The sequence below is a fragment of the Perognathus longimembris genome, chromosome 5 (assembly GCF_023159225.1).
Source record: "Perognathus longimembris pacificus isolate PPM17 chromosome 5, ASM2315922v1, whole genome shotgun sequence".
Lineage (NCBI taxonomy): Eukaryota > Metazoa > Chordata > Mammalia > Rodentia > Heteromyidae > Perognathus > Perognathus longimembris.
Window position 1 is genome coordinate 66,710,417 of NC_063165.1, and position 72,089 is coordinate 66,782,505.

General features: G+C 37.6%; 1 protein-coding gene and 2 long non-coding RNA genes across 3 annotated transcripts; 1 reads left to right on the top strand and 2 right to left on the bottom strand.

The window, feature by feature from the left end:
- Positions 1 to 1,850: 1,850 nt before the first annotated feature.
- LOC125351330 lies at positions 1,851 to 13,690 on the top strand. Its single transcript, XR_007210933.1, has 3 exons — positions 1,851 to 1,860; positions 4,553 to 4,563; positions 13,595 to 13,690. It is a non-coding gene; the product is annotated as an uncharacterized LOC125351330 (long non-coding RNA).
- LOC125351329 lies at positions 13,582 to 29,731 on the bottom strand. The gene is made up of 3 exons (XR_007210932.1): positions 29,720 to 29,731; positions 13,783 to 13,789; positions 13,582 to 13,687 (listed from the first exon to the last, which is right to left on the bottom strand). It is a non-coding gene; the product is annotated as an uncharacterized LOC125351329 (long non-coding RNA).
- A 20,196-nt stretch (positions 29,732 to 49,927) lies between these two features.
- Positions 49,928 to 50,335, bottom strand: LOC125351331 (small ubiquitin-related modifier 2). Its single transcript, XM_048346013.1, has one exon. It carries the CDS (start codon positions 50,297 to 50,299, stop codon positions 50,012 to 50,014), a length of 288 nt encoding a protein of 95 aa, XP_048201970.1. The 5' UTR covers positions 50,300 to 50,335; the 3' UTR covers positions 49,928 to 50,011.
- Positions 50,336 to 72,089: the final 21,754 nt, after the last annotated feature.

A 72,089-nucleotide genomic window follows, 5' to 3' on the forward strand; every position in this document is an offset into this window, starting at 1 on the left:
AAAAAAAAAAGAAGAAGAAGACAATTTTCAAAGCTCCTCATTATATATCAAAAATGATCTTAATGAAGATTTGCATCCATTTGTTTGAAAGATTGTCAGATACCAAGTAATTTTTAGTGGCTAAAAAATTTTTTACCAGAAGCTTCTAAATCCTCTCTCCCTCTCTCCTTCCTTCCTTCCTTCTTTCCTTCCTTCCTTCCTTCCTTCCTTCCTTCCTTCCTTCCTTCCTTCCTTCCTTCCTTCCTTCTGTCATTCAAGGCTAGCATTCTATCACTTTTAGCTCAGCAGCATTGTAACTGGTGCTTAACTGGAGATAGTAATCTCATGGACTTCCCTGCCCAGGTTGCCTTAGAACCATGATCTTCAGATTTCAGCCTCCTGAGTAGCTAGCATTATAGTGAACCACTGGTGCCTAGCTTTTAAGTCATTAATGTAGTGTGTGTGTGTGTGTGTGTGTGTGTGTGTGTGTGTGTGTGTGTGTATGGCCCACATGCACATGTGTGCACGTACCAATATTAGGGCTTGAACTCAGGGCCTGGGTACTGTTCTTTAGATTTTTTTCCTCAATGCTGATGTTCAACCACTTGAACCACATATTCACTTTGGGCTTTTTACTGCTTAATTGCAGATAAGAGTTACACACTTTTCTACTGGGATTAACTTTGAAATGCAATCCTCAACTCTCATTCGCCTGATTATCTAGACTTATAGGCATGCACCATCAATGAAACTTTTTATTGCTTCCAAACCAATTTATTCATGCACCAAAGATAGCCTTACTGATATTCCAACACTCTCTATATGCCTTATACTACTACATCAAAGGGTCAATTTGGCATGGAATGTTGAAATGAGTTCAGATTCACTGAGCACTGTGTATAGCCCAAGCAAAGAATAAAGCATTCTCATTTACCCTTTCAAGCATGCTACAAATACTATTTATTATTAGTTCTAAATTATTTTAAGAAATCTGAACTTCTTAAATATTAGGAAGATTGAGTTTTCAAAGCCAATGGATGCAGTGCCTGAGTTAATAAGCTTGTTTCCTATTTGAAACTACATTCTTAACTTCGAGATTGTTTTTTAAATTTTTTTCATTATCTTTAAGTAGTTGTACAAAGGAGGTGCCATTTAAGAAAGCAGTTTATGAATGCAATATATCTTGATCAGTGTCACTCCTTTCAACATTCTCGCCCATCCTTCCTCTACCCACTTCTTTCCTCACTCTTCTTCATTTTGTAGTAGGTACATTGGGTTCTAGATTTAGTGAAGAAAGTCAGGCCCAGATTAATAAAGAATGCATGTTTTCCCTTATACATGGAAGCCAGATTTAGCTTATAACTTATAAGTAAATATGTAGATAGCACACAAGTATATATAAGTGTATTAGGATCCACCCTGTTCACAGCATTTGAGGATGATTTGGAATATCTGAGAATGTAGCTTTTCTCTCAGCCAGTGATTTTTTTTGAAGAACATTTGTGTGTGTGTGTGTGTGTGTGTGTGTGTGTGTGTGTGTGTGTGTGTCAGTACTGAGCCGTATGTTCTTGCATGGCTTTTGCACTCAGGCTGCTGCTATACTACTTGAGCCAAACCTCTACTTCTGATTCTTTGCTGGTTAATTGGAGATAAAAGTAGAGATAAGAGTATCACAGACTTTTCTTCCTGGGCTGGCTTTGAATCGCAATCTTCAGATCTCAGCCTCCTCCTGAGTAGCTGGGTAAATAACATTTTTATGATAAATAAATCAAATGTTCTATGTTAAAAAAAAGTTTCAAGTGCATTCCTTTTCCCATCCTCAAGATTAAAATAAGAGCTGCCTTGTCAGCAGACATTATATTATTCTGTTTCTGTGAAACTGTGGAATGCACTATGCTCTTGGAAGTCTATTTTCTTTCCTTTTGAGAGCAAGAAGGCAATTTCATAGTGTCTGCCTCTGCAGGGTGGCAAATGTGGTTTATTTCCATTTCTCTTCTGCATATGAAAATTAAATTTAATTATTCCTCAACATGTCAAAGACACTCATCAAATGAGGCTAGTTTATGCTGAGAAGAAACTGCAAATAAAATTTAATTTGAAAATGCTTGTTTCCGCAAATCTTCCCAAACTCTGAAGAGGAACAACTATTTGTGGCAATACATATGGGAAGCTTACTGTGCTGACTAAGAAACAACATTTTAGGTGGGAAAGCTGTGAAATGCTCTTCAGTTATTAATTCTACCGCATAGGAAATCCTTCACTGAAAAGTTATGAAATAGGAAGCTCTTTCCTTAGGGATTGCCACCAAGAATCTGTGATTACATTAATGAAGCCAACAAGGATTTAGAGCATCTATCAAGCTTATCAAATTTGATATGATCCCTTCAAAAAAATTTAATATAGGAATGCTGACAGGCATTTATGTGTATCTGTGCTTTTTTGAAGAGGTTGCATGTGATACCAGAAAACCCAAGGAGTCAGAAGTTGCTTTGAAAATGAGTAATATAGCCATTCAGAAATAGGGAACTGGAGGCAGAAAAAAAGAAAAATACGAACATGTGATATCTTCAGTGTTATATCACACAGATATGGCTGCTGAATGGATGCTAATCCAATTGTTAGTGCCACGGTTTACTGTGTATCCTGTTTTAAGTTAGGAACCCTTCAGAAGCCATATTTTCCTCATGCATAGAATCCAACATTGTTGGATTGAGGATTAGAGATAAAGTATGTAAATGACACAAAATTAAGTAGTCCTTAGACAATGGTTCTCTGCTGATTTGCGGGATAGATTATGGTTTCTGCTGGAGGAAATAGAAACCACAGGGGTCAACATATGGAAGCTGTTTTAATGAGGATGAACATAATTCAGGTAGTGTAAGCAGGTGATATCTGTACTAAATTTGCCTTCCTTCCCTCGCTCTGTTCTCGCACTCCCCTCCCTCTACTACCTACACCCCAGTCTTGCTGCACTGAGTGTTAATTTTTTAAATGAATTTCACATGGCATGATATCTCACACCTACAAATACCATGCTTTCTATATGTGGTCTCATATGTGTTCATGTGTATGTATGTGTGTTAACATGTATATTGTGTTTTAGGTCTCATATCTATATATTGGATGGAATATGCAACCTTTGTCCTACAGAGCCTGGCTTACTTTGCTCAATATAATGCTTCCAGATCCATCCATCTCCCTGCAATAATAGTCGTGTGTGTGTGTGTGTGTGTGTGTGTGTGTGTGTGTGGTGTGTGTGACTCATGGGTTATAGGGCAGCTGGGGCATTTCAGTAGTTTTGCTACTGTGAACTATGTATATTCAGGCTCCAACATTATATCCTGATTTACTTTCCTTTGGATAAATGTTCAAGCATATTATTGCTAGACCATAAAGGGTAGTTTTGTATTTTTGTTAGAAACCTCCAATTGATCTTTATAGTGGTTACACTAGTTTACAGTCTCACAAAAAGTGAGTGTTTGGGGGTTTCTTTTTCTCCATGTCTTGCCAGCATTTTTTTGTTTGCTCTTGATGGTAGATCGGTAGAATCTGTATTGTGAAAATGGACAGCCTGCCAACAGTGGTCAAATTTCAATGTTATTTCTCACAGAGGTAAGGAAAAAGCAATCCTAGTAGTCATTTGGAAGCATAAAAGGCCCCAAATAGCCAAAGTAGTCTTGAGGAGAAAAAAAGAAAAAGAAAAAAATGCTAGAAGTATCACAATACTGGACTTCAAATTATATACAGAGCCATAATAACACAAAATTAAAGTACTGGCACAAAAACAAGCCCAACGACCAATGAGACAGATTAGAAGATCCAGAAATGAATACAAACACTTGTAGCTATTTGATTTTTTTTTTACAAAGGAGGAAAAAATATGTGTCAGAGTAAAAGCCTCTTCAGTAAGTGGTGCTGGAAAAATAGGATGTCCACATGCAGAAAACAGATCCTTTGTGAGAGCGGAAGTGCAAATGGCCAATAAGTACACACTCATAACATCCCTGCCATAAAAGAAATGCAAATTAAAACACTGAGATTCCATCTTACTCTAATCAGAATGTTCATTTTCTTAGAAATTTTGGGAACTACAGAGAACTGTATATGGAGTCCAGTGGATCTGTCATAGGTGACAACATTAGAGGAGGCCACATTTCATGAAGAGCAGACATGAAAAGAAAATTGGCTTTTCAAACACTTCTGTGGCTGTGATGACAGACATTAGCAATAGTACATTTTTCTTGATAATGAGGAGGAATTATTTATATTAGTTGTTTCACCACAAAGGCATATTCATCTTCAGTAGCTTACTGAAGCCTTTAGCAGTCCTATAAGGAAAGCAGAGCCAGTTGTGTTATCCTTAATATATGGATGAGAAAAACACAGGCTGAGAGGTGAAATGATTCTTCCAAGCTCACTAGCTTGCAAAGGGGAAACACAAAGCAGATGATCGTCAGACTCTGTTGGAAATGTCTTGGGATATTGAAGTGTCACATAAAAAAGAGGACACCAACTCAAGAGGCACTTGGCAACATTTTACTTCTGCAAGGTATGCTTCAGAAAGGAGGCTAAGAAAGCAAATGTGTGGAGTGGGTAGTCCATTCAGGTTTTATCCTTAATGTGTCACTGCCCCATAATTCAACTGGTCAAACTAAGCTTCACAATCTGGTGTGACTAGTTTGAAAGGTGTTAAAAGTTTCTCAATCAACAGAGTCCAGGACACTTACCCAAAGCAGGAACTTGTTAGGAAAACAAATATTTGCTCATAAAAGAATGTGCCTTAACTAAAATATCTTCTTGTAAAATGCCAGTTGCCCTAAAATTAGTGGTATTTATGTCAAGCAACCACTCTCACAGAAAAGGTTCTAACTCCTACAATGCTTAGCCCAATGTTCTCAAAACAACCTACACTCTTTGATTATTCCTAATTTCTTGTAGTTATACCAAAGATTATTTACTTCATGCCTTTTCCATCCATAGAAAAACAAGTTTTTAAATTGCAATTTCGTTTTCCTAGTTATACCAAACCATGCCTTTATGCTATCAATTGCATTCATGAAGTCCCATCAATCCATCCCTTAATGTCTCTCCCAGACAAGATAAAATTTCCCATAAACCACATGTCACAATATCAATATCCAACATAATTACAGGCCACATCAACACTCTCTTTCTCTTTTGAACAAAACCACTTCTACTTTAACTGCATGACTTTGCAGGGATTGAAAATTGATTAAGCCATATCCCTAGACTTTGAAGATAAAATTATGAAGTGCCAAAATAATGTGTCAGGTATAAATGGCCTTTTTCCCCGAACTCAGGACAATTTCTTCTGACACTGGGAAATTCTTGAGAACATACATTAACAATATCAAATGTACTTGTGGAGTTCATGGTCCTAACTTGAAATGTAACAAGATTATGAACATGTACACACACACACACACACACACATACACACACACAGGCACACAGGCACACATGCAAAAATATGAATGAATACAATAGTTTGGTTGACAGACAAACTAAAGTGGCTGCCAGCTCTCCAATGAAAGAGTACGGTTGTTAATAAACATAGAAATGCTCATGATAGTGCCTGCTCATGACTTAAAATAAAAATTTTGCCTATTTTGTATTTATATTTAGAAATCCTCATCTATACTTAAAAGGTAAAATTTTAACTATATAGCTTTTCTATATGGCTCTTGAATTAGACCATTTGATGAACTTAAATGGAAAAAAAATTTAAAAACCCACTACTTGTTTGTGTTTCTCACTCTTGCTGTATTTTCTCACATAACAGTAACTACCTAAACTTCTCAAGGTTATTACTGACTAGTGTCTCTGACCATCTTTGCACCATTTTATATGGTTGCATATTTAACAAGTTTTTGTTATAAGGCCTGAATTCTAATGGCAGAGCTAAATGGGACCTTAAAAATCACTTGCCTTAATTTTGCATGTATGAAAATTTGTGCTAAAGATGTCAGGTGACTTTTCTAAATATGACATAATTAAACAGTCAGAATTTAAATGAGAACTTAGCTTTCAAACCAATTTCCCAATTTTGTTTATATATAATACCATAAATATGAAAGTTTGTGGTTTTTATTATTTAAAATTATCAAGAAAGACAAAAGACCATTAATTTTTCTTTCAATGTAAGCTAGAGAAGTTTCTTTAGGAAATTCATTATCCAGAAACTGGCCACTAATGTGTGTGAAGGCTGTCTTACCCAGATTTTGACAACAAGCAGTTGAGTATTTCATTTTGAAGTGGCTTGCTACCTCACAACCTTCTGAGTTTTATTTTGAGGCTACTTTTACTTTCTGGCTAAACCATAATTTGACTCATGCAAGAAAAATGACATGGGAAGAATTCCCTTTTATTTTATGTTACATATCATGGAAATAGTACCCAGATATTTTTTATAGTGATTGTATCCCTTCCCCCAAAGCTCTGTCTGCTAGTCCAGTCATTCCTGGGTCCTGGAAAGGATGAAGCTAGTACAGTAATAGGGAATGCAAAGACCTAGAAGATACACTGTAGGACGTATGCACGTATATCACTGAAGTCAGTGAGCAGACTTCTGCACAAAGAATTGTTCAGCAGATTGGGCTTGTTGCACAGATTTCCTCCCTCGTGGCAGACGTGCAACCACTGCGCAGCTGTACTTTGCTTCAGAGCCAGAAATCATAGCAACATTCAGTCTATCCATCTTCCTTTGAAAGGAGCAAATCACAACTTAGGGTGTGTGTGTGTCTGTGCGTGCACGTGCACCAGTGTTGGCACTTGAATTCAAGGTCTCACACTCCTTTTTTTTTTTGGCCAGTCCTGGGCCTTGAACTCAGGGCCTGAGCACTGTCCCTGGCTTCCTTTTGCTCAAGGCTAGCACTCTGCCACTTGAGCCACAGTGCCACTTCTGGCCGTTTTCTGTATATGTGGTGCTGGGGAATTGAACCCAGGGCCTCATGTATACGAGGCAAGCTCTCTTGCCACTAGGCCATATCCCCAGCCCTCACACTCTTTGCTTGGCTACTTCAATGAAGGCTGGTTCATTACCACTTGAGCAATAATTCCCATTTCTGGCTATGTAGGAGTTTTTGAACCTCACAGAGATGTCTTAATTAGTTTCTGTTAAAGGAAGAATAATTTATGTCCACTTACTGCTGATGTAAACTCAAGCTTTTTTTCTATTTTTGTTGTTGAGGCCCATGGGGCTTGAACTCAGGACTTGGGTACTGTCTCTGAGCCTTTTCACTCACCGGTTATATAGTGATTAATTGGAGATAAGAGTTTCATGGTCTTTCAGCCCAGGCTGGCTTTGAACTGTGATCTTCAGATCTCAGCCTCCTGAGTAGCTAAGATTATAGGCATGAGTCACTGGCTCCTGGATCAAGCCTTCTTTTTTATTGTTGTTTTTTAATCAAGTCTCTTTCCAGTCTTACTTGCCAATTTTTTCCTCAACCATTTTGTTTGCTCGTTATGTATTCAATTATGGTCTAATATACCTTTCCAGGCATATTAAAGGAACTTATTAAAGGAACATATTAAAGGACACAGGAACTTTGTCTTCAAGCAGCCTGTTCCATCATGGTGACAGATGGGTAAACAATATTTATCTTTGTGTCCCTAGTGCAAATAGCACAATCTACAAAAGGCCTACAGCCTCAGCTCTGTTCACTTTGCTCTATGCTATATTCTGCTTCTGGTCAATTAAGTGTTTATTTTGTGCCAGAGCAAAGATGCTACATTCTCTTTATAAATTATCTGTCACTGAATACATTGGCAGCTATGTAGGGATTCTCAGCTTGAATATAGAAATCAACTAAATGAAGTAAAATTGTTTGATATTTGCTATGATTTTAACTATTTCTTTTTAAGTTAATTTTATCGTCAGAGTGGTGTACTGAGTGGTTACATATGTAAAGTACTGAGTGCATTTCTTGTCAAACTTGTTACCCACTCCCTCATTTTTCTCCCACTTTTCCTCCCCCTAGCCCTCTCCCTCCTCCAAGTTGTATAATTCTCTTCCAACATATTGTTTTGTGAATATCGCTGTTGCATTGGTTCACCATTTGGCCTTTGGCTTTTTGTCCTTTGTATTTCTTAAATAATTGTTGGGCTAAATGTAAATAAAAACATATGATATTATAGCCTTAAACGGCTTTTGACTCTTGTTTCATCTATACTCACCAACTTTTTCCTTTTTATAGAAAAGAGGTGCTAGAACATTTTAAACAATTTCCAAGCATATCATCCCTCCCATAAAATTTCGTACCTTTATGAAACACAACCTTATCACACCCAACACAATTAGCAGTAATTTCTTAGTCTCATCTAACATCTTCTCTATGATAATGTGCGCTTATTCTTCCAAATCAATCTTTTACCTCTTGGTAAAGACCAAAACAATGGATAATGTTTTAAGTTTCTTCTAATGGTTATCAGGGTACTCAACTCATTTACTCTCAATCTTACTCATTTGGGGAGGTAAGCCTACAGAATCTCCTACTTTCCTGTTTATTTTTATGTAAATTAGCATATTTTTCTCTATTCATTAAATTGTAATGTTTATATCTACAGGCTTAATTAGATTCACCCTTTATTCAAGAATATCTTTATTCAAAATGTCTATAGTTTCATATCATGTGGCACAAAGTATCTGTTTATTCTACATTTAGTGACATTAAGATTAATTAGAGGGCTCAAGTGTTATCAGTCCAGATCCATCCATTATAATTTTCCATTAACCATCCACCTAATGATTTCAGCAGCCACTGTTGATTGTTATCTAGACCCATTATTTCATTAGGTACTGCAATGTTGTGATTTCTAATTGTATCATATGTCTGCATGCATTCACTGTGATTCTTTTATTGAAGGATACTCTTCTTCAGTAGCTATTTAGATTTCCTTAGATACAGAGCATACACAAAAGGGAAACTGATTTGTCCTTTACTTAACAATTTTCAGAACAATGAGTGTGTGTCCTACCTTGCTTCAACGCCAGGTTTGCATGGTGGGAAGCCAGGTTTCCGTGGTTCAAAATATAGTAAGATGATTTTCCTTCTCATGTAGCACTCCTTTATATTACATGGATCCTTTACAACAGAATCTTGATCGACCTCCAAAAGGAACATTTTCTTAAGTTTCAACTTTCCTTGGTTCCATAAATTCATGATTCTCCTAAAAATTCTGCTTTGAATAAGTTAGGAAGGAAAAGAAATTATGCTGGTTTTTTTCAGCTCATGGAAATTACATTTAAGACACCATTTACAAATGCACTATGAAGGCAAAAGAAGTAAAAAAGGAGAAGATAGTAGCTCTGGAAGCCTGGACTGAAGGATCAGAAGTGGGGAGGATATGAAGTGCAACAGGAACTTCTTCACTAAGGCAGTTGGAGCAACTGCTACCCCCAGATGCCTCTTGGAGCCAGTCTTGCTGTCATCATCACAGGGAGCCTGAAGCTCCATGCATGCTGCAGAGGCTCTGTACACTGTCAGTGCAGGCAGGGGAGTGTGTAAAATGTAGTTTTCAGAATTCTATTACCTGTAATATCAGTGAAGCATGGAAGAGCAGAATGAAGTTATGGCACACCTATTAATCACCACATATGCATCCCTTATCAAATCTGTTATTGCAATGGAAATTGAGTCCTCTAAGTTCTCAATAAAATACAATATCTTCCCACGCAGATTTTGCATAAATCCTAGAATTCTCCATGCTTATTAATCCACAAATAGTAAGTTTAGTAGCAATCCTCGGGGGCCTAATAATCAAATGGGAGCTATAATTAATTCAAGAATTTCAGATGGACCGTTAGTTCCAGAACAATGACATAATCATTTTAAATGTTTAAGTATCATTAGACCAGTTTGGAGATCAAACTCTCCAGTTAGCAAATAGAACCCAAACTATGTTCTGTACAAGAAACTTCATATCCACAAATGACTACAGACACCAGTTGTAAGGAGAGCACTTTCTCCACCACACACAGAGGGGCTCTCTGAAGGCACATTTTTTTCATCAAGATCCAAGTTGGATCTTTTCCAAGTACTCACTATTCTTACTGCAGCCAATCTGTAAATACGAGAGAAGGCCTAGAGACACCTCCAGAGCATCCAAGTTGTCCTGGCTATCCATAGATAAACCAGAAAAACTCTGCCTCGTGGACAAATATACCCTGAGAGTGGGTTTGTTTTCACTTTGTCTACTGGAATAATACTATAGGTCTCCCATCTCTTTCTGTAATTGAATCAACATTTGACCTTAGAAATGCTTTTAAATGCATGATAAACAGATGAAACACAGCATTTGTTTCTAGTGTTGCTAATCTTTTTTCACTTGTATATTTTAAAATTTTACTTTAAATTGATACATAATAATTATTTATGGGATACATTGTGATAATTCAATACATGCACACAGCTAGGAAGAACATAAGCTTTTGTTTTGTTTTCTTTTGTTGATATCAGACTCATGATCATCCTGATTCTACCCCTGAAGTCTGGGATTACAAGTGTGTGCCAACATGCCCAGTTGATCATTAGCTTCTACGTCTGTGGTGAGGTTTGAACTCGGTCTGGGCTCTGTCATTGAGCTCTTCAGCTCAAGGCCAGTGCTATTCAACTTGAGCCACAGTGCCACTTCCAGTTTTCTGGTGGCTAATTGGAGATAAGACTTTCACAGATTTCCCTGCCTAGGCTGGCTTTGAACAGCAATCCTCAGATGCCAGCTTCCTGAGTAACTAGGATTACAGGTGTGAGCCATTGGCACCTGGCTCACTAGCTACTTTAACAGAAATTTAAAAAAGGAATTTGGATCTTGTGCTTACAAAATAAATACTGCTGAAAATATATTTACTCTGCAATTATTATTTGAACATTTCTACTTAACATGTTTAGCTATCATACCATATAAGTCTATTTTTAAATGTTGCCATGTGTGGAGTATGAACACTTTTAAACTGTGTCAATTTATTTGGAATGGAATCTTTAATATGATTGAAACTATAAGATGTAAAAATATTCTGTGGTTGCCAGGAGCTGGTGGCTCACACCTATTAATTCAAGCTCTCCAGGAGGCTGAGGTCAAAGGATCACAGTTCAAAGCCAGCCCAGGCAGGAAACTCTGTGAGACTCTTATCCACAATTAACCAGCAAAAAGCCAGCAGTAAACCTGTGGCTCAAATGGTAAAGCACTATCCTTGAGTACAGAAAAAGCTCAGGGACATGCTCAGGCCCTGGGTTCAAGCCCCATTATTGGTACAAAAGCAAAGTTCAGTAGTGACAAGTCTCCTTCCTACCCATGTTCTCTCCATCCCTTTCATCCCTCTGGTCTAGCTCCTGCATATCTTTTTTTTTGAATGGTATGGAAGTCTATATGGATTTATTAATTGAAATACAGTAGATTCCAGGGAGAATTCAAATAATAAAATTCCTTAGAGAGGCAAAGTAATAGCGTAATAAAAGACCAGGAAGTGACTACTGGAAAGGCGGTGGAACGAGGTCAAAGGAGTAGACAAATGAAGGGGAGAATGTAGTAAAGAATCTAATGTACAGTTGGTTTACTCCATATAGTTTTGTAAGTATTGCTGTTGCATTGGTTTGTCTCATCTCATAGGGGGGAGAGAGAAATGGGGGGGAGGGGGGAAAATGAGGAAGTACCAAGTTGGATAAGAAATGTACTCACTGCCCCATGTATAAAACTGTAACCCCTCTGTACATCACTCTGACAATAAAGAAATGAAAAAAAATCCAATGTATATCCTACAAAATTAAGAAGAGTGAAGGCAGGGGCAGGTAAGGGAAGGATGGGTGAGAACGTTGAAAGGGGTAACATTGATCAAGATGCATTGAATTAATAACCTGCTTTGTTAAATGGCAACTCCTTTATACAACTATTCAAAGATAGTTTTTGAAAAAGAAAAGGAAGATGGGAATTCAGCATTTCAAGAGACATGGTTTCATTCTCTCTTTCAAGATATGCTCCTGCATATCTTGAAAAATATGTTAATGTACAACTATGCTCACAGATACTGTGTTATACATTGCCTTTTAAATGTTATTTATTTATTTTCAAAGTGATGTACAGAGGGGTTATAGTTTCGTACATAAGACAGTGAGTACATTTCTTTGCCCCTTCCCCCCTCCCCATGAGTGGTGCATTTGGTTTACATCATATAGTTTTGTAAGTAATGCTGTTACATTTGTCTTTTACCCTTTGTCTCTCCATTTTCATGTTCCCTTCTCTTTCCTAGTTCAAATAAACATACATACAATACCCAGGGTACCAAAATCAGGGCCAAGCACAAGTGACTCTAGGATCTGATACTATCTCTGCCACCCAAGCAGTGGCTTGTAACTGTCTCTGGATGCTTTATTGCTTTTGTCCCAGGAGTGACTTTCCCATGCTGGGATTAATGAACCTTTGGAATTTCTTTTGGTTGGTTTCTGGACTTGAACTCAGGGCCTGAGTGCTATCCCTCAGCTCTGCAGCACAAGACTAGCACTCTGCCACTTCCAGCCTTCCAGCACCTCCTCCTCCCAGCACTCTACTGGCCAATCAGAGATGAGACTCTCACAGGGACCTTTCTCTGCCCAGGCTAGCTTTGAACCACAGATTTCAGATCAATGAGCCTTATGAAAGGCCACTTTACTCCAATTAAAAGCAACAAGGTGGCCAACACAGAAATAGTTTTCAAGCATGATCTTACGTGGAACTTATTAAGGGCCAAAGTTACATTTGACAAACTTGTCAGAATCACCTGTTCTTTACAATCAGCCTACCTGTAAACTGTTATAAAACCTGCAAGGCAATTAAACAATCATTTGGACAGCCTTATTTTTTTTGAAATAAAATTTAGGACAACTTTATTTTCAAATTTTATGTCCAGAAAGCCATTCCTGATTTTTTTTAAGTCTAACATTAACCTCTGCTTTATCATTTACAATTCAGCTTTTAACTGCATTTGAAGAACTTTGAAACCTAGAGGCACTAATCACAGCCTGTTGTCTCAGGGTGACTTGTTTTAAAAGGGCCATTTTTTCTGCAGTCTGAGTTACTGCCTAGAGTACCTTTGAACTCGACAGGTTTTTTTTCTGAATGCAAGAATTACAAGCACCAGCACTATATCGAGAATCCAGACTTAGCACATCTATCGTATATATATATATATATCCTAATTGCAAAATAGCAGAGAAATCAAATTATATCATACAGATAATATTTTTAACCCTTTTTGAAAACTTTTTTAATTTTTCATACAATTTAAGGGGCACTTTTAGATTTTAATTGCATCATCACATCACCCATTTTACCACATTTATCTACCTACAAGAAAAAGATACAGGACAAAGAAAGGCCTCCACTGGCCTAGCCTACAGAATTGGCATTTATCCATCCTATCCCTTGTAGCTTGATGAATTGCCTTTGTGCCAGCTTATTATTTTTCCACCATGTGTGGACTCCCCCAGGACCTGTCCCACCATGCGTGGACCAACTAAGCTGCATCTTTGCCAGATCACCCTTTACCCTTGAAATTCAGCACATAGGAGCATCCTAAGTCTTCCTCTCCTTTTCTCTTGATCTCTGATTGAAAAACCCAAAGCAGTATTTTAACAGTGATAAACCTTTATATCCAAATTTTTGACATTTAGTCCCAAATTTCAATAGTGGAGGGAAATAAATTTCAAGTTCCCAATGCCTTTTGCTAAGCCTGATAACTTGATTACGTTATAAACAACCTTATGCATTAAGATACCAGATTTTTTAACTGCAAATTAAAGAATCTTTAGATACCTTTTAACTTTTTTTAAAAAACAATGCAATAATCCTTTGAGACTTTTAGTAATATCCAAACCTCATGACCTTTTTGAAATTTAAATTTAAACTCATCCAATTTTTACATCATGTTGACAGTTTTGATCTTGAACATGTTTACACTCACACACGTACTAATGCAAAGAGATCGTAAAGCACTCAAAATAAACATTGGGCCAAACATTTTTCCACAGCAAGATATATTTTTGCCAATCTTACTCTTGCAGATGACCAAGATTTAGGATAAAACCTTTTTTTTTTTTAACAAAGCACTTTAGCATGGCCTCATTTTTCCAGGGCTTGCTTGTTTAAGCAAGGCATTTTAGCACCTCGAATCCTTTTCTGCTGAAGAAAGCTGGAGCTAAACTGAGTCCACCCAGTACTTGACTCTATTCTTTAGCCCAATTTTGACTAGAGCATCTTAAATGATAAGTTTACCTTTCGAATACCTTTAGTTGGGGGAACATGGTGGTTACCTGAAGCAGATCTCTTAGCCCACCAGGTAGCCTGACTGTCTTTTGCCAGTTTTAGCCAGGAGCATTTTACAATTTTAATTTACTCTGAGACTAAGATCAGCCAGCTGTTTGAACCAGGTCTTCAGCTGCCTGCACCCACCCAACTGCCTTCTTTCAGAAGGGGACATATAGCACATTGCAGACTCTGATTTTCCCCAGGAGGTGTCCAAATGAACAAGAAAAACATGGGAAACAAAAATCTATATTTAAAACTGGTACCAATCTTATAAACAGAACCAGTCAAGACAAATTAGGAGAAAGAAACAGAGACTTCCTGAAAATTTCTAAGTAACTCTCAAAAAGATATGGTTGGCATGTCCAGCATCAACGGGCTGGCCGCCAGAGTGATGGAAAGACCATGGGGCCCTGAAATGTCGCAGGGGGATCCTCTCATGTGGAGATTTCCATTCTCTGGACATCAGCCCACCAAGGCCACCCACCAGAGGCTTCAAGGAACCCAGATACCCTGCTCGGCACTGGGAAGAGTAGAGACAAACTAACCCACAGAAATAGGACAGTAGGGGCTGGGAAAATTGCCTAGTGGTAGAGTGCTTGCCTAGTGTACATGAAGCCCTAGGTTAGATTCCTCATCACCACATATAGGAAAGGCCAGAAGTGGCGCTGTGGCTCAAGCTGGCAGAGTGCTAGCCTTGAGCAAAAAGAAGCCAGGGACAGTGCTCAGGCCCCAAGTTCAAGTGCCAGGACTGGCAAAAAAACAAAAGAAACAAAAAAAGAAATAGGACAATAACAAACACCATCACCAAAATAGCCTGTCAAGGTTTTGGTGACACTCACAGAAAAAGAGAAATAGAACCATAAAAGGAAAAATGAGGGCACCAGTAACCAGTCAATACGTCTGTCATAAGTCTGAGTAGGGAGAAGCTCAGAGATCTCAATTTAATGCTCCACAAAAAGAAACAACAATAGACAATGTCACATGACCAGACAAAGAAAAAGACAAAAACAAAGACAAGTAGTGGCCACACAGACAACCAGATGACCCACTGTGTCCCAGAAGGCGACATCTAACTACCTTCCAAGGTAAGGGTGTACACTTGCGTCCAAGCTACCTCCTCACACAGTCCAGCCGGCACCTCCAACACTCACCTCCGGAGGATTTCCAGGCAGACTCCTGTAAAGGTTGATCCTGGGAAGTGTCCAGGGTGTGGAGTCACCATCACAGTCCTGGGGCCAAGGATAAAGTGGACTCTCGGCAGCCGCTCTCTACTGCTGGAGGGGTCTTCCCCTGCCCCGGCTTCCCAGGGCCAAGGCCTGAGGCTGGTATCTCGCTGTGGCCTCCAAGAAATGCTGTATCCTGGCCACCCAGGACTTGCACCCACGACAAGAAAGTCACCAGCACTTAGTCAATCGGGCTAGGAGTCTTTAGCTGTGCACAGTGTCTGCTCACCACCATCGGGATGGTAGAGAACAGCAATGAGCCACCGCAGGGCTGGGTTTTTTAAGATTGAAGCTATGCATTCTACAGTAGGTGGTCATGTAGCACAGGTGCAGGGGGTTAACACAGGGGGTAGAGCAAGTCACAAATGGGTTACGAAAGCCATTTACAGAAGCAGAATTTTGCAGTCAGGCTGACCTAATATCAACTTTATTTGAACAATTGTTACCATGTTTCCCTAATATCAACTAAGTAAGCATGAGTGAGCTAAAACAATCCAGTACTCAACATAAGTGGACCAACCTGACAGTCGCCATGGTATTTCCGTGACTACTACTATGATTATTTCTATAATCTATTATTATGATCATTTTCACAATCCATTACTATGGTTGTTACCTAGATACAGAGAGGAACAAGGACTACATATATTTTTAAATATCAAAGTACAAGGAAGTAGTCTCACAGATGGGGGTGCAGCCCTTTATATGGAGTTACCAAAATGGAGTTATAGAGCTATTGTTTCTAGGAGCTCGGAGAGCTACACTTTTCCTTGATTTTCACAAGTATAAGATTATGTTTTGTATAACAAACTTCTATTTCCTTTTTAGATTTTATTTTTAATTATTTAATATTTTAAATTTTTATTATTTAATTGGTTGGTAAGAGGAGTGGCGATTTAACAGAGCAGTTTATGAATATAATATATTTTGATCAATGTCACCCCTTTTAATATTCTCACCTATTTCCTTTTCTGTGTATTGCCAATTCATAATTTTTGTCCATTTTTTTGGGGGGGGGGTTGCTGGTATCTGAGGCTTCAACTTGAGGTGTGGGTGCTATCACTGAGCTTTTTCTTTGCTTAACACTAGTGTTCTACAACTTGAGCCAAAGCTCCACTTCCAAATTTTGTGTGGTTAACTGGAGATAGAGTTTCATGGATTTTCTTACCTAGGCTGCCTTTGAATCTTGATCATCAGATCTCAGCCACCTGAGTAGCTAGGATTATAGGTGAGAGCCATCAGCGCTCCAGCCTCTTAGTCTATGTTTAAAAGCTAGATTTATGTTCTTTTTTTTCATTTCTGGAAGGGCTTTGCATTTAACTAAATTAGTCTTTTATTGTTGGTTAAATTGTAAATATGTTCCTATTGTATAATTTGTTTATCCATTATAGTGGGCCCATGAAGTAGATCAAAAAAACTGATTTAGCATTCCAGCATCACATAGAATCCAGAAGATGACCCAGAACTCCATGTGCAAGTATGTGAGAGTTTAAATGACCAAGGTTTAAATGACCAAGGTTCTATGCCTCATGCTTCAAGTGTTTGTGTATTACATTCTCTCTCTCTCTTTCTCTCTCTCTCTCTCCTTGTCTACCTACTCATTTGTGTTTCCATCCATTTGATGATCAACAAACTTCTAAGGTGAGGAAAACTAACTGACTGACTAAAAGCCAATCAGTCCACAGTGACTATAGAAGTACCATAGGGCTTCAATAGAATCTACTCAAAATGATTGCTTTTAATCTTTGTGGAAATACTGGACAAGACCAAAACACAAACTCACCTCAAACTGGACAAGTAGTTGGGAATGAATTAGTTCACATAAGTGAGAATTTTCTTAGGTGACTAAGTGAATTAATCTAAAATCTCTCTTTTCCAGTCTTCCTTCTCATTTTTTCCCAATTTTTCTTCTCATGTTTTGGACTACATGTTTGTGTGTATGTCTGTGTGTGTGTGTGTGTGTATGTGTGTGTGTGTCTCTCTCTCTGTGTATGTGTGTCTGTGCATCCTCAAAATTTGCTTGTGGAAGCCAATATGCAATGTGAAGATATTTGGAAAGAAGGCCTTGGTATGGTAATTAATCTTGAAGGTGGCATGCTCATGAAAGGGTTAATACTTTCATTTGAAAAAAACATGGGAGGGGATGTTAGGTTTGCTCTCTGCTATGTGAAGATCCAGCAAAGAAGAGGACATCAGTGAAGAAAATGTATCAGGAAGAGGCCTCACCAGAACCAAAGCATGCTGACCCCGATCTTAGGCCTCTCAGCCTTAAGAAATACAGGAAGTAAATATTTCTGTTTAGCTACCCAGTCTGTGGAAGTGACTGAGACACACCATCATGTTGGCTTTACTATTAGCCATTCTTTAAAAAAAAATTATTGTAAACCTGATGTACAGAGGGGTTACATTTACATAAGTAAGGTAATGAGCACATTTCTTATACCATATACTTTTATTATTACAATCAGGAATTCCATGTTTCCTTTATCACCATATTAATCTTAAAGCAGAATGGTTGTTTTCCAGTGAGTCTCACAAGAGTCCTAAGATGAACTCTAATTGAACCACTCTTGTTTATGTGCCTCTCCTTGAATCACTGGGCCAATGAAGGGAACAAACAGTTTTGCCAGGTCTTGGGCTGATGCTGAAGTCATTTTACTGCCTTGCCCCATCCAGCTGGGAATGAAGAGTAGAAAAGGGATGTTTTTGTAGAGGATAGCAGAAGTGACACTATCGGAAGGAGGACAGGATTTCAGTGTGGCAAAAACAACTGTTTACAATTAACTATTCCTTCCTTCATTCAAGCATTTTTAAAATGAAGCTAGGTATGGGGATATTTGCTTGTAGTCCCAGCTACTTAGGAAACTGAGTTGGGAAGAATATTTGAGTTCAAAAGTCCAAGACTAACCTGGGCAACACAATATCAGATTCATGAAGACAAAGAGTGTATGTTTTCTCTCATATGTGGGAGTTAGATCTAAATTGTAAATATATATGATACTATATACAGGATTGTGTGCACATATACATAAATATATTGTCTAAAGTATGGTATTTGCAGGGGCTCTTCATTTGACAAAATGAATACCAGGAGGCTGAAACATATGTTCTTGGGAGGGAGAGGACAAGGGGATTGGAAGAAAATGAATAAAGAGGGAAAGGGGGAGGGAATGCAGTCATTATATATTCAATGCACATATGTGAAAATAGAACTGAGTAACTTAAAGTTGGGAGAGTTGGGGGAGAATGATGGAAAGAGTGATAAAGAAGAGGCACACTCATAAATTGATCAGTTATGTTGAAACCTCTTTGAACAACTACTTAAATATAATTTTAAAAATTATAAAACAGAATAGAAAAAGAGACATCAGACATCATCCTTACCCTCTTGAAAATCATAGCCTTTAGATATAATTATGTCAACACACTTTCGTAATACAGAAGGTTACACTAGGTTTCATTAAAGGTACACATACAGTACAGACTGGAAATACAGGCTAGTTCTAGCAAGTACATTTACTCTAGCGAGTACATTTTTCTTGTTAAATTTCTCAATAATGTCCACCAGTAGCATTCTAGTACACATAAATTCAGAGAAAATCAAAATAGAGACCTTATTCATAATTCTTGGTAAGGTGATAGGCCTTAGTTGAGAAGCTTCTACAATCTGAAATGGAATCAACAGCTGAAGTAGTGATTTTTTAAAATAATCTGTCACTGCTTGAGGCTTTTAGGAAAGAGTAAGCTGGCAGCATTCACACCAAGAATTTGTTAACTTCATACACTGCAATTTACTTTTTTGATGTACAATGCCACAGCTACTACTAAATTTCATAGGATGGCAGGTAGTTATTTATTAGATAAGGAACTGCTCCCTTTAAAAAATGTCTTTCATTCTTTCACCACTTGGAAAACTCTGCAGTTTAATTGAATATTGTTCTAGTCAATCTGCAGTGGGCTCCTGAGAAATAATTTGTGGGAATAACTACTTCCAAAAACTTCCCCAAAGAAAAGCTTTCATTAGTGCTGAGAACACTTTCTGATGATTCTAATAATTACCTTTCTTTGAGTTACTGACTCACCAGCATGTTTGTCATGAAGTGGTCTTGCTGATTTTTTTACCTCATCTTCTTCCTCTATAACTCAACTTCCCAGGACAGAAGAAGGCTCTTGTTCAAGGCAGAATGTTTATTAAGATCTGCTTTGGGTTAAGTGTTTTTTAAAATTGTTGTAAGATTAAATCATGGAAAGTATTCTTCTGTAATATTTTAACTGTATTTTTTTTGTCTTTTCTTTTTTGGTACTGGGGATCGAACCCAGAATGTTGCACTAGCTAGGCAAGTGCTTTGCCACTGAGCTACATCCCAGCCCTATTCTTCGGTAGTAGAACATAGCCTCAATTTATGCTTAAAATTCTTATGCATTTTATCTGATATGGTTGTTAATCACTAGTGAAGTAAGAGTATGGAGCATAGAAGAAAAAAAAATTTGTAATTGAGATCAAAGATCTGGGCTTGAGTTTGCTGTACCTTAAACATAAGTTTAAGTGAGAATAATAAAAAAAACCCATCACTCCTGTGGATTGTTATAGAAATTAATTAGACAGTGTAGGATTAAATACAAAGCACAATATGAAACACATAGAAAATTTTGGGCAACATCAGGTGAAGCCATCTTGAGGACCTACATCAGCGTGTTCCCTCACCTCCTGTAACTTCTTAAACCCGCGGTTGCCTGGCCTCTGGTCTCATTACTTTGGAATTTCGTGATAGACAACATTATCTGTTCTACACACCAGGTGGATACTCCCCAAAGGCAGATTCAACTCTTGAGACCAGGCGGAGACCAGGCGGCGGCTGAGCACGGACGACCTGAAATCGCAGAGAAAGCGTGAGTACCCCACGAAAGATATTCTCACTCGCGCCCACAGAGCAACTTCTGCAAGGCAGCCCTTCCCCCACCGCCAGAGCAGAGCGCCATCTTTGCCACTGGCATAGGGTCAGACCAGATTGGAACTAAAGCGGGCCTGGGAAAAGCGAGGTCAAATTAGCCATCTTTGAAAAGGGCAAAAGGGACCGAACAGTGAGAGCCAGCTCCGCCCAGGAGAATGCCCCCTGCCCAGGCGGGAGGCGTATCCAGGGCCATGGCTTAGCCAGAGGTGCCCCACCCTGCCTGCCAGAACTTCTAAATTTAACGCAAAAACAGCCAGCAGCTCCCGGCAGCACGGAAACACCAGACGGAGGAACCTGAGACAGTTACACGGTCCCGTCACAGAGGAAGCACAATTCCCAGCCCCAAACGGAGCTGCTTTCTGTAGCCACCTCTGCCAAGGAGGCTGGCCCGCCCAGGAGGCAGAAGCCTTGCACAGACAAGCACCTCTCAGCTGGGTAAAACAGGCCAGAGGCGCCCTGCCCTGCTCAGTCCACAGCCTATTCAAAGGCAGTCGTGAAAGGCTGCGGCCCCGCAGCAGACAGAGGAGCAAACTGAATTCTGCCAAACCCAGACAATCAGGAATATAGACTGCAGACCATCACCATCACAAGGAAACCAGAGACTGGGGAAAGACCACCCAAACAAGGAAGAATCCTTTTTTTTTTCTTTATCTTTTCAACATTTCTTAAACTTTAAAAAAAAAAAAAGTTTTTGTTTTTTTTCAATTCAGAAACGTCGTCGGTTTTTTTTTCCCATGTTTTCTATTTTTACCTGTTTGTTTTATCAAGTTTTTTTTTTCTTTTCTGTTTGTTTGGGTTGTTCCTTTTCTGATTTTTTTCCTTTTTATTTTATTTTCTTTTTTAAATAATTTTTCTCTGTTGTGTGCATCTGTCTCCCACTATTTTTACTTTATTTCTCTCTTTGCGTTCTCTTTCTTTAAAACTTACTTTCCTATGAAGAACACCTCCACACTTTTCTGCTAACTCTCCATTATCTATCATTGCAACCTTATTCTCTCTACTGATTCTACTCTTCTCGACACTTCCACGTCACTGAAACTAAACCAAAATCACCACCTCCCCTCCTCAATACATTTTACTCTATTCTCTTTACTACCTCCAACTTACCCTCCTGACTTACTGCCTGGACCTCCAGTCTCCAATGACTCCTGGTTATTGGATAGAGGGTATCCCAGCTTAATCCGAGTGAATCAAAGGGGTTCATAGAGAAATCCAGTCCTAAAAGAACTTAATATAAAAACAAGAATTGCGTATAGGGTTGTAACAGTAAATAAGTAACTACTGCATACAGGGCCCAGGATCAGTTGTTATATTGAAATTGTATTCTTTAGGAACACCAAATCTAATTTTATAGACAGGTATACAGGGTATCTGTACATAACTGTGAACTTGTAAGATTTACACAACAGTGCTTGGTAAGGGCTGCTTTGGGTCTTAAACGGTGCTCACAGGTGCTGGAAGACTGGCATTCCCAATTCAAATGGGCAGAAGAAACACAAGAAAGATGGCAAACAATGAAGTCTTATCCCCCACTCAAAACAAGCAGGAAGCAGAGCAATCAATCAAAGACATAAAAGAGAACCCTCAAAATGCTCTACAAAGTCTACTGATAAACATGATAAATGAAAAGTTTGAATCTCTTCAGTCAATTATTCTAGAGCATGAGGAGGCAAAGCAAAAATTAACGGAGAATTTCATGGCATCCACAAATAGAAAGATAAATGAACTTCAAGAGTCAAATGAAAAGATAGCTAACCAGCTTAAAGATTTGAGAGACAACTCTCAAAACCAAAGTAATGAAGTTAATGAAGTAAAGAAGTCCATACAAGACCTAAGAAATGACATGGAAATTATCAGGAAAGACCAGTCAGAAGCAAAAGAGATTCGAAATCAAGTAACTAGCCTACAGTCCCGACTAACTGAAGCAGAGGATCGAATTTCAAGAGCTGAAGATTCCTTAGATTCTATGGAGAAAGATCAAAAATCAATACAAATCCAGTCCAATCAACAAAACAGATCGCTACAGGAGATTCAAGACACGATCAGGAAGCCCAATTTAAGGATAATAGGTATTGAGGAAAACTTGGAGAAAGAGGTTAATGGGATAGGCAACCTATTTAACAGAATATTAGCTGAGAACTTCCCAAATATCCAGAAAGAAAGGCCTATACAGATACAAGAAGCATTTAGAACCCCAAATCGACCAGACCAGAAAAGGACATCCCACTGACACATTGTGATCAAAACAGGTGCAGTAGAGTGCAAGAAAAAAATACTCAAAGCTGTTAGGGCAAAGAAAACAATCACATATAAAGGAAAAGCAATCAGAATCACCCCAGACTTCTCAGCAGAGACTATGAAAGCAAGGAGAGCCTGGAATGAAGTATACCAAACTCTAAATAAAAATAACTATCAACCAAGAATTCTGTACCCAGCCAAACTCTCCATCATAGCCGAAGGTCAAATAAAAGTCTTCCACAGTAAGGAAAAACTGAAAGAATATATCTCCACCAAATCAGCTTTACAGAAAGTCTTCAAAGATGTACTATACAGGGATAATAATCAAGATCCCAATACAGACAGAGAAATGAACTCTAATTAGTAAACATCAGATCAAGAAATGGGAAGACACAGCTTATCACAAGATAGTGATAATGAAAGGAACAAACGATCATCTCTCAATGCTAACTCTCAACATTAATGGACTTAATTCTCCAATCAAACGACATAGGCTCATAAGTTGGATCAAAAATCAAGAGCCATCTTTCTGCTGCCTCCAAGAGACACATCTATCCAGCAAAAGTAAACATCTTCTAAAAGTGAAAGGCTGGAAACAAATCTATCAAGCAAATGGCCCCCATAAGCAGGCTGGCGTTGCAATCCTAGTATCAGACAAAATTGACTTCAAATTAAAAAAGGTAAGAAGAGACAAAGAAGGTTACTACACACTAGTAAAGGGATCTCTCCTACAGGAAGAAATAACCATTCTAGTATGAGGGACAAGGTAACAAACAGTACAAGAAATGTACACAATGCCTAACGTATGAAACTGTAACCTCTCTGTACATCAGTTTTATAATAAAAACTAAAAAAAAAAAAAATTTATTAAAAAAAAAAAAGAAATAACCATTCTAAATATCTACACACCAAATGCAGGAGCACCCAACTTCATCAAACAAACACTACTGACTCTAAAAACACTCATAGACCCAAACACATTGATAGTTGGGGAGTTTAACACTCCACTATCACCTCTGGACAGATCAACACGCCAAAAACTGAACAAAGAAACCACAGAACTAAACAATTGCATAGACCAACTAGACTTAATAGACATCTACAGAATATTCCACCCAGCAAGGACAGAATACACATTCTTTTCGGCAGCACATGGAACATTCTCCGAAATAGATCACATCTTAGGGCACAAAGAAAATCTGTACAAATTCAGAAGTATCAAAACCATTCCCTGCATTCTCTCAGACCACAATGGAATAAAATTAGAGCTCAACTCAAACAGCCACCACAGAAATTGCTACAATTCATGGAGACTAAACAACACACTGCTGAACCATCAGAGGGTCATTGAAGAAATTAAAACGGAAATTCAAATGTTTATGGAATTCAACCAAGTTGAAGACACAAAGTACCAGCTCCTTTGGGACACAGCAAAGGCAGTACTCAGAGGAAAATTTATATCTCTGAGTGCATACATCAACAAACTGGAGAAACAGCAACTCAATAATTTAAGGAAGCACCTTAATTTCCTTGAGAGAGAACAACAAGCCAAACCCCAAATCAATAGACAGAAGCAAATAATGAAAATCAAATCAGAATTAAATCAATTAGAGACAAAAAAAAAAAAATCGAAAGAATCAACAAAACAAAGAGTTGGTTCTTTGAAAAAAATCAACAAGATAGACAGACCCCTGGCAAACCTGACCAAAAAACAAAGGCAGCACATTCAAATAAACAAGATAAGAGATAAAACAGGTAACATCACCACAGAAATAACCGAAATTCAGAAAATAATAAGGGACTATTTTGCAAACCTTTATGCCAACAAATTCGAGAATTTGGAAGAAATGGATGATTTCCTAGAAAAAATTCATATCCCCAAACTTAACCATGAAGATTTAAACCTCCTAAACAGACCCATATCTAGTATTGAAATAGAAACAGCAATAAATGATCTCCCAACCAAGAAAAGCCCAGGTCCAGACGGATTCACTGCAGAATTCTACAAGGCCTTCAAAACAGAACTCACACCAATATTTCTCAAACTCTTCAATGAAATTGAAAGAGAACGTTCACTTCCAGACTCATTCTATGAAGCCAGTATAACCCTCATCCCAAAACCAGGCAGGGACTCATCACGGAAAGAGGACTATAGACCGATCTCCCTGATGAACATAGACGCAAAAATTCTCAACAAAATTCTGGCCAATCAACTTCAACAGGTCATCAAAAAAATCATACACTACGATCAAACTGGATTCATCCCAGGGATGCAAAGTTGGTTTAATATACGCAAGTCAATTAATGTAATCCACCACATCAACCAGAGAAAGCTAAAGAACCACATGGTTTTATCTCTGGATGCGGAAAAAGCATTTGATAAAATCCAGCACCCATTTATGCTAAAAGCCCTGGAAAAACTGGGATTCCAGGGAACATTCCTGACTATAATCAAGGCAGTTTATGACAAACCAACAGCAAGCATAACTCTAAATGGTGAAAAACTAAAGCCATTCCCTTTAAAATCAGGAACAAGGCAGGGATGTCCACTCTCTCCCCTGCTCTTCAACATAGTACTAGAATTCCTAGCCAGAGCAATCAGGCAAGAAGAAAATATAAAGGGGATCCAAGTAGGTAAAGATGAAGTTAAACTTTCTCTCTTCGCAGATGACATGATCCTATACCTAAAGAATCCCATAGACTCTACCCCCAAGCTACTAGAGCTGATCCAAAACTTTGGCAAAGTTGCAGGATATAAAATAAACCTTCAAAAATCAACGGCCTTTCTCTATGCTAACAACCCAAAGACTGAGGCTGATATCAGGAAAGCAACTCCTTTTGCAATAGCCCCCCAAAACATAAAATACCTAGGAATAACCTTAACCAAAGAAGTGAAAGACCTCTTTGAGGAGAACTTTAAAACCTTGAAAAATGAAATTAAGTCAGAACTAAGGAAATGGAAAAACCTCCCATGCTCCTGGATTGGGAGGATTAATATAATCAAAATGGCAATATTGCCAAAGGCTATCTACAAATTCAATGCAATACCCATTAATATCCCAACACCATTTTTTTGATGAAATAGAGGAAGCAATCCAGAAATTCATATGGAATAATAAAAGACCTAGAATAGCAAAAACAATCCTAAGCAGAAAGAACAGTGCTGGAGGAATTACAATACCCAACTTCAAGCTGTATTATAAAGCTATAGTAATAAAAACAGCTTGGTATTGGCACCGGAACAGGCCTGAAGACCAATGGAACAGAATTGAAGACCCGGGAATAAACCCACAGAACTACACCTACTTAATTTTGATAAAGGGGCTAAAACAATAGTTTGGAAGAAAGATAGCCTCTTTAACAAATTGTGCTGGAAAAACTGGCTCAACACATGCAACAAACTAAAACTAGATCCTTATATATCACCCTGCACCAAAATCAATTCCAAATGGATTAAAGACCTTGAAATCAAAACAGACACCCTGAAAACACTAAAGGAAGAAGTAGGAGAAACACTTGGGCTCCTTGGCGCAGGACGGAACTTCCTTAACAAAGACCCAGAAAGGCCACAAATCAAAGAAAGGTTGGACAAATGGGACTTCATTAAACTGCAGAGCTTCTGCATGGCAAAGGACATAGCCTGCAAGATAAACAGAAAGCCCACAGACTGGGAGAAGATCTTTACCGGCCATTCAACAGACAAAGGCCTCATATCTAAAATACATGCAGAACTAAAAAAAATTACCTTCCTCCAAAACAAAACCGCAAAGAACTAATAGCCCACTCATCAAGTGGGCTAAAGACCTACAAAGAGACTTCTCTGATGAGGAAATGAGAATGGCCAAGAGACATATGAAAAAGTGCTCTATATCACTGGCCATAAAAGAAATGCAAATCAAAACAACATTGAGATTCCATCTCACCCCAGTAAGAATGTCATATATCAAGAAAACTAACAATAACAGTTGTTGGAGGGGATGTGGCCAAAAGGGAACCCTACTTCATTTTTGGTGGGAATGTAAACTGGTTCAGCCACTCTGGCAAGCAGTATGGAGATTCCTCAGAAGGCTAAATGTAGAACTCCCCTATGACCCAGCAACCCCACTTTTGGGTATTTATCCAAAAAACCACAAACAAAATCACAGTAAAGCCACCAGCACAACAATGTTCATTGCAGCGCAATTTGTCATAGCAAGAATCTGGAACCAACCCAGATGCCCCTCCGTAGACGAATGGATCAGGAAAATGTGGTACATATACACAATGGAATTTTATGCCTCTCTCAGAAAGAATGACATTGCCCCATTCGTAAGGAAATGGAAGGACTTGGAAAAAATTATACTAAGTGAAGTGAGCCAGACCCAAAGAAACATGGACTCTATGGTCTCCCTTATTGGGAATAATTAGCACAGGTTTAGGCAAGTCACAGCAGAGGATCACAAGAGCCCAATAGCTATACCCTTATGATCACATAAGATGATGCTAAGTGAAATGAACTCCATTTTATGGAAATGATTGTTATATCACAGTTGTAACTACTTTCAACATCCCATGTCTATCTGTAGCTTCTACTGTTGATGATGTTCTTGTATCACCTTCTTGTGATTGTATCTACACTATCTCTGTAATCTTATCTGAGTATATTGGAAACCATGTATACTGGTATTAGAACTAGGAAATTGAAAGGGAATACCAAAATTGAGAGACACAGGGTAAAAAAGGAGAAACAACAACAAAAGCAATACTTGCAAAACTGTTTGGTATAAGTGAACTGAACACCTCAGGGGGGGAAAGGGTAAGGGGGGGGGTATGAGGGACAAGGTAACAAACAGTACAAGAAATGTATCCAATGCCTAACGTATGAAACTGTAACCTCTCTGTACATCAGTTTTATCATAAAAACTTTTTTAAAAATCCAAAATAAAGAAGAAAGAAAATTATGGGTCTTTAGCTTTCTTTCTTACTCCATTAACAGTTAATTAGTTCTGTGTTTCTTCAGTCACTAGATTCAGCAATGTAGAATTTTCTCTTAGTTGATACCATAATAGGTGATTGAATTGCAAGGCACTAAAGATACTACAGAGCTCTGTATTGGTAGTTGGTGGCCAAGAGAATGCATTCCTCCATCATGTTGAATATAGAATGGATGTATCTGTAAGGACCCCTGAAATAATAAGGGAGGTCCTCTAAATCTTCCTGAGGACATAGATGAACAGCACTTAATCTCTGGCATGACTATGAAGTAAAAGTTTCCCACATGGACAGACTTGAAGCAAGACCAGTAGAGACATGTACACAAGACAGAGCATGTGCTAAGCTGAGAGGGAGTGGAAAGAAGAAAGCATGGAAAGAGGGTCACTAGAATTAGGAAGAGGTAGCAGGAAGAAAGTGAAGAGGTGAGAAAATAAAGATCTGATTATGAAGGCTGTGTTGTGGGCATATTCTTCTAAGCACGTGTTTGCCAGACTTACTAAATATTAGAAGCAGTGGGATATGTTTTCAAAAATATAGATTCCATAGAGCAACTCTGAAAACCTTGAAATTAGACTACAGTTGGCCAACATAAACAAACATATGTACACAGACAGAGAGACAGACAGCAGTATATTGTACGCACCCCAGGTAATTTTCATGAGGATTTTGTTCTGGGAGTTTTTAATTTTGTTAATAGAAAATGATTTAAAGATAATTAACAAGGAAGGCATGATAGAGACACTGTTTGTTTTGTTGTTGTTGTTGTTGTTGTTAATGAAGACTGTTTTGCTATCAGCACCAGTACAAAGGTTAGATGAAGACTGGACAGAAAGTAGAAGTTTGAACATCATAATGACCCAGGTGATAGTGGATGATGAGCAATACCAGCAGAATTAGGAGGGGTCTATTTGATGGTAATGAAAGAAACTGAATTAACATGTACAGATTAGATGAATTTTGTTAATTATTTTCCTTTGTGGTCTTAGAGTAGTATTTTTGGTTAGTGTACTTTTTGTTTGGGAAGATAAGTTTTAAACTTTTCATAAGCATGCAAATTAGTGGGTCTGATTCATATAGAACTAGGTGATTAGACTGGATGTTTAATGTATTTTCCTATTGGATGTTTATTTTTCTGTTCTGAGGATTCTTTGAAGTCAATAGAATAAGGATCAGGTATGTCAAATTTGCAAATCAGTCTACCCTCTATAAACATATACTACCAGGGAATAGTTTTCTCTGGTTTTATAAAATGACTTTTATACCTTATAGGCCAAAATTAACAGGTTAATGAGAACAGGTATTTATGCAGTAAGCACCTGCAAGGAATAGACTTTCAAGTGTGTTCACAAAAAAGCTAGAAAATTTGATACTTTGTTGGAAATAAAATTTAGTCTCATCAAATTCCAATTTTCATTGCTCTGACTTTAGTGATTTATACTGGATTTGTTTATTCGAATTTTTAAATACTTTACATTTAGTGGATTACACTGGATTGTTTATTAGAATTTTTATGGCTAGTGGTTAACACCTGATAATCAGAGCTCAAAGTCAGTCCAGACAAGAATGTATGTAAAACTCTTATCTCCAGTTAACCACCCAAAGGCCTGCAATAGTGGTGTGGCTCAGGTGCTAGGACACCAGTCTTAATAAAAAAAATCTCAGGGACAGGAGACCCAGCAAGCTAGAGGAAAGATAACAGGGAACCACTATGCTCCAAAGAAGCATAGTCCTAGGAAACCACCAGGCTTTCCACATCTATAGAGTCACATCAAGTAAGCTATAATTATACAGAGATTTATACCAAAGAAGGAAATAATAAACTGCCTACATAGAAGACAGAATTAAGTGCTCGCCAAGGGTGGTAGCCAGCAACAATGCCGACAACACTGAGGTGGGCACACTGGCAACAGCGGCTGAGACAGAATCTTCAGGCTTTCTACTCACCTCTAGCACGAATTTAAAGACCAGAAACAGCCCAGCCGATCAGACTTGGATGCAGAGACAACGTGTCCCATCTCAGACAATCCGAAAGACCAAGGGAAAGCATGAGTACTCCACAAAAGATATCCACCTTCCCTCCCAGAGAACAGCATCTAGAAGGAAACCTTCCCCCATCTTAGAAGAATACTGTTTTTGAAAGTGGCAAATAGGCTGCCAGAGCATCTAGCCAGAAACATTTGTGGATAAAGCTGCACCATCTTTTGAGAAGGACAAAGGAACCTGATACCATTCCACCATCCCTTTCTGGCAGAAAACAAAAGGCCCATGGAGGAAAGGCAGGCTAGCTCTGCGGAGGCAGCTTGCACAGGGACAGGTGACCCTGCCTCTCAGCAGAGATCAAGGATAAGCTCAGCCTGCATCTATCCAGGTGCCTTGGAACTACAAAACAGAAAGTCTCTAAAATATCACTGAAAAAAAAATAAACTGGACTGGTTATAAAACCTCATGGAAATTTCAGGCTAGGCTAAGAGGAAGGTTCTCAGGATGGCCTTCCTCCTTCCTCTTCGTCCCACCCCACCACCAAAAGCCACTGATTTTAACATGCCACAGTACTACCCACACCAAAGCAGGCTGCAGAGACTGTAAGTGGCAGACAAGAAGTTCTTCTTGTTCTAGCACACAAAGCAATAACCCCCTCCCACTAAGTTAGGCTGGGAGGAAGCCTGCAAATACTCCAATTTTGTGAAGCAGAGCATGCATCCAAGTGAATACATCCATTCACTTTCAGTTATGTTAGGTTCAGACAGGCTTCAGTGTGACGAGGTAACAGCTACACCCAACATTCAAGAAGGCTTCCAAATCTAACTAAACCAGAAGGACAGCTGACCACCACGAAGAAATCAAAGACTCACTAAGAGAATAGCTGATATTGGGAGACACAAGTATCCCTCCCCCACCCCAAATTAGAGAACTTTTTTTTCATTCTTCTAGGTCATTTTGTTTTCATTTTTCATTGGTGTTCTCTTTAGTCTTAGATATACAGCCTACAATGATTATTAGGCTTCTTTTTTAATTGTCTGCACTCTTAATTCTAGCTGCATTTTTGTAGCTTTTTAATTGCAAGCCTTATTCACTCAACCCGATTTCATACTACTGAAATGTATTTTAACTGTACACTCTGGCTTCTAATCTCTTATCCCTCTGAATTTTGTCTATTCACAGTGACCAAATTAAATGTCTTATAACACAACTAGCAGATTTCTTGTCCTAAAATATTTAACATGTCTATAGATGCTACATATTGTAGTTTACAAAAATACCATGCCATACCATACCAACCACCTATATCATACCATACTTACTATACAAGCTGTCATACTGTATTAAGATAATTTCAATTATCACTCCACATTCTTCTTACATGAACGTTAACCCTTTCTTCTTATGTCATTCCTCTAATCGTAGCCAAATTAATCTACTGTTTTCCAAATATACTTCATATCTATACATATAGTGATTATGGCCCTTTAAGAATACAACCAAAGCCTTTCCTGCTTATACATCCAATTTTCATTACAATATGGAGCCTCAGTTCTCTTTTTTTTTCCTAGAGTGGCTGTTTGAGGAGAACAGTATAATAGAATAGAATAGAATAGAATAGAATAGAATAGAATAATTTAGCTGCAGATTGGATCCTAGCTCTGATCTGTGCAAACTTCTGGAGTACAGACAAAAGACAACCTCTCTGCCTCTGTTTCCTTCCATATCCTGAAAGGACATTAAAATATTTACTTTCATTGAATTGTGTACCTTAGCTGTTATGTTTTTACTAGGTGCCTCTCTCCTTCCAAGCTTAGAGAGGCAAAAATGCTGCTTAAAATATCAAATGGTTTCTTCTACCATATGCGCTGATTTCTGGCAAAGAACAGGACATTTATAAGACCAGTTAATTGAACAAATAGTTATCACCTAGGAAGGGTTTCTCAAATGTTAGTTACATATGATCATCATCATCATCACTATTGATATCAACATCACTACCAATGTCATCATCATCATCATAATCAATATTATGTTCACATTAGTATCAGAATTACCACTAATGTCATTATACACATCTGGGAAATTTTGGATATTGATTAGCCTTGCTATTTATTCTCGCGTTTAATCAAGATTATTTCTTTTATTCTGATTCTATCTATTTAGTGATTGATACTACACAATGATGTACCAAAGCTAATACTATAGGTTTGCATAAGATTGAGTATTAGAGAAAAGAAGATTCTACAACTATCTATCTCCCCTAAAGACCATATATTCACATTCCATTGCTAGCAATCCAACTGGAGACTACAAACTGCCTGTAGGCTCCTCATGTCACACAGATTTACTATTTTAGCAGACACTTTTTTTTTGTGCCAATCCTGGGCCTTGGACTCAGGGCCTGAGCACTGTCCTGGCTTCTTTTTTTTTTTTTCTCAAAGCTAGCACTCTGCCACCTGAGGCACAACACCACTTCTGGCCATTTTCTAAATATGTGGTGCTGGGGAATCAAACCCAGGGCTTCATGTATATGAGGTAAGCACTCTTGCCACTAGGCCATATTCCCAGCCCACAGGAGACACTTTTAATTATTTTCTATTCCCCTTCAAAGCTCACAAAATAACAATATGTCACATTTGAATAATCCCTCAGAGGAAATGATTTCTGACTAACACAGGAACATTTAGCAAGTCATATTTGCAAAGCAAAGGAATGCCGGTGTTACCAGGTTTCTACTGAATTCTTATATGGATTCCTTAAGAACATGAAAACAGGGCCTGGGAATATAGCCTAGTGGCAAGAGTGCTTGTCTCACATAGATGAAACCCTAGGTTCGATTCCTCAGCACCACATATATAGAAAAGGCCAGAAGTGGCGCTGTGGCTCAAGCTAGCAGAGTGCTAGCCTTGAGCAAAAAGAAGCCAGGGACAGTGCTTAGGCCCTGAGCCCATGACCCAGGACTGACAAAAAAAAAAAAAAAAAAAAAAAAATGAAGGAGGAGGTAACAAGTAGTACAAGAAATGTAACGTTTGAAACTGTGAAAAAAAAATTTTAATTAAAAAAAAAAGAATATGAAAATAGCCAACTTCAACTCCAACTATCTGTCTATGCAAGATTTGAAAAGAATAAATTAGTGAGATCCTGACCAAGACTGGTTTATGAACTAGCCTGCTCCTGCATTCAGATCTACCAGCCACCAGAATCTTCTAGATATTCCTGTTGTCCTAGTTGAGCAACAATACAGAATAACAAAATGAATCTTGGACTCTGCAGCTCAGCTGAGCTACTGGGGTTCAGCAAGGCTTGCCAACCTGTGCAAAGCCTCTTCCTCACATGAAAGCTTTATTTGTGGATGAAGAGTGTGACATAGAGGTAACTAAATCATTTGTTGATTTAAATAACCATATATAGCTTTTATTACCAGTATCTATAAAACCATCTACACTGCTAAATTAAGGAGATATTTTGATGCCCTTTCCCAACTGCCTCTCTCAAACTGCAGATGTGCCTAGAGTAAAGGAAAGATGACAAAGTAAAGATCAGGAGAGATACACACTGCCCTATCGATGTGTTGGTTTACAATTTTTAAAGGAGTAAGTTTTGAGTAGTCCCTGGAAAAGTTTATATTAGCAGCTATTTTTTAACATAACTTCTGGGCAAGCTAAATTTGAAGCGTGAGTAATATTTTTATTGCTCATTTTTATTAAAAAGTGGGAAAATTTAAAGAACATTTTATTTTTTAATCTCCATGTAAATCTTCTAAACATTTTGTATTCTTTCAGCATTATTTTCTGCAACTGTTATGTTAATATAAATTTTTTTTCTTATTTATTGTCAAAGTGATGTACAGAGAGGTTACAGTTTCATATGTTAGGCCTTGGATACATTTCTTGTACTGTTTGTTACCTCCTCCATCATTCCCCCCACCCCCTCCCCCTTTCCCTCTCCCCCCAAGAGTTGATCAGTTGGTTTACACCAAACAGTTTTGCAAGTATTGCTTTTGTAGTCATTTGTCTTTTTTCCTGTGTCTCTCGATTTTGGTATTCCCTTTTACTTTCCTAGTTTTAATACCAGTATATACAGTTTCCAATGTACTCAGATAAGTTACAGTGATGGTGCAGGTACAACCACAGGAAGGGGATACAAGAGGATCATCAACAATAGAAGCTATGGTTTCACATGGCATGTTGAAAGTAATTACAACAGTGATATATCACTCGTTTGGTCTCCCTCATAGGGAATAATTAGCACAGGTTTAAGCTAGTCACAGCAGAGGATCACAAGAGCCTAATAGCTATGCCCCTATGAATGCATAAGATAATGCTAAGTGAAATGAACTCCATGTTATAAATTCTGAATATTATTATTTTTATATTTAATTTTATTGTCAAGGTGATGTACAGAGGAGTTACAATTACAAACATAAGGTATTGAGTACATTTCTTGTCATACTTGTTACCCCTTCCCTTGTTTTTCTTCCAACTTTCCCCTCTGCCCTCCCCAAGTTGTACAGTCAGTTTCTACCATATTAATTCCTGGAGGGAATTTTTGTGAAACAACAGCAAAATATAGTTGACACTTATTCTGTGCTACCCCAAGGGCATTGGTTTTGATCACAGTCTGAGTGGATTTGTCCCTGTCCGACAATGAATTTTATACTCATGTCATAGGTAAATTTTACAATCCATTTCCCTTTTTCAAGTATAAGTGAAGAATAAATTCAGCAGTAATAAAATATTTCAAATAAGATCTAAAGTAAACAGTCATATCATGGAGATATATAGGTCAAATCTACCTACTTTCGAGTCCAATTGCCTGATGGAACATATAATACTACTTATTGATACACATACACAGACACAAACACACACACAATTCTGTATAATAATTTTATGCATCAAGTATTACAAATAGAAAACTAGAACAAATAAATGATATACATACCAATTGTTCTGTATTCGTACAAAAAAGAACAAATTTTTTCCACTTTTTAATTTTTCTGTATTCGTACAAAAGGGCTTTTTGTTACCAAAACGTTATAAATATTTCAATAGGTTATAAGCTATCCTTCACAATTTAAAACATTTCAGTTCCCTATTCCCTTTTCCTAGGTAGCAGAAATCAGTGACAGCTGTTTTGAAATTTTTTTAAAAAGTACGTTCTGCTCTTAGGTTTCCAGAAAGGTTAAATTTAAATTAATAATAAAGCCAATGAAACAGGCAGGGAATGATTAGGCCATGTGACTGTTCCTAAATTTATAGTGTTTTAACACTGCTAGTGTTTAATTAAGGAGAAAAGGAGCCAATTTTATTTTATGTGATTATTTAAGGCCTCAAAAACTGATGGTCTTCTCACTCTGTATGCTGGAGTTAGGGTTTGTTTAGGGTTCTGATTAGAGTTCGGGTTCGGGTTTGGGTTAGGACTATGGTTCAAGTTCAGGGTCTAGTTGAGATTAGGGTTCAGGTTAGAATTGAGGTTCAGGTTTGGTTGGAGTTCTGGTTAGGGTTGGGTACAGGTATGGGTTAGGGTTTGTATTAGTGTTAGGGTTAGGGCTCAAGTTTGTGTTAGGGTTAGGATTCATGTTAGGGTTAGGGCTAGCGTTCAGGCTGGGTAATGGTTAGGGTTCAAGTTAAGGTTAGGTTTCTGGTTAGGGTTCATGTTAGGGTTCTGGTTCAGATTAGGGTTTGGGCACAGTTAGGGTTAGGGTTATGGGCAGGTTTAGGGTTCGGTTTAGAGTTAGGATTAGGGTTCATGTACTGTTAGGGTTCCCTTTAGGTTTTTGGTGGGTTTAGAGTTTGAGTTAATGTTGGCCTTGAGTTCATGTTAAGTTTAGGGTTGGGGTTCAGGTTAGGGTTCTTATTAGGTTTATGGTTAGGGTTTGTGTTAGGATTAGGTTTCAGGTTTGGAATGGGGTTTAAATTCAGGTTAGGGTTAGGTTTCAAGTTAGGTTTCAGGTTAGGTTTAAAGTTCTTGTTACGTTTATGTTTGAGTTAGGGTGAAGTTCAGTTCTTGGTATGGGTTAGGTTAGGGTTAGGGTTTAAGATTAGCATTATTGTATGGCTAGGGTTAGGGTCAGGGTTTGGGTGAGGCATTGGTTTATTATAACGTTTACAATTGGTGCTAGGGTTATGTGTTCCATGTAGGTTTTGGGTTAGCATTTGCATTCTGTTATGGTTATGGTTCGGTCTATGGTTAGGGTAGGATTAGGAGTAAGTTTATGGTTAGAGCTCATTTTAGGTTTAAGGTTTGGGCTACGATTAGGTTTTGGGTTATCTTTAGGGTTAGGGTTATGGTTCGGGTTCACATTAGGGTTTTGGTTTGGTTTCAAGTTAGAGTTAGGGTTAAAGTTTAGGTTAGGTTTCGTGTGTGGGTTAGGTTTCCAGTTTGTGTTAGCATTAAAATTTTTGTTAATGTAAATGTAGCGATTTGGTTAGTATTAAGCTTTGGGTTCGGGATTGGGTTAGGGTTTTGGTTCAGGTTAGGGTTTCTGTTAGGGTTAGGGTTTGCACTTTTATTAGGGTTTGTATTATAATTAGGGTACGGTTTAGGCTTAGGGTTTGTATTAGGTTTAGGGTCAGGGTTACTGGTAGGGATTATGGTGAGGGATAAGTTAGGGTTTCGTGTAGAGTTCCTCTTATAGTTAGGGTTAGGGTTTGGGGTAGGTTCCTGTTATGATTATGGTTAGTGTTAGGGTTCAAGTTCGTTTTAGGTTTTGCCTTTTTGTTATTGTTTGGGTTAGAGTTCAGGTTAGTTTCAGGGCTAAGTTTATTGTTTACGCTTGGGTTATAACTAGGATTGTTTGTAGGCTTAGGGATAGGGGTAGGTTGATAGCTATGACTATGGTGAAGTTTTGGTTTAGGTCTAGATTTAAGGTTACCAATAGTGCTATGGCTAGGTTTTCAGCTAGGGTCATTGTTCGAGCTTGTATCAGGGCTAGGGTTAGGGATAGGGCTAACTTGAGGACTAGGATTAGGATTCATGTTAGGGTTAGGGATTTGGTTAAGTTTGGTCTTAGGGTTAGAGCTAACGCTAAGGTCTGGATTAGGGCTAGGATTAGGGTTAGGGCTAAGTTTAAGGTTAGTGCTAGAGGTACGTTTAGACTAGGGTTGTGGTGAATGCTTGGATTAGCTTAGGACTTGAGGACTAACTTGAGGACTTGGTTCAGATTTAATGTTAGATTTAGGGTTAAAGTTAATTTTAGGGTTAGTTTTACTGTTAGTGCTCAGGTTAGGGTTAGGATTAAGTTTGCAGCTTGGGCTATATTTAGGTTTAGGTTTATGGCTATGTTTTGTATTATTTTTAATGCTAAGTTTAGTGTTTGGGTTAGCATTAAGGTTATAGGTAGGGTTAGATTTAGAGCTAGTGCTAGGTTTGGATGAGCTTTAGAGTCATGGATATGTTTAGGCCCAGTCTTATGCTTAGGGTGAGGGTTAGGTCTAGGTTTTTTGTAGTATCAGGGTTTCGGCTAGGATTAGGTTTAGTGTTAATGCTAGGGTTTGTAATAGGCTTAGGGCAAAGGTTATTGTTATGGTTAGGCCTATGTCTCGGGTTATGGCTAGCAATAGGTCTAGGGTTAGGCCTACCTTTCGGGTTAGGTATTGGGTTATTATAAGGGTTAGGGTTAGAGTTAAGATACGGGTTAGAGTTAGAGAATTAGTTAGTGTTGGGACTGGGTTGTGCGCTAGTATTAGGGTTTGGGGTAGGGTTAGGGATAGGCTTATGGCTAGGCCAATTTTAATGGTTGGGGTTAGTTTAATGCTATGGTTAGAGCTGAGGGTTATGACTAGGGTTAAGCTTAATTTTAGCGTTTGCACTATTTTTAAGACAAGATTAGGGCTATGGGTAGGGATAGTGCAAGGTTTAGCGCAACAGTTAGGGTTAGGACTGTTTCTAGGGATTGGTTTGGGCTAAGCCTGTCTTACGTTTATTGTTAGGGCTAGAGCTAGGGTTAGGAATCGGGCTAAATTAGGTTTAAGGATAGATTAAGCGTTAAGATTAAGTTTAGCACCAGGTTTAGGGTTATGTTTAGAGTTTGTGCTAGGTTTAGCCATAGGGTTATAGCTAATATTAGAGTTATTGTTAATGCTAGGGTTATTTTTAGGGTTAAGGTTAGGTTAAGGTCTAGGGTTACTGTTATCATTAGGGTTAAGGTAAAATTTATAACTAGGGTTAGGGTTAGCATTTCTGATAGGTCGCTACTTTCCTTGACTTGTACAAAAGATGTGCTGATCTCTTTTGCAGTTCTCAATCCAGTAGCTTTATCTACCAACTACCAAAAGATTCTCTGTCTGCCTGGAGTCTAGGACCAATCTTTAAGTGAAACATTATAAACTGTTTCCATCCCAATAACCTGACTGCCAAAAACGGAAATTATACCAAGGAATTCTAGTTCCACATTAGACAGAAGCATTGGAAAATCATCTAAATACACAAAATTTTAATTCCGCAAGACTGACTGGTACATATGAAAGATAAAAAAGAGATTTCCCTGCAGTGTGTTAGCTATTTCTCAAATGATATTTTTTATCTAGTAACTTTTTAGCAGTACTGTAAATCACTGGACTACAAGGTCAAATTGGTGACCAAGTGTCAGAGAAGCAAGGAAAAATCTTTGCAAGGCTATTAAAGCTATTACAGAAGGTAGGGAGATATGAGTAAAAATAACAGTAGGTACATTCTTTATTCTATCAGACTCTTTATTCTATTATCTTTATTCAATTAGACAATGGATGAGGAAGAATGACAGTGAAGCCCCAGTTGGGTTTGAACCATGATCCTCAGATCTCTCCCTCCTGAATAAGTAGGATTACAAGCATGAGTAACGAGGGACAGCCAGTGTAATTTTTAATAATTCATAGAGTTACATACTTCTTAGAAAAAATAATTCTGGCTAAACTAGATAATACACAAAACTGAAATAAGAAACTATCTAAAATATTGGGATAGAGGTAGGTAAGTTGTGGAGAAGAGGAAAGAATAAGGACAGTTGATTAAACATATTTCTTAGTGAAGGTTCAGGTACAGGCACAGAGTTAAAAAATATAGTGTATATGGGGGACTGAGAGGCAACCAAAGTAACTTTCTCCACTAAAGATCAAAGATAACAGTCTGTGCTTCACATATGACATATTTCATTTGACCTAGAAAATTACCTTCTTATCCTTCATTGTCAACATTTTAGAAGTGAGGCTTTTACTACACACCCACAAACAAGGTCTTGAACAATATGATGACATAGCAATGCAAAATCTACTGATAGTGTGATGTTCTTAGCACAGAATATGTGCTGCAGCCATCTACATTTTCCACTGTGTCTGCTGTACTTTCCACTCTATGCAGTTATCTGTGTTTGTGACTCTGACCAAGAGCAAGGCTCAATAACTAGCACTGACATTTTTCAGTGGTGCTAAAAACACAGCCATAAAATTCAACTACTTAACAAGATCCTTCTGCATAAATGAGCTGCTGGTACCTTAATGATTTAGTGTAATGAAGGCTGTTTGCCAAGAAGGATGATTTGACTTGGTAGTAACTGTTAACAGGTCAAACCCTTTTAAAATAATTCGGCAATATATCTGGCAGACCATTGTCTATGGAGGAGAATTCCTGGCCTGTGACCATAGAATCATTAGTCATTGAAAAGTGAAAATGTTTATTTTTGTATGTGATGGCCCAAGGCCATTTATAATTCATGCAAAAATAGTTTACAGTCATGAAGGTTAAAATTAAAGACAAAAACAAAGGATGCCTGAGAACATATCTATCATAAGTTTCTCTACCAAGTCATCTTTAAAATTACCTCTTAATCTAACGTCTCTAAGTGGTAATATAAACAATGTGCAGAACAAAATTTTAATTACCTCCCTAGACTAAGTTTCTAAACGTAGAATGTTACACTAGGTCAAATGACATGCTCATTTTACATAAAACAAATTACCAAAGATTGATCATATAATTTTCATCAATAAGTCATTAGAGTGATTATTTCCATGCAATTCCATTAATAACAGGTTTTGCCTATACTTTTAAGCTATGTTAATTCAAAAACAAAAAAAAATTCCATTGTGCACTATTTTTATTTATCTGATCATTAATGTAGGTAGATAAGCTTTTCTTATTTTCTTGCATATTTGTATTTCTCCTGTGTGATCACTGACGATTTTTCAGTAAGGGAGTTGATTTTTTTTTGTCTTTTTGAATGTCTTATTTTTCCCTCGTGATTTGTAAACTTACAATATTAATAACATTAGTATTTTGTTATTCTTTCTAAGTAGAACTCATTTTATTTGATATAAATATAATTACTTCTTTTTACCTACATATGTTCAATATAGATTTATTATACAAATATATTTCTCTAAGTCTATCTCTGAGCCTCTTTGTGCTCAAGGCTATCACTCTACCACGTCAGCTACAGCACTACCTCTAGCTTTTTCTGAGTAGTTAGTTGGAGATAAGATTCTCATGGATTTTCCTGCTTCAAACTGTGGTCATCAGATCTCAGCCTACTTACTAAGTAGCTTCACTTACAGGCATGAGCCACCAGCACCCAACTTTTTGAGTAATTATTTTTCAAAATTCTTTGTGTAATCTATGATCATTGTCCCAGGAAATTGGTTTCATCTTTGATAATCTCTTTCTATAAATTACAGCACTCAAACACAATGCCTGTTTTTGTTTTCTTTCCTTTTTCCCCTAGCATGGTCTTGCTATATAGCAACAGCTGTCCTCAAACCTATAATCCTGCTGCCCCAGACCCTTCACAAACTTCACAGACACATGACACCCTGCCAAGCTACAACCCCTCTGTTTAAGATTTCTGCTTCATCCCACACTTTTCACTGTCCTAAACCTTCACTATTACACTGTTTCCCATGCCAACCCACTTCTGTATGATTCGGCTCACAGAGCCCAGGAGGGTTTTTCTTGCTTTTTCTGATGGATTGTTTTAGTTCAATGATGTCTTTTCCATTATTTCATTTTATTATCATTTAATAATTATTTATTATTATTTTATGATGTATTTATAATGTCAAGTAAGAACAGGAACTCATGACCTCATCTTGAACAGAAGACATGGCTGACATTCATGAATCACATGTGATAGATTGCTGTTCTCATGGTTTACATACCTCAATACAAAGAAACTCATAGGGGGCAAATGCTCCATGACCTGCTCTTTAGGTATAAGCAAATTAGGCTTAAACAGTGCTTTTAAATATCAGGCTAAAGTGAGCTCTATTCCCTTTGCCAGAACTGATTTTTTAAAATACATACATCACAGACCCAGGGGCAATGAAAACTAAGGGGGAAAATAGATGACTGACAACTCCCTTAAATTATCTTTTAATTTTCACTACAAGAACATGTTTTACTAGAAAGCCTATGTTACTGGTTACTGTGAAAGATGAATTCTCCTTTTCCTTAAGTGGACAAAGTAGGCAATAAAAACATTGAAGTCAAATAGACAAAGAAAAAGAGAAAAAAAGTAGTACGAGTCCACATGGCATGTTGAGAATAATTACAACAGTGGTAAAACTCTTGTTTCCATAACATGGAGTTCATTTCACTTGGCATCTTCTTATGTGGTCATATGGGTGTAGCCATTGTGGTATTTTGGTCTTCTACCATGACTAGCCTATTCATGTACTAGCTATCTCCTATAAGGGACACCATAGGATTTATGTTTTTTGGATCTGGGTCACTTCACTTAGAATTAATATTTTCCAAGTGCTTGTTGCTTTGACTGAGTGGTATGTCTAGTTTGGTTTCTCTTGTAGTCCCTTCCTATGGTTGTACAATAGCTACCACTGCATTACATCCGAGTCCTCTGGATACTGTTTATAAGGATAATAGAACTGGGGAAGGGAGAAGAAATACCAAAATTGAGAGACTAAGAACAAAAAGACAAACCATTCAAAAGCAACACTTAGAAACCATTTGGTATAAACCAATTGCACAACGCTTGGGAGGAAAAGGACAGGGGAGGGGGGAGGGCAGAAAATGAGGGAGGAGCTAACAAGTAGAACAAGAAATGTATTCACTGCCTTTTATATGAATCTGTAACCCTTCTGTATAACACTTTGACAATGAAGAAAAAAAGGTTTAAAAAAAGTTGATTCTCCTTAAAAACTAATACCATCTATTTTTGCTAAATATGTTAATATAGTTACATTATCTTCTAAGTTCTACTAAAGGTGGCAATCCTAACCTTAACCATAACCATAACCTTAACTGTAGCCCAAATTATAGCATGAAACCTAACTCTAAAGCAAATCCAAACCTGAATCCTATCCCTAACACTAACCCTAGCTCTAGCCAGGACCAAAAATTTAACCTAACCATACCACTAGTCCAAACCCTAAAAATAACCACAACCCAAGCACTAAACCTACAAATAACCATAATCCTAATCATAAACCTAAACCAAATGCTAACTGTAAACATAACCCTAACACTAACCAAGGTGTAACCTTAGGACTAACCCAATCCCAAACTGAAAAAATAAAGTTAAGCCTAACACTAGCCCGATCAATAACTCTAAGCCTAACCCTAATGATATTCAAAGACCTAACCAAAAACATAGCCCTAACCCTAAAAGTAACCATAGCCCTAACGAAAATCCTCATCAAAACAGTAATACTAACCCTAAACATAATTCTAATTGTGAACCAAAGCTTAACGGTAGCTTTAAGCTCAAAATAAAAATAGCCATAAACATAAACCTCACACTAATACTAGACCTAACTCTAACCCTAACTCTAAACCAAACCCAAACCCTAGCCCTTAACCATAATCTGAAACTTTAACCTTAACCCTAATGCTAACCAAAACGCTAAGCTTGGCCTTAAACATAACCCTACACCTGTCCCTACCCCTAACTCTAACACTAACCATAACCCAACATGACCTGAGCATTAACACTAATCATAACCCTAAACCAAAACACAAAACAAGCCCTAGGACAAATCCTAAACCTGGCCCTAGCCCAAGGCCTATTCCTAACCCTAACCTGAACCATAACCTAAATCCTAACCCGAACTCCAACCCTAACCCTAACAGAAACCCGAACCATAATGCTAAACCTAACATGAAACCTAACCCTAAGCCTAACAGAAACTCTGAACTCAACTAACCATGAATCAACCCTAAAGCTAACCCACACCCTAAACCTAACCCCAACCTGAAATCTAACACTAACACTAACCCTAACCATAAGGCTAATATGAATCTAAACCCGAACCCGAACCCTAGCCCAAATCAAAACCCAAACCCGAATCTGAACCCTAACAAGAAATCTTAACCAAACCTTAACAAGAACCCTAACAGGAACATAAAGCCTAGCCTTAACCCAAACATGAACACAAACCTTAACCTGAACTCTGAACCTAACCAGGACCTGAGAGTGTATCAAGAACCCTAAAACGAAGCTGAACCCTAATCCTAACTCAAACCCTCACCATAACCATAATCCTAACCCTACCCTAACCCTAACCATAACTGGAACCCTAAGCCTAACACAAAGACTACCCTAAAAGGAATCCATACAATAACCCAAACTCCAAAAAGAACTCTTAACCTAAATCTAACCCTAACCCTAACCTGAACCCTATCAAGAAACCTAACAAGAACATGAACCCTAACATTAACCCAAACTCAAAACCGAATGAGAATCCAAACCTGAATCTGAAACCTAGCCTGGACACTAAACATAACTTGAACAGTAACACAAAACCAAACCCTAATCCGAACCCTAACCCTACCTTAATCCTAACCAAAACCTGATCCATAACCCTACGCGTAACCTGACTCTGAACCCTAAACAAAACCCTAACATCAAACACAAACCCTAACAAAACCCGAATCCTAAACCAAACCCTAACGGAACTGGAATCCTAACTTGAACAGGAACACTAACAATAAGTCTAACCCTAACAAGAACTCAAACCCTAACCCGAACAAGAACCCTAAGAATAACATAAATTCTAACAGTAACATAAACCTTAAACCTACCTAACAAGAACATTTATCCGAACCCGAACCCTAATCCTAACCCCGATCCAAACCCTACCCATACCCTAATCCTATCCTAAACCCAAACCATAAACGTAACCCTTTCCTGAACCCTAATCGTTATAGGAACCTGAACCCTAATCGTAACCCAAACCTGAAGCCTAACCCGAAACCTAACATGAAGCAGAAACCGAATCCAAACCCAAACCCTAACAAGAATCCGAACCCTAACATGATCTTGAACCCTAACATGAACCTAAACCCTAAGGTTAACATGAATACTAACCCCAATCCGAACCTGAAACCAAGAAAGAACCCTTAACCTAACCCTAACAAAACCTTAACCCGAACCCAAAAATAACCCTACCATGAGTTTGAACCGGAACCGGAACCACAAGAAAAAGCCTAATATGAATTTCAACTCTAAACCTAACCCAAACTCAAACCCTAAGCCTAACACACACCAAGCCCTAAACCTAATCTGAACCTGAACCAGACTTCTAACCTGAAACTTAACATAAACATACCCCTAATCTGAAATCAAACCCTAACAGGAACCCCCAACCTAAACCTAAATGAAACCATAACCATAAACCTAAGCCTACCCGATCCCTAACCCAAACACAAACCCTTAACTGAACCCTGAATCCTCAACTTAACACTAAGCCTACACGAACCCGAACCCTAACCATAACCATGACTCTAGCCTGAATCCAAATCTAAACCCTAATCCCTATCCCTAACCTGAATCCTAACCCTAACCACTAGCCTAACAAGAACTGTAACACTAACCCAAACCCTAACCTGAACCCTAATCTCTTTCCCTAACCACAAACCTAACACTAACCATAACACATCTATAGAGCAGTGTGTATCTCTCCTGATCTTTACTTTCTCATCTTTCCTTTACTCTAGGCACATCTGCAGTTTGAGAGAGGCAGTTGGGAAAGGGCATCAAAATAACTCCTTAATTTAGCAGTGTAGATGGTTTTATAGATACTGGTAATAAAAGCTATATACGGTTATTTAAATCAACAAATTATTTAGTTACCTCTATGTCACACTCTTCATCCGCAAATAAAGCTTTCATGTGAGGAAGAGGCTTTGCACAGGTTGGCAAGCCTTGCTGAACCCCAGTAGCTCAGCTGAGCTACAGAGTCCAAGATTCATTTTGTTATTCTGTATTGTTGCTCAACTAGGACAACAGGAACATCTAGAAGATTCTGGTGGCTGGCAGATCTGAATGCAGGAGCAGGCTAGTTCATAAACCAGTCTTGGTCAGGATCTCACTAATTTATTCTTTTCAAATCTTGCATAGACAGATAGTTGGAGTTGAAGTTGGCTATTTTCATATTCTTTTTTTTTTAATTAAAATTTTTATTTTTACAGTTTCAAACATTAGACTATGGGTACATTTCTTGCACTACTTATTAACTCCTCCCTCATTTATTTTTGTCAGTCCTGGGGCATGGGCTCAGGGCCTAAGCACTGTCCCTGGCTTCTTTTTGCTCAAGGCTAGCACTCTGCCAGCTTGAGCCACAGCGCCACTTCTGGCCTTTTCTATATATGTGGTGCTGAGGAATCGAACCTAGGGCTTCATCTATGTGAGACAAGCACTCTTGCCACTAGTCTGTATTCCCAGGCCCTGTTTTCATGTTCTTAAGGAATCCATATAAGAATTCAATAGAAACCTGGTAACACCGGCAATCCTTTGCTTTGCAAATATGGCTTGCTAAATGTTCATGTGTTAGTCAGAAATCATTTCCTCTGAGGGATTATTAAAATGTGACATATTGATATTTTGCAAGCTTCGAAGGGGAATAGAAAATAATTAAAAGTGTCTGCTAAAAAAGTAAATCTATGTGGCATGAAGAGCCTACAGGCAGCTCGTAGTCTCCGGTTGGATTGCTAGCAATGGAATGTGAATATGTGGTCTTTAGGGGAGAAATATAGTTCTAGAATCTTCTTTTCTTTAATACTCAATCTTATGCAACCCTATAGTATTAGCTTTGGTACATCATTGTGTAGCATCAATCACTAAATAGCAAGAATCAGAACAAAAGAAATAAGCTTGATTTAACATGAGAATAAATAGCAAGACTAATCAATATCCAAAATTTCCCAGATGGTAATAATGACATTAGTGGTAATTCTGATACTAATGTGATCATAATATTGATTATGATGATGATGATGACATTGGTAGTGATGTTGATATCAATAGTGATGATGATGATGATGATGATGATGATATATAGCTACCATTTGAGAAACCCTTCTTAGGTAATAACTATTTGTTCAATTAACTGGTCTTATAAATGTCCTGTTCTTTGCCAGAAATCAGCACATATGGTAGAAGAAAACCATTTGAGATTTTAGGCAGCATTTTTTCCTCTCTAAGCTTGGAAGGAGAAAGGCACTTAGTAAAAACATAACAGCTAAGGTGCACAATTCAATGAAAGTAAATATTTTAATGTCCTTTCAGGATATGGAAGGAAACGGAGGCAGAGGGGTTGTCTTTTGTCTGTACTCCAGAAGTTTGCACAGATCAGAGCTAGGATCTGATGTGTAGCTAAATTATTCCATTCTATTCTATTATACTGTTCTCCTCAAACAGCCACTATAGGAAAAAAAAAAAAAAAAAAGAGAGAACTGTGGCTCCATAATGTAATAAAAACTGGATTTATAAGCAGGAAAGGCTTTGGTTGTATTCTTTTTTTTTTTTTTTTTTTTGTGCCAGTCTCTGGGCTTGGACTCAGGGCCTGAGCACTGTCCCTGGCTTCTTTTTTGCTCAACGCTAGTGCTCTGCCCCTTGAGCCACAGCGCCACTTCTGGCCATTTTCTATATATGTGGTGCTGGGGAATCGAGCCCAGGGCTTCATGTATACGAGGCAAGCACTCTTGCCACTAGGCCATATTCCCAGCCCTTTGGTTGTATTCTTTTTTTTTTTTTTTTTTGGCCAGTCCTGGGCCTTGGACTCAGTGCCTGAGCACTGTCCCTGGCTTCTTCCCGCTCAAGGCTAGCACTCTGCCTCTTGAGCCACAGCGCCGCTTCTGGCCGTTTTCTGTATATGTGTTGCTGGGGAATCGAACCTAGGGCTCCGTGCACCCGAGGCAGGCACTCTTGCCACTAGGCTATATCCCCAGCCCTTTGGTTGTATTCTTAAAGGGCCATAATCACTATATGTATAGAAATGAAGTACATTTGGAATATAGTGGATTAATTTGACTATGATGAGAAGAATGACTTAAGAAGAAAGGGTTAAGGTTCATGTAAGAAGAATGTGGAGTGACAATTGAAATGATCTTAATAGAGTATGATAGCTTATATAGTAAGTATGTTATGATATAGTACAACAGAATAAGTGGTATGGTATGGTGGTGGTATGGTATTTTTGTAAACTACAATATGTAACATCTACAGACATGTTGAATATTTTAGGACAAGAAGCCTGCTAGTTGTGTTATAAGACATTTAATCTGGTCACTGTGAATAGACAAAATTCAGAGGGGTAAGAGTTTAGAAACCATAGTGTACAGTTAAAGTACATTTCAACAGTATGAAATCGGGTTGAGTGAATAAAACCTATCCTTATTACAGAAAGCTACTTCTTTCACCTAAAGTCAACTGGTGGAAGATGTTAGCCACACTTACATAATATCTTCTGTGAGTTCTTGATTACATGATATTTAATTTTTAGATATTTTTAATTTGCTGAGCAATATTCCTTGATATCTGTGTTTTTAGGTACATTTCAGGCCTAGCATTAAGTAGAAAATACCTCAACTTTCACAAAGAGTGTGTGCTTAAGGGAGCTAGGTGAGATGACATAATAAAGAATTAAAACTTCTAGCCATGATTAAATCATCTTAAACACATCTAGGTTATATGATACAGACGTTTTCATGCTGCTGTGACTTGAAGTGAGCTACAAAAGATAAGGTAAGAATAAGCAGGTGAGAGGGAAGTATCACTGTGGCTACATCTTAGAGCAATAACACACAACAGCCATTGTTGGAGCATGATAAAATAGTCTATTTATATTTGGTTAAAAATTTTATGTATACTAATTGGCCTATTCTATTTATACTGAATTGTAGCATAGAACAATACACCATTCCCTTGATGGGAATAACTCATTCCCTTGATGTTAAATAATAAATAGCTGTGCTTTTTCTCTGGTCTCCCATCTTCTTTCATTATTGCAGGGCTGCATTTGTGTATGATTTGATATAATTAAATTACAAGCTCTTATGTACCAAAGAATGTATTACTTGGTGTAGTTTAAGAATACATTCAAGTAAGGTGATGCACGTAATCCTAGCTACTCAGAAGGCTGAGATCTGAGGATCACAGTTTGAAGCCAGGCTAGGCAGAAAAGTCCCCAGGAGGCTCATATCTCAAAGTAACCACTCAAAAACTGGAAGTGCCTCTGTGGCTCAAGTTATAGCCTTGAGCACAAAGAGGCCCAGGGACAGCACCCAGATCTCCAGAGTTCAAGCCTCACAACCGGAAAAAATAATACTGAATAATTTAATAACGGAATTTGGCTTATTGATAAGGACTTGCATAGATATGAATGTTTCCTACTTCTTGGCACCTGTGAATGTTGCCTGATATGCTGAAGTTGTATTTGTCCTTCAGTTAAGGGTTTAGAGATGAAATGACTACTCTAGATTATCTGAGTGGATCCAACACAGATATTTTCAAAAGAAACTGGCAAAGAAAAAGAAAGAAAAGACAGAGAAAAGGAGAAGGCATTGTGACCGTGCAGCAAAGATTGAAGTGATGTGTAACCACAAATTTAAATGAGGGAGGAGGTATCAAGTTTCATAAGAAATCTACTCACTGCCTTATGTATGAAACTGTAACCTCTCTGCATATCACTTTGATAATGACTAAATCAATTTTTTAAATAATTACTTATTTATTGTCAAAGTGATGTACAGAAAGGGTTACAGTTTCATACTTAAGGCAGTGGGTACAATTCGTGTACAACTTGTTACCTCCTCCCTCATTTCAATTTAAAAAATGCAGCACCATCAACACTGAGAAAATCAAAGTGCAGAAACCATTGCCTTAAAAACCCGCTAATGGGACTGGGCCCAATGAATCTCATTCCACACTTCTAGCAACCAGAACCACTTATTTGTTACAGCAGTTGCAGGACAAAAGTACAATGAATATTCAGCATACTGAAGAAAAGTAGAAATGTGGTTTCAGCAACATCTCCTGCCTGGATCCTGCCCTGAAGCACACCAAGATATCCAGAGTGTGCTGACTGCTAAAGCTCCTGTCCAATCTCTGTAGGGTACACTATGCTAGGAATATCATTTAAACTGCGTTTTCTGGTTTTAATTTAGTAAATATTCTGCTTTGGAAATATTCATTATAAACAGATTTTGATGTTAGCTCTGTAGTAGAAGTTTTAAACAATCAAGCAAAGAAAACTATCAAAAGTAATTCACCATCTCTGATAGCACAATAACATGCTATACCTATTGGCCTTAAAAATGAAAATCTGCTTCAAACTATGTGGAATGTTTAGTTAGTTCTTAGAAATGCATACTATTAGTTATGTAATATTAACTATACGTGTGAATTTAATGATGAATTTTGGAATCACTAAATATATGACTATGCTCTTAAATGTTACCCAAACTGAATTTACATATTAGAAAAAAAGATAACACGGTATATTGTCTCAAAATTTTATCTTTTTTTTTTCATTTTAAACAAGAAGTTTATTTAAACAACAAGACGCTTGACTTGAAGGGAAAACTATCTAGGATTCTTTTTTTTAAGAGTAATTTACCCCTACTTAAAGACAGATTGCCCTACATGTAACAGCTACGTACAAAAAAGTTATAAAATTGTCCTTGGTTTTACAATGATAAATGAAAACATTAAAATTCTCCAATCAAACAAGGTATGCAAGGATTTTTGTTGGTTTTTTTTTCTTTTTTTGTTAAAACAGTGAGAGCAAAATAACTTACTGAAATATAAAGATAAAAGCTGAATGAGCATGCCACTAATGGAGAAGGGGGATATTTTCACAGAACCAGTATTTTTCCCCATCCCATCTCCATTTGATGTCAATCAAAATATACCATTGGCCATTTAGGATTTTTTTTAAAAAAGGAAAAGAAAAAGAAAAAAGAAAAGCAATATGCTTGTGCACATACACCAGTTACTTTATGTACAATAAAGGAATGGGGAAGGGGAAAATGAAAGCTAGAAAACTATACTGTAGTAGTCAGGATGTGGTGGAACCAAACTGCAGTTTTCTAATTAAAAATGTATTCTTGGTCTATAAGAACAAAGTTCTGGAGCAAAGTAGCAGGTTCCCTTTCTTAGTAGACACCTCCTGTCTGCTGCTGGAACACATCAATTGTATCTTCATCCTCCATTTCCAACTGTGCAGGTGTGTCTGTTTCATTGATTGGCTGCCCATCAAATCGGAATCTGATCTGCCTCATCGATAAACCCTGTCGTTCACAATAGGCTTTCATTAGTTTACTAAGTGGTGTATGCCTCTTAATCTTAAACTGCACCACAGAACCATCCTGCCCCGCCACCTTCAAATTAATATGATCGTTGTTCTCAGTCTTGACTCCTTCCTTGGGCTTTTCGTCGGCCATCGCGAGCGCCGGAGTCTCCTCAAATGCCGCTTCATATAAGAGGCCCCCGGTCCGCACCGAACGAGCACACAGGCAGCACCACAGCGGCTGGAGGAGGTGGCAGCGGTGGACCTCAAAATTTTATCTTATAGTCTTCATTTAAATGTCTATACCTCTTCTAGATCAAAGTACCATTTAAGCTACTATTCTTAACAGAATGTACTTGTCACTGGGTAATCACCTCAAATTCATTTTAAGGAAGTGCAAATTGTTTTCAGAAAAGGTAACAATCACATGTGAACTGGAATTATGATCATAGGGCCACTGTGTTTAATAATGGCATACATATTTCTCTTTTATATAGTTTTTCACATGTGTATCTGCTTTATAATATATCTACAGTAAGATTATAATTTAGTGAAATTAATATATGTACATTAAATTACAAATTATAGACACACCAGGCAACTAGAGTACATTCTTGATTATCTACCCTCACCTATTTTTGTAGACCAACCTTAATTTTCTAACTTTAGGTGATTTAGCTAGAGTTATATCATATCACAAGGTGCTGCATATGCCAAGATTAGAACTCAGGTCCTCTGACTGCTAATCTAGGGCTTTCAACAGAACTGGAATTGTTGTTCCCATTGTAAACGGCTGTACCAATCAACTGCTTACAAAGCTAAAAGAGAAAAGGAAAAAATAGAGCAACACTGATAGAACATGACTGAAGATTGGCCGACATTAAAGATACATGTCTTTGTTATTATCAAAAAAACATTCTCTGAAATGTTTGCAAAATCAATTTTAAAAATAATTTAGTTGTTTGTTTGCCGGTCCTGGGGCTTGAACTCAGGGACTAGGCTACTGTTCTTGAGCCTTTCTGTGCTCAAGGCTAGCACTCTACCACTTGAGCCACATCACCACTTTTAAAAATAATTTAGGAGGTAGGACATGGCTCAAGTGATGGAGTGCCTGCTAAGTAAGCAAGAATTACTACATTCTAACCCCAGTATTGCCAATAAAAAGAAGGTAAAAGAAATTTAATTTACCTCCCCTACCCCCAAAAAAATCAGTAATAGTGGTACCATGTGATTCAGCAACTCCATTATTGCGTAAATATCAAAATGAAATGAAGCCATATGGTAAAGATAAATCTCAACTCAATGTTCACTACAGTATTACTCACAACTGCCCACATATGAAAGCAACAATGTTGTCCTTCAAGAGAAGAAAGAGCAAAGAAAAATGATATATATTGACAGTGGATACTATGCAAATTAATTCTGTCATTTTCGATGAGGTGTGAAATTGGAGGACATTATTTAAGGTAAGCTAAACTAGCCACAGAAACAATGAGTATATAACTTCATGTAGTATTTAAAGCAAGCTTATTGAAATAGACAAATGTGATGATTACTAGGGTTTGGGAGAAAAGAAGGGCAATGATTGTCACAGGATACAAAATTTTAGTTAGGAAGAAATTCATGAAATTTGTTTTATGTCATAGTAACTATAGTTAACAAGCATATTGTACACTTTAAATGTGTTAAAAGAATAAATTTAACTGATTTTTGCTACAAAAAAGGAATTGATATGTTAATTAGCTCAATTTAGCCATTCCTCAATGAATGTGCATCATAATTTACACCATAAATATATTTTTGCTTTTCAATTAAAATTTATATATACATTTAAATGGAAAATTTACCTTCCAAAAAAGATTCACAATTTCAAGTATCAAATTTTAAAATAGAAAATCTAAAAAATATTGAATAAAATAAAATGAAAAAAGCCAAAGTTTAGATTTTCAAATACTAAATTTCTCTCCTTATCTCTAGTAAATGAGAATAAAATTAGTTTGAACTATCAAATCTAAGATATATTAGTGTACCCTGACATAATCTATGTTATTTATCCATTATAATTCTGTAATTCACCATATATTTATAGATTGAAAGAAAAGCATCTAGAGTGTTTGCTGTAGAAAATTATGACTAAAATCTATTTTTTCTTGTGTAATATGGATGTTTTAAAATACTTAACTAAGTGACTTTTAATTATGGCAATAATTAGCACATGGGAGTGCTCTGTAACCTGTCAAGCAATTCATGTGTGTTCTATGTGGTCTGTGTCTGTGCCTGTGTTTCTTTGTGACCAAGTCTGTTTGTTTGACTGTCAGAATCAAGTGCACAGAGAGAAAGAGCAAGCTTATTAAAAGAGCAAGAATGCAAGAAAGAAAGAAAACAGGAAACAGACCAAACATGCTCCCTTCATCAAAGTAGATTGAAAGTGAGGGATGACCATATTTGCCCCAAATTGCAATTTCTGCTTTTCATTGTCAGAGAAATGAATACTGCTAGAAGTTCCATGTAGATAAATGGTTGGGGGTAGAAAACTATGCACTGTCACTAAGATCTGAGTGACCTTGAAAATGACTCCAATTCCAACAAATCTCTGCCTTTTGCATTTCTTTTTTTTTTTTTTTTTTTTTTTTTTTTGGCCAGTCCTGGGCCTTGGACTCAGGGCCTGAGCACTGTCCCTGGCTTCTTTTTGCTCAAGGCTAGCACTCTGCCACCTGAGCCACAGCGCCCCTTCTGGCCGTTTTCCATATATGTGGTGCTGGGGAATGGAACTGAGAGCTTCATGTGTAGGAGGCAAGCACTCTTGCCACTAGGCCATATTCCCAGCCCCTGCCTTTTGCATTTCTACAATCTGTTTTATCCTGTGTAAAAATAATTAATATATTTTGGAGCAAAATTAAAAATCTAAAAGAGAGCTGGATTGGGAGCAGGGGGTCCAGGTTCTGCTTTTTCTGTGACCTTGAACAAATCACTTAATACTCCTGGGCTTCAACTCATCACTTCTAGAATAAAGGAGGTCTAAGGCCTCTCTAGCTTTAACATTTGGTGACACTATGATTCCAATTCTTAGCTTCTCTCTCACCATATTTAACAGTTTGTTGACATACTGTCAGACTACTTTACAAATTCTCCAAATGCCATGAGTGTTATTGGGTCATTAAGGAAGAGCTTTAAGAGAAACTTCAAAATAGCTTCCATGGAATATTTGTCATAGCAACTATGTTTAAGCTATCACAAACAATGAGAGTAGATGATAAGGATAGTGAAGATAGATAGTAATAACAGAGTTGCACTTCTAAAAGAAATCAGTTATGTCAGGTCCATATACTAAGTACTAGATATGCAATAAAGATATGTGGTGTGTTCTGAGGATTCTGAGTCACTGCAAAGAAACAGATACTCTGAAAGCATATTTGTATCCTGGGACTAGGTAACATGCAGACGTATTGTCACTGCTGTTTATGTTCTTCCTCACCGCTCTCTGTGCAGGGCTCCTGGCTGAGTGACCCTGGACTTAAGACTCATTGGGCTGGATTCATTATGATTTGTTTGTTAGAGAGAGCAGAAAATAGACTTGCTCTGTGGCCCATACTGGCTTCAAACTCCTCTGTAGCCCGTGCTGGCCTTAACCTGTGATAGTGAAACCTCAGCCTCCCAAGCAGTGGGTTATGCCCAGTCTCTTTGGTTCTAAGTGCTGATAAGGAATAAAAAGATGTTTGCTATTGAAAAACAAACAAACAAACAAAAAGATACGTGAAGCAAAAATACCTTTATGTAGCTCTTCTGCTTATTCTTACTCTGCTAGTGATATGATATATACATAAAGCACCTTTGATCTAATTTATACTTAATCCATAAAAATCAATAAATATTCTCATACATGCATACAAAGAAAATAGACAGCCCCTGAAGTAATAGAAAGATAGATAAATTTTTCTTAGTCTGTTTACTTCTGTATCATATCACTTTTCCACAAGGAAAATTAAAAACTGAAGATGAAAAGTATATTCCAGCCTTATGCAAAGTTATGAAAAAATTCAGCTCTGCTTCGTTTCCCTTTTCTCTTTGTGTAAGAGGTGTGTGTTATATGTTTTGCATGTGTCATCTGTGCATTTGTGTGCATGCACTGGTGTATTGTGTGTTATACATGTGTAAGATATGTGTGGATAAGTTGCAGTTACTGTTTAGTACTTGGGGAGTTTGTCTCACGCATTTATGAAAGCACTTTAGTTATCATATTCCATTCAATACTCATGATACCCCTTAGTAGATTCTTTACACTACCAGACCTGGTGAAGTTGTGATGCTGAAGTCATTCTTCCTAGTACTTATGCTTCGTTATTTGTAAACAAAGAGCAACCTAGGCTTATGTTGACAATGGTTACACCTAAGTCACCACCCCAGCAAGGGTGTAAATTTCCATTCCTTAGGTCATTCCATCTCCCCTTCCACTCCTGAGCAGAGTCAGAACATCCTTTCCTTCTTTCCAGCTTTATTCCATAGGCTATCTACACTCTTTTTTAAATACTTAAAATTTTAGATTGTATGTCCATGCACATGCACAGTATCAATCAAAATGTTTTCCAGATTGGTGCCTGAGTGCTTTGTCATTCTTTCTTCTAAGATATTTAGTTTAATCTCTGAACACATAATTGATCATCTCACTTCTAATAACAGACATACTGTTACAGGAGTGTGGAAGAAAATCAGAATAACAATTTAAAAAATATTGTTTGTATTTCTCATGCAAGTCATACAAGCCAGTGGTGAATTTTTTATTATAGTATGGTAGAATGTCCTTGCAGGATGTTTAATCCGTAACTGGAATCAGGGCTGAACTGTGCTTCAGTCTTCAAGGTAACAATAATCTGCCATCTTCCTAAAGAGTGCCCCAAATGAGACAGCCTTATTCTCACAGATAAGTTACTTTAGAACACTTCCAGGAAGAAAGGAAGATGTGTTATTTAACAGCTCTCCAAATCATAGCAAGTGGGTTTAAATTTATTAATTCACTTTATTCATTTTACTATATAAAAAAGGTAAGTAAAGTAGAATGAATGAGCTGTATAGTTCTGGTCTGCTGAATATTTTAAGCCAAACTTGAAATTAATGAGGAGATGAAGGGGGAAAATGACAAAAGGAAGAAAGAGAGGCATTAAGTACTTAGTCTGGATGAGCATAATTGTAAACATTTTTTATTGTGGTCAATGGAAGTATTTTGTTTCAATATATATTTTCATCTCCTGAAGCACTGTCACCAAATATGGGGCTCTCTGAGTGACAGTCTTGGTCTCTGAGTGGTCCTATCTGTGACACCTTTCTCAGCAGAGTTCCACCCACCAGTGTGCCTGTAGCACTTGTTTCTGCTGATGAGGCCCCATGCTGGTGTCCCTCTCGTTACCCACTGTGGCCATGCTGTGATAGTGCATAGAAAAAGAAGCTAGATAAACTGGTATATATAATGTGAAGTACCAGGTCATAATTGAAGTGTCAGAGATAACATTATCAGTCAATAATGTTTGGGAATAATTGATTAAGAAACTTTAACTTCATAAAGTACCTTCTGAAGGTGTATAAAACCCTTTCAGATTGTTTTTACTTGCCTCTGAAAGAAAGAGCATTTTCCACAAGCAAAAAATGGAAAAAAAAATTCTGAACAGCCATGGTTATTAATAGGAAGGCAGGCAGGTGGCACTGATTAAAGGAAAACAGCAAAGGTTATGACTTGGAAGTCATTTCACAGTCATGTGCTATGGGTTAATCTAGTCTGGAAAACACTGTGTGAGAGCAATGCAAATTTTGTTAAGCTTTATAATTATGATGTATTTAAGATGAAAAATTAGCAGCCTAATCATATTATCTTGTACATAAAAGCACATGGTTAGATATGCTTGCATCTAAATTTCTCCCAATCATAGGCCACTGCTAGGCACCAACTTCCAAGCAGTAAAGTTCAGAAGAGAGAAATAGCTGTGTTGTTTGACATCCTATTTAATTTTCAATCCATGTTATGCAATAACCTCTAGATAAAGGCTGATCAATAATGCCTCAAATAGGAATTCAGAGTAAAATAAGTATTAAATTGCTAATAATCCACTCTACACATAATGCAGTTACTGAAATCGTCTTGATATAATTTCACATATATCACAGGTTGGGCAGGTTTGGGCAATCAGCTTACATTATCACCTATTCCCAGTGTTATTAAGAATTCACCTTCAATAGGCATACAGCAGGCCATTGCCACAGTGTGGTTTTCTCTGATACCATATTCACTTATCTAATAAATAACTAAAAATATTTTCAGCTTTTTAGAAAATTTAACTTTTATCAAGGAAATGACTTTGCATAGCACAGAGAACAATTTCTCATTTCACTCTTTTGTAAGAAGTTTTCTTTTGCAAAATTATGACTAAAATTATCACAAAATTCTCAATTTTATAAGTAATGTTCAGAAAGATAAATTTTAAGATAATCAATTGTGGGGCTGGGAATATGGCCTAGTGGTAGAGTGCTTGCCTTGCATACATGAAGCCCTGGGTTTGATTCCTCAGCCCCACATATATAGAAAAAGCTAGAAGTAGCACTGTGGCTCAAGTGGTAGAGTGCTAGCCTTGAGCAAAAAGAAGCCAGAGACAGTGCTCAAGCCTGAGTTCAAGCTCCAAAACTGGCAAAAAAGAAAATCACTTGTGCTCTTTAATATTTAGATAATATATACCAGGTAAAGAATTCTTGAAATTTAAATTGGATCACTGATTTCAGTAGTTTCATCGTTAGTTATTCCTTTAAAAAAAAAAAAGCTAGATCATAGACATTAAATTGGTTAAACTCTGATCATATGATCACAATGTAAGAAGCAATAGACTAGACCTGAAAGGGTCAAGTCCTATGAAGATGATGGCTGGAATGTTGGCAGAGCAAATGATGTGAAGATCACCCAAATCTCAAAATAGTTTGTATTATGTAGGACGTTATAGTAATTTAGAGATTAGTACTGTAATTCTAGTGCAGAATCTTGATGTAATTTTCTTGATCAACAGCTGCTCAAAATACAAAACACTGGTGGGCCATTCTACAAATGCTACTCTGAAATGCTCTACAGTTGTGATCTTAAAAATGCCAGACTCTGCATTAATGCTATGAAGATTAACTTTACTTCTAATCATTGCAGAGAAATTTAATACTAAACATAACATATTATATTGGAATAAACATAAAAGATTATGAGATTTTAAATAAGAACACTGTTATCACCCAGCATTTAGTTTTAACTTGTAAATATCCAACTAACGAAGTGGTTTAGTGCTTTTATACTTCCTGTCTTAGTTCACTTTTTACTATTGTAATGAAATACTCATAGGCTACTAGAAAGATATTTTCATTTTGGCATGTGGTTCTGGAGGTATACTACCTAGGGGCCTTGTCTGAGACTAGTCTTGCTAATAATCTCAAGATTTGCACATGATGACACAGCAAGAGACTGGGAACATGTTTGTGCACATGTGTCTAGCTGATCTCTCTGCCCCTTTATATAAAGTGACTAGATTCAACATGAGGGTTTTACTGTTATAATTTTAACCAATCTTAATAATTTCTCAAAGGCTCCATATTTGAGCACTCTAGCTGAATTAAATTTCTACCTTCTGATTACTCGACAGTGAAAATTAAGTTTTAATACACGATGACATTCAAACCATGCCCAAATTATAGCACTTCCCATGTGAATGATTTAATGAACTCATTTTTCAGGGGAATTCATTGCATCAGATTATCAGTATTGTTCTGAGTATGTTAGGGTATATGTTAATATTATAGCAGCTACTATGCATCTTCTATCTTAGAATCACAGTTGTTTTTCCTGGGCCTAGAAACGCAACTGCTTTCCAATGTAAAGGTCCTCATTGAATATAAATGATAAGCATTTCATTTATCCCAAACAAGAAATCAATAGCTTGATTTCTGTCACTGTGTGAGGAAAGAGCATAATTGTGAATATTTAGAAAGTTAAATCATACTAAAAATGTGATTAAGGATGATGAACCTACATTCAGCATGCATTTTAAATCCTCATTGGCTTACATTCTTTTCCCTTCATGAATGTAGATTGTGAAGGCACATCTAACAATTGCACTGTCTCACATGCCTAGGCACATGTAGTCTTAATTTAAGTTTCCCAGGTATTTGCTTCTTCCTAGTCACTTACAATTTTTCATGTAATTTTGCTATTTGTTGCATCTATTGGTACATTACATACATCTAAAATGATGGATGCCCTCAGCTCTACATAGTGATATTTCACAGCCAATTACATGTGCCATCGTAACCCAACTAGAATTCCCAGACCAAAACCCCAAATGCAAACATGTGTGAAGTTGTAGCAAATATCATGTTTACTGTATTATTTATTTTGACTCTTCCAAAAAAAACAACTCATAATGGTATAGGTTATTTTGATGATAGTGAATAGAAAATAGTAGTCAGTTTTTCTCAAAACACTACTTAAGAATTTTCTGTATCAGAGGGACAGGGAATACTTACTTTAAAGTGCCCTACCCAGAGCCTCAGAATCAAAACCTCTGAGGTCAGAGCCAGTAAATCTAGATTTCTATTAAGTGTCCTGATAATCCTCATTCATGAACATGTTTGCAGATTCTGCTATAGTGAAACAATATGTATCAGGGTTAATTCTGTGAAACAGAGCTTCAAAGAGTGTCTGGTCTGGTAGGATAATACAGGGGCATCTTCACACATCACAGGAAATTCTGACATCCTTCCAGCCAATGTCATCTTCTCATCATTGCTACACTGTGATGCTCCACTCCAGGGAGACCAGGAAAACTAACAGCAGGCACTGATAGTAATAACAACAGATTCCAGTTGACATATCAGACTCAGACTCCTTTATGGTGTTAGAGATCCATACGGAAATATGTGCACATCTGAGACACTGTAGAACAAGGGGAAGAAGTACTGTGGAAGTGTATCTCAGTAAATTTTATCCCCAGTGGTTACTTTTGGTTAGATAATTCCGTACTCTGTCTAGTTTTAAGACTTTCCTATAGCATCCTGGGAGATGGTTCAGATTTATGAGCCTCAGCTTTCTTACCAGAGACGCATCCTTAAATTATTTCACAGATTGGAGGAATAAGTAGCAAGCATAGTTCTTGAAATATAGTAAAAACTTAACAAATTTTATTCAACCTGTCCTTACATTATAAAGTGTGACATGGAAGAATGGATCATGCATATGTCACAAGGAACATGGGCTCCTGGTAAACCTGTTGTACCATCTAGCCCCATCATATGATATCCATAGGTTTGGGGCAAGTTCTCTGATCACCCTCAACCACAGCATCTGTATAATGGGAATCATTATAGTACCTGTCTCACAAGGTATTTCCAACAATTGAATAAGAGAATATGTATGAATCCCTAGCACAGTTTGATACAATAATCTTTCAACAAATATTCATCAATATTATGAAAATTATGTCAGATTTTAGTAGTGATTATATGTCAAAATATGGTAACTAATCTATACAACTGTCAAGCTGGCCTGGTAAATCTATATTCCTCCTTTTAAGCATAAAATGAGATATATAAGGATCCAAGAGCACTGATCATCCATGTGTAACTGACACATGGCAATCAGAGTATGGACCTAGGTGCTCTGTCTTTAGGCTGGTTTGAATATGTGTTTCTGCTCATTTTTCTTCAATGCATATCAGTTTTCTCATTTGTTCCAAAATCCATTTTGTTTTAATTGTCTTGATCCAGTTTAAAGCCTCTAAAACAAGTTTGTTTAAAATTTATTTTCAGAAAAAAGTGTTTATTTCATAAAACTAAGCAGAGTGAGGAATGATCTCCTTAGTTTGCATTAAAGAGTTTTAAGCAGTGTAACCATTATTATACAGTCTTAGACTTCCTGGTCAGATATATTTATCTGTGTTGAAGTCTTCAGTCAAAGACTACCTGTAAAACCAGTTTTATCAAGTTATGTCATGAAAGGAGGGGTCCCACAATTACTCTCTCCAGTTGAGTAGCTCAGTACCACTCTCTGGAACCAGTGTCCTATCCCCTATTTTGTCTTTCTAGTCTAGTCAGTCCTCTACATTGACCTAGAAATAGTCTAATAATTAATTATATCTGACCACCCTTTGTTCTACAACTTTTTGCAGCCTAACATGTCTGCTTTTTAAGAAATAGCCCCATTGCCTTGGTTGAATCCCTGGACCCCACAGCCTAGCCCTCTCTCTTTGCATCCATGTTGAATATGGCAGGAGACTTCCCTGCTGGTCCATCTGCAATACAGGTGCTCTGCCATACCTCTCCCCTGGAAATCTATGTTCCTGTCCACTTAGTCAAACTGAACCTTCTATAGAAGGCATGTGCACAGACAGTTAAATATGGCAAAATGTAAAGTGTGTCTTATCACTTCTTGTGTAAAACTGTTTCTCTCTTCTCTTTTCTGAAGCCTTTCATCAATGGATCCAAATCTTGTAGCTACTGATAACTGTGTCTCACACAAAGTAAATGTACAATATATATTTAATGCATCAGTGAATAGATAAGAACATGTTTGAAAAAGATCTTGTAGGAATGGATCTCAGAGTTAGCAAAAAGGGTATGAGAGGATGCTACAGAGAGGAGACAGGTAATAAGTCAATTTGGGTTTTGTTAATGTTCTGTTCAGGGCTGATGCTTGGTGAAAACGTCCTCAGATTTCACAGAAATCTTCTTAATCTTTGGGTGCCATTTTACTTTCGTAAATTGGAATTCAAATGTCTGTTCCTAGCCCCATGAAGCAGATAAATACTACATAGGAAACCAATTTTTTGAAGTTAACATGAAGAATAAAGCTACTAGACTTAATCTTTTTTTTCTAATTCTAATTATTTTTCCCCCTTTATTGTCAAAGTAAAGTACAGAGGGGTTACAGTTTCATATAAGGCAATGAGTATATTTCTTGTTCAACTTTTTACCTCCTCCCTCATTTTTCCCCCTTCCCTCTCCCCCTTTCCCTCTCCTTCCATGAGTTGTTCAGTTGGTTTATACCAAATGGTTTTGTAAGTATTGCTTTTGCAATGGTTTGTCTTTTTATCCTTTGTCTCTAGACTTTGGTCCCTTCCCTTCCCTAATTCCAATACATATGTATATACAGTATCCAGGGTACTCAAATGAGATAGTGATAGCGGCGGTACAACCACAGTAAGGGAATATGTGAGAAACAAACAAACAAAAAGGTACGGTTTCATATGGCATGTTGAAAATAATTACAACAAGAACATCATCAATAATAGAAGCTACAGATACACATGGGACGTTGAAAGTAGTCACAACTGTGATATAACAATTGTCTCCATAACATGGAGTTCATGTCACTTAGCATCATCTTAGGTCCTGTGGTTGTACCTACACTATCTCTGTAATCTTATCTGAGTATATTGGAAACCATGTATACTGGTATTGGAACTAGGAAATTGAAAGGGAATACCAAAATTGAGAGACACAGGGTAAAAAAAAAGACAAACAACTACAAAAGCAATAATTGCAAAACTGTTTGTTGTAAGTGAACTGAACACCTCAGGGGGGGAAAGGGTAAGGGGGAAGGGGGAGGGGGGTATGAGGGACAAGGTTACAAACAGTACAAGAAATGTATCCAATGCTTAACGTATGAAACTGTAACCTCTCTGTACATCAGTTTGATAATAAAAATTTGAAGAAAAAAAAGAAAATAATTACAACAATGATATAACACTTGTTTCTATAATGTGGAGTTCATTTCACTTAGCATCCATCATCTTATGCATTCATAAGGACATAGCTATTGGCCTATTGTGATCTTCTGCTATGATTAGCCTAAAAATGTACTAATTATTCCCTATGAGGGAAACCATAGAGTCCATGTTTCTTTGGGTCTAGCTCACTTCATTTAGTACAATTTTTTCCAAGTCTTTCCATTTCCTTACAAATGGGGCAGTGTCATTCTTTCTGATAGAGGCATAGAATTCCATTGTATATATGTATCACATTTTCCTGATCCATTTGTCTACTGAGGGGCATCTGGGTTGGTTCCATATTTTAGCAATGACAAATTGTGCTGCAAGGAACATTGCTGTGCTGGTGGCTTTAGTGTGTTCTTGTTTGTGGTCTTTTGGGTAGATGCCTAAAAGTGGGGCTGCTGGGTTATAGGGTAGCTCTATGTTTAGCCTTCTGAGGAATCTCCATACAGCTTTCCAGAGTGGCTGAACCAGTTTACATTCCCACCAACAATATAGTAGGGTTCCCTTTTGGCCACATCCCCTCCAGCATTTGTTATTGTTAGTTTTCCTGATAATGGACATTCTTACTGGGGTGAGGTGGAATCTCAGTGTTGTTTTGATTTACATTTCTTTTATGACCAGTGATATAGAGCACTAATTCATGTATCTCTTGGCCATTCTCATTTCCTCATCAGAGAAGTCTCTTTTTAGGTCCTTAGCCCACTTGTTGAGGGGGTCATTGGTTCTTTGACTATTTGCTTTGGAGAATTTAAGTTTTTGAGTTCTGCGTATATTTTAGATATGAGGCCTTTGTCTGCTGTATGGTTGGTAAAGATCTTCTCCCAATCTGTGGGCTTTCTGTTTATCTTGCAAGCTATGTCCTTTGCCCTGCAGAAGCTTTGCAGTTTGATGCAGTCCCATTTGTCCAACCTTTCTTTGATTTGTTGCATTTCTAGGCCTTAATTAAGGAAGTTTCTAATTCTAATTCTTTTATCTGATTCCAATTCTTTTTTTCCCCTTTTCTTTTAAAAAATCTGACAATAATGTTGGGTTATCATTGAAATAGAAATGTCAAATTTTAAGTTTATTAATTGTGGGCTCTCTCTCTCGACTTCCCCTCGCTTGGGGGGTGGGGGGAAGGGGCTTGTCTGCCCCTTCCTGGGTGGTCCATTATCGCTCACGCGGGAGCGATGGCCACAGGTAGCCTCGGTGGCGTGTGGTCGCAGGGTGCCCCAAAACCGCCAAGAACGACACAGATGCGCAGCCCCTGGAGAAAACCTCTAGGGCTTCTGTTTATTCAAATGAGGAGCCTCCCAGATATACCCCATAGGCGGGCACAAGAGAGGGGCCCCTGATTGGTCCCAAGGGGCTGTCCCTCAAGTGATGTCAGACTTCCTTCTCTTCCTGTTAAAGACAGGAAGGGGAGGGACAGGCTGCAGTCAGCTGTGGCCCCTTAAAGGTGCAGCTGACCCCAACAATTAATATTCTTTTTTTCATAAAAACACTTATGTCAGCTTCAAGTAAAGACCATATAGTAGGTTAGTCAATTAGAAATAGAAAATTGGAACAAGTAAAATATATCATTAAAATCATTGAACTTGTCTTAAGCTTCCTGAAACAGTCCAGTAAGTCATTAAAAATTGCATAGGTCTCAATATTAAAATAAAAAATTCTTAGAGAGAAAACAATATTAAGATAAAGAAGAAATGTGATATGATAGGTGATTTGTATAATAAATAAATTTGAATGTAAGTCTTTAATCAAGTAACATTTGTTCTTTAAGCCCCACTTCAGAGTTCACCAATAAAATGAGAGAGATGCCTGTTCTAGTTATATACCAGTCATGAATGAAATTACCCTATAAATTAATGACATAAAACCACAATCATATGGATAATGAACTTAGGCAAGTCTTCTCCAAACAACTGATTGTTTGGACCACTTAGTGGTCTTCAACATATGAGTCCAAGATGTCAAGATTGTAACTTCAAGATTCAAGTGATTGCTATTCCCTCTGGTTGACATGCCTTTCCCTTGCCACATCCCATGGCAGTGTCAGAGTGGGTAGACTTCTGACCTGGCAACACAGCATCCTTGAAGAGCTAGTTCTAAAAGTCCCAGAACTATCTCCATATTTTATTGACTTAGACATTCATGATCTCAATTAAAAATAAACTCAATAAACTCACACTCACATAAACCTTGCCTCTTTTTTGTAAGATAGATTTTTTTGGCTTGGGTGTGGTACAAACATTCAAACCATAGGATATTTCCATGTAACTTTCATTGTCCTTCTATTGAGAGGTAGTTTTAACTTGTGGGGATAGATGGGGTTAGAAGTGGGTGAGAAGGATGAAAGAAGTGCATTGTAGTCATAAATTGATATGTTTAACTAAAACCTCTTTGCACAAATATTTTAAAGAGATACTAATAATATTGAAATCCTAACACCCAATGTGATAGTATTAAGAGATTAGACCTTGAAGAGATGATTAGGTCATAAGGATTCTGCCAGAGAGGGGGTTAGTGACATTACAAAGAAGACTCATTTGAAGCTGGGCACTGGTGGCCCATGGCTGTAATTCTAGCTATTGAGGGTGGGGAGGAAGAAGAGGAGGAGGAGGAGGAGAAGGAGGAGGAGGAGGAGGAGAAGGAGGAGGAGGAGGAGGAGGAGGAGGAGGAGGAGGAGGAGGACTCACTTGTCCTCTTCACAGTGAGAGGCTGCAGTAAGGAGGCACTGAGATCCCAAATCTTCCATAACCTTGATCTTGAACTTTCCAGTCTTCTAAACTATGGGAAATAAATTTCTGTTGTTTATGCAATACCTAGTATATGGCATTTTGTTGTAGCAATCCAAACAACTAACACATAATTTTCAGTCTGCCATCCTAACTATTCACCATATTCACAGGAAGATGAGATGAGATGATGTAAGTGAAAACATGGATAATGTAGTTTGCTTATTAGACTAGAAACTAGGATGCCATTAGACCTAGATGGATTTCCCCTATGTCAGCCAACTAACTCCTGCTGAGGACAAATACTTAAGCCAGTGAAAAAGACTAAGCATTCCATATAAATCAGACAATAAGACTCTTCACAGATATTCCCTGGGAGAAAGTCTGCCTGAACCCTGAAGGTTAAGAATGACTGACAGGTACCTTCTGATTCCAGTGGTTTAAAAGATACTGAACTCTAACTTAGACCATCAGACTCTAATCAGCCACCTTGATTTTTCTCAGTAAATGAAACAAGTGGTCAGGAATGCTTCTTGACAATTCCAATGATTCAAAAGCACTTAATGCTTTGTGGAAGAGAGAAAACTACAGTTGAAGGGCAAGCATCAACTTCTTAAGAACAAAGAAATATTCTTTTTCTTTTGATACTGGAGGAGAACTCCACTGTTTCTGATGGCAGTAAACCCAGGGCCTAGTGAGTGCTAGAAAAGTTCTATACCACTGAGCTACATTCCCTGTCCAAACAAATCATTTTCTTAACAAAAATATAATAGCTTGATAACAAACAAAAGAAAACATTTTACATCTTCACATAATGAGATATTAACCTAGCCTCAAGAGTATTACCACAGGACTTCTTTATACATTTCACTAAGAATATTGAACTCCATCCAAGATTCGAGAATAACCAAAAGATGTGAGAAGAACCAAAATCTTTTCCCATTGCTCTTCTGACCTAAAATAGTTCTTCTATTCACACTATTGAGTCATTAATCCTATTCCTGTGTTAAAGAAATAGTTATATGCCAAGTTCTGGTGGCTCATGTCTGTAAATCCCAACTACTCAGGAGGCTGCAATCTGAGGATCACAGTTCAAAGCCAGCCTGGGCAGGAAAGCCCATGAGACTCTTATCTCCAATTAACCACAAGAAAACTGTAAGTGGCGCTGTGGCTCAAAGTGGTAGAGTGCTAGCCTTGAGCTGAAGAGCTCAAAGACAGCACTCAAGCCCAGAGTCATGGGGATGACCAATCAAAAACAAGTAGTTATAGAAAAATCTTTGTTAAACTAGCATTTAACTTCTGTTGCTAGCATAGTACTTGGAACTAGAACAGGAACTCCATGTTTTCCTCTCTAGACATAGACAGGGAAAGTACTGTTCACATAGTTTAAGTTACATCACAGAGTTACGAAGCATAATCATAACAAACATATCTGCATCGTTTTTAGCAGACCATAAGGCTCTTGTGTACATTTTACATAATTTTACCTTCCAATACTCTTTCCTTATATTTATTGACTTTATTAAGTATTTGTATAAAGGGGTTATAATTCTAGAAGTCAGGTTATGAGTACAGTGCATCTTGATTGGTGTCAACCCTTCCATCTTTCTCCCCCATCTTTCACCATCCCTAACCTCAAGTTATATAGTTTATTTCTACATAATGTACATTGACTATGATGAATGTACTTGGTTATGGTTCTTTCCTCCATTCTTATACCCCATCTTGCATTGCTCCTCCACTCCCAGTCATGTTTCAGCTACCTATTATTTTATTATAGTTTGTTAGTTGTTCAAAGACATTATACTCCTCCCCTAAGTATGCCATTCTTCACTCAATTTTTGCAGGCATATGTATATAGCCCTATATATGTTATTGTGTAGGTTTATACATTCGATCTAACTTCCATGTATTAGAGAAAATGTGACCCATCTTTCGTAGTCTGACTGACTTCAATTAACATACTTTTTTCTAAGTTCATCCATTTCTCTACAAATGTCATGCTACGATTCTTTCCAATAGATGAATTAAATTTCACTGTATGTATGTACCACATTTTCTTGCCAGTAGGCCATATCCCTAGCCCCAAATTTGACTTTTTTTTCTTTTTTAGCCAGTCCTGGGCCTTGGACTCAGGGCCTGAGCACTGTCCTTGGCTTCTTTTTGCTCAAGGCTAGCACTCTGCCACTTGAGCCACAGAGCCATCTCTGGCCATTTTCTATATATGTGGTGCTGGGGAATTGAACCCAGGGCCTCATGTATATGAGGCAAGCACTTTTGCCACTAGGCACATTTTCTTGATCCATTCATTTGTTGTAGGGCACCTGCATTATTTCCATAACTTGACTACCATGAATATTGCAGCAACGAACATAGATGTGCAGCATATTTATCATGTGATGACTTGTGATGCTCTGGGTAGATGCCTAAGAGTGGTATTGCTGAGTCATAGTGTAGTTCTATGGTTAGTTGATTTGTTGTTGTTGTTTGGTTGGTTTCAAGAAATCTCCAAACTGCCTTCCAGACTGGTTGCACGAATTCATCTTCCCAAGAATAATGCAACCCTCTTCCCCGCACCTCCAAATCCCCACCAGCATTTGTTGTTTGTATTATTGGTGATGGCCAATCTTACTGTGAGTAAAATCTTTGTTGTTTTGAATTTCATTTTATTGCTAGGGATGTTGAGCAGTTCCTCCTGTGTTTATTGGCCATTTTTGCTTCTTCTGAAAAGTCTTTATTTAGCTACATTTATTAGTTAGGTTACAGATGGGAGGACTAGTTGCTTAAACTCCTTGTATATTATGGATATTAGACCCTTGTCAGATACATAGTTGGTAAAAATCTTCTCTTATTCTGTAGGCTGTCTTTTCTTTTTTAAAAATTGGCTTAGCAAATATGTTTGTAGGTGTGCAGAAATGTCTTAGCTGATGTAATCTCATTTATTGATTCTCTCTCCAATTTTCTGAGTCCCTGGCAAGTTCTTGGCTCTGCAAATACATTCTAATATTACTCCTTCTACATACTATAGTAGTTACAACATAACCCCAAGAGATGTCATTGTACTAAAAATTTCATATTGCTAAGAAGATATTTTTCAGAATTGAAATATATCTTGTTTTTATTATAAAATTATTTTGTAATTTTGTCTTCAAATACAAACAATAAACAAAATATGGTAGGTGAATTTCCTTTCACTTTCAAATCTTTTCTACCCAACACATACTTCCTGTAAATCACAGTCCTTAGAGTTTTCTACTGTTAACAGTTTTAACAAAGCTTCTGCGCTTTGTGCACAAATTAATGTGCTTATGCATTATACAATATTCTATAATAAGCTTTTAATCATTAATGTGTATACTTCAACACATAGTAAAAATCACCAAATCATTTGCAATGATTATTTCAAAATTACTCAAGCAAGATCCTGTTGAGTTTAGAGGCTTTCCAAATGTTTTCCATTTTAAAGATTGCAATGGCCATTCTCAAAAATACATCATGATATATTTTAATGAGTACATCTTTAAACTAATCTTGCTATGAAATTTTCGACCAAAACACATTCTCATTTTACAATGGGATATATTTTAAATATATTAACTTCTATAAAATTGGAACAGTGAGCACTTTCACTAAGAACCCAGGGGATATCTGGGAACGATTTTGGTGTCCTCAATGGCTACTTCTGCAAAATGAAAGACTTTCTTTCACTTAATGATTGTCATTTAACAGCTACTTCTTGGAGAAAGAACTTAGAATAAAGTATAATAGGTGAACACTATGCAGAAGTTATGGTACAAGAAGCTAGTACTGGGCTGGGAATATGGTCTAGTGGCAAGAGTGCTTGCCTCATATACATGAGGCCCTGGGTTCGATTCCTCAGCACCACATATACAGAAAATGGCCAGAAGTGGTGCTGTGGCTCAAGTGGCAGAGTGCTAGCCTTGAGCAAAAAAGAAGCCAGCGACAGTGCTCAGGCCCTGAGTTCACAGCCTAAGACTGGCCAAAAAAAAAAAAAAAAAAAGAAAAGAAGCTAGTACTACTTGCTTACCAAGCAGTACATGAGGTACACGGGGAGGTAACTGAGCTGTCAAGATAAATCATATATCAAGCTCAGCATGGAAGAAAAACTATGTAAAGTCATACCAACAGAGCTACCATACTAGCATTGCTAGTAAGTATGGTAGAGGTAATGTGAGATAGAATACTAGTTTATATTTACAGAAATTAAATCAGGTGAGTAAATTAGAAGAATGTACTTCAAAGCAAAATGAGAGGTCATGTGAAAAAAATGATTTATAGACAAGTGTCCATAGATCCTGGGTACTTACTAGACAAATCTAACTTACACCTAGCTGAAGGGGTTCTAAATTATCTACTCAACAAAACATAAATATGTATGCACAAGCATACCAACACACACAGATGTATATATACACATAGATCAATATATGCACATATATCTTGGTATGTGTATATATCCAGAGATAGTGGGAATCAGAAAAAAGTGAGAAGACATAAAAAATAACATAAAAAAGAAGCAACGTAAAAGGCCTAGAATGTAATTGGGGTGTCATTTTAGATAGTACAATCACAGAGGTATGGAATAATCACAGATACTGACTTCTAAGTAAAGACTTAAAAAAGGAAAAGTGAGCCAAGTTGATTTTTGGAAAAAAGAGCCTTCTAGGTACAAATTTCCAAAGTTAGTTTCAAGCAGCAAGGATGACAACATGTGTGGAAAAAAAGTGAGAATACGGGAAGATGCCAGCGAGGTTCCTGGGGCAGAACATGGAGTGTCTGGGGCCTAAGGAGTTGGATTTGAGCAGAATACTTACTGTTGTAAGTGGATCAAGCTGGCTCCTTGAAGAAGAGTCTACAAAAGGATAACCATTGTAGAGTTATCAAATGTCCCAGTCAGAGATGATGGCACTTTAGACCAGTGTAACTATTTTAGAGGTGGAAAAAAGGAGTCTGCTGGCTTCAAAAGTGGTGCTAATAGGATTTGCTTATGGATTGGGTTTGGAGTATAAAAGAATGACAGAGACAAGGCTGAAACAATGACTTGAGACTAAACACCTGGGAAAATAGAACTGACATTTATTGAGGGAAAGAGCAGATTTAGAGGGAAGTAGGTAAGTAGAGATTTATTTGAGGTATGCTTTGTTTGAAATGCTTATTTAGACATCTAAGTGGAATCATCAGTAAGCAGTTGGAAATATGAGTCTGGCTTCAGAGGCAAAAGCAGGGGCTGAATATAAAAGTATTGAGTCATCACTGTAGAGAAACCATGAAATTGGATAAGAGCAACAGAGAATGAGTAGAAATAAAGATAGCAACTAAGCTCAAATTCAGCTGAGGAGAACCAGGGTTGAGAGGAAACGGGGGGCAGACAGGAGGGAAAAAGAAGCCAAAAGAAAGCCTGTCCCAGGGCTAAAATGAAGGAAGTATTCGAAGAAATGGGGCATAATAACTGGGTCAACTCTACCAACACATTGATTAAGATGGAGAATTTTTTATTACATATATTCATGAGAAAATACAGATCTTTTTTTTTTTTTTTGGCCAGTCCTGGGCCTTGGACTCAGGGCCTGAGCACTGTCCCTGGCTTCTTCCCGCTCAAGGCTAGCGCTCTGCCACTTGAGCCACAGCGCCGCTTCTGGCCGTTTTCTGTATATGTGGTGCTGGGGAATCGAACCTAGGGCCTCGAGTATCCGAGGCAGGCACTCTTGCCACTAGGCTATATCCCCAGCCCGAAAATATAGATCTTTAACAACCTTCACAAAATCAATTTTGGTGTTCTGGAGTAGACACCAGCCAAATTTCCCACGTTATATAAGTGGGGAGGATGTTGGAGTTTTAAGTTGGGAGATGTTATACATGGCAATGAGCCAATAGAGAGAGACCACATTATCACGCAAGAGAGAGGGGAGAGTACTGTAGGCATGAGGTTCTAGAGGAGACAAGAGAGCACAGGATTCAGGTCACAAGAGGGAAAGACGATCCTCAGGAGACGATACTGTGAAATGAGAAAAGGAAAACATTCAGATGGGAATACAAATAGATATTTTGGTGGTAGGAATATGTCCTTTTTATCTAATGAATTTTTAAATGTAATAACCAGTTAAAAGGGACAAAAATACTAATGATAAGTAGAGCAAGGTAGTGGATGGACGAAGAAAATATAATAGGGATTTGCTGGGACACTCTAATGACTTAAATTTGTAACCATGAATTGTTTGAATTTTATTTTATTACTAAGGTGATGTACGGGGAAATTACAGTTCCATACTTCAGGTAGTGAGTACATTTCTTGTCAATCTTGGGTAACCCTGAATTTTTAAGATGAGGCTAATAGCAGCAAAAGTCTCAACTTCAGGGAATTCCAATAGACTAGCCACAACAACCTGCCTAGTAAATGCAGTTTCAGAAATGAGCAGTGATGACAATTTTATTAACAACACTGTTGCTTTTGGAAGGACCAGAAGTCTGGTAAATGACCTAAAGTCTGTCTTAAATGTGTTGAAGACACAAAAAACAAACAAAGACAAGGGTTGAAGGATTCTATGGAAGCAGTCTAGGGCATTTGATTCTAGCTCTATCTAGCTAATCATTACTTTGGGCCAATATTTCAGGATCTTCAGGTTCCAAGAAGTCCTCTGTTGCAAGGCAAACAGTATCTGTTCTTTGTCTTAAGATTTACCAATCAGGTCTGTTTCAGTAATCCAGATCTAAGGGAGAGAGATTCAGGAGGGTTCTGAAGACAGGAAAAGAAAGGAGATGGGCCCCAGAAAGAAAATAGAATTATGTAGGTCAATGATTGGGTTCCTATTCAAGGCCAAGAACATCTCACAGGGTTGACAATAGTAGAAGGTTTGATTTATTCAGAGTTAGAATTTTGTCAAGAAATTATGACAGAAGAGTTGAAGATGTAATCCCCATCATCATAACTATATTCACATTTGTCATAATTTATTTATTATGATGTGCAAGACACCATATGTAGAGCTTGATAGAATTTATCTGCAATCTTTGAAACAAATCTTATTGGTAGGTATTATTAATACCATTTTAAGGGTGAAGAAACAAACACTTAATAAGATTCAGAACTTGGAAAAAATCATACTAAGTGAAGTGAGCCAGATTCAAAGAAACATGGACTCTGTGGTTTCCCTCATAGGGAATAATTAGTACATGTTTAGGTTAGTTATAGCAGAAGATCACAATAACCCAATAGCTATGCCCTGATGAACACATAAGATGATGCTAAGCTTAATAAACTCCACATTATGGAAACAAGTGATATATCATTGTTGTAATTATTTTCAACATGCCATGTGAAACCATACTCTTTTCTTTTTTTCTCTCGTATTCTCTTCCTGTGGTTTTACCTCTGCTGTCTCTGTATCCGATCTTAGTACACTGGATATTAGAACTAGAGAAGGGA

Excerpts from the sequence above, each read along its gene's own strand:
- LOC125351331 (XM_048346013.1), bottom strand. The coding sequence starts at position 50,299 with ATGGCCGACGAAAAGCCCAAGGAAGGAGTCAAGACTGAGAACAACGAT.